General features: G+C 37.1%; 3 protein-coding genes across 4 annotated transcripts; 2 read left to right on the top strand and 1 right to left on the bottom strand.

The window, feature by feature from the left end:
* The first annotated feature begins 19,647 nt into the window (after window positions 1–19,647).
* On the top strand, window positions 19,648–22,055 carry LOC112040984 (uncharacterized). The gene is made up of 4 exons (XM_065778169.1): window positions 19,648–19,729; window positions 19,835–19,898; window positions 21,362–21,529; window positions 21,625–22,055. The coding sequence occupies exons 3-4, from the start codon at window positions 21,392–21,394 to the stop codon at window positions 21,970–21,972; spliced, it is 486 nt and encodes a 161-aa protein (XP_065634241.1). The 5' UTR covers window positions 19,648–19,729; window positions 19,835–19,898; window positions 21,362–21,391; the 3' UTR covers window positions 21,973–22,055.
* A 1,114-nt stretch (window positions 22,056–23,169) lies between these two features.
* Window positions 23,170–24,304, bottom strand: LOC112040995 (uncharacterized). Its single transcript, XM_024073919.2, has 2 exons — window positions 23,996–24,304; window positions 23,170–23,889 (listed from the first exon to the last, which is right to left on the bottom strand). Exons 1-2 carry the CDS (start codon window positions 24,245–24,247, stop codon window positions 23,257–23,259), a joined length of 885 nt encoding a protein of 294 aa, XP_023929687.2. The 5' UTR covers window positions 24,248–24,304; the 3' UTR covers window positions 23,170–23,256.
* A 27,294-nt stretch (window positions 24,305–51,598) lies between these two features.
* On the top strand, window positions 51,599–57,895 carry LOC112032877 (probable protein phosphatase 2C 39). Of its 2 annotated transcripts, XM_024065645.2 has the most exons (6): window positions 51,607–52,043; window positions 53,467–53,584; window positions 55,730–55,978; window positions 56,085–56,361; window positions 56,892–57,046; window positions 57,243–57,895. In XM_024065645.2, exons 3-6 carry the CDS (start codon window positions 55,784–55,786, stop codon window positions 57,378–57,380), a joined length of 765 nt encoding a protein of 254 aa, XP_023921413.1. In that variant the 5' UTR covers window positions 51,607–52,043; window positions 53,467–53,584; window positions 55,730–55,783; the 3' UTR covers window positions 57,381–57,895. The 2 variants fall into 2 exon arrangements, with proteins under 2 accessions (XP_023921412.1, XP_023921413.1); XM_024065644.2 differs by lacking the exon at window positions 53,467–53,584 and having other exon boundaries at window positions 51,599–52,043.
* The last annotated feature ends 14,194 nt before the right edge of the window (window positions 57,896–72,089 follow it).

Below are 72,089 nucleotides of genomic sequence, written 5' to 3'. Positions count from 1 at the left end.
CATAGGAACCTTTGCTGGTTTACAACCCAACAATCCTATTGTAGACACTTGATTTTGCACCCATTAATTCATTCATTGCATATCATAAAAATGATCTTAAGATTCTAATGGTCGTGACAGTATGTTCGATTCTCAAAGCGGATTGTCGAATATCACAAGATTAAGTTTTCATGGTCTGCATACATTTTGTATGGGTGGAACCAACTATGCGTGATTAATTTAAATTAATTATGATTGGTTAAACAATTAAAATTAATTAAATAATTTTGTGATTGGTTGTTAGTTAGTGTAAAAAATAGGCTTGCTTGCATGGGAATAAAGTGGATAATCAAATAACAAAGAAGTTATGGATAATCAAGTCATTTTGGAATATTTATCTATAAGATAATTATCACTTTAAAGACCTGAATATCAAGAAAAATGGATTAATTTTTAGAATATGAATAAAAACGAGTCTAATTGCAATTCTCGGCAAAAAAATCCTCAAAAAAGGAGTCCAAATCAAACAAAAACTCAAATGTAGGTTTGGCACTCAAGAGGGCTTGTCGGCACTTCCCAAGTGCCGATTGGCCCAAATGCTCAGCCCGGTCTAGGATCCACTTGATTGAGATAAACACTATCTTTTTCGACTTTTTAGAGATAAGGACGCGTTCCAATTCGTATTTGATCTCATTCAGCTTATTTTTTAAGCACCCCAACCTCTATAAATAGAGAAAAAGATCAGAATTAAGGGCTTTTCTTTTTTGACTTCTTTGCTTCCCTTACGTTAAAGATGATCTGGAGGCATTTTCTTTAAGAACTTCTTTTTTGTAAGTAAAGTATTTTGGACCTCAAAGAAGTGAAAACTCCTTTGATTTCTAAAATATTCTTCTACTAAAGAGCACGCTCATACAACAGGTATTTAGTTATATTCTTCTATCTGTTTTTTTCTTTTCCATTAGTTAATATGTTGTGATTGTTCATTGCATGAATGCGGTTAATATGTTTGATTTTTATTGTGCCTTGTTTTTAATTCATATTTGCCACGCTTATATACTTAGTTGAAATCTTCTTTGACATGTTCTTAGTTGATTGTTTGTTTTAATTTTTTTTTTCTTTGATTTCAAAATCTACTTATGATCATTAGAACCTTTTTTCTTTTAAATTCAAAATTGGTCTGTATTTTCATTAAATACAAATCTGTATTTTTGGTCTCAAAACTGGTATGTGTTTTCATTAAATACAAATCTGTATTTTTATTTGGTCACAAAACTAGTCTGTGTTTTCATTAAATGCAAATCTCTATTTTTTTGGTCACAAAATTGGTCTTTATTTTCATTAAATACATATTTGTATTTTTTTGGGTCTCGAAACTAATCTGTATTTTCCTTAAATACAGATTTGTATTTTTTCGGGTTACGAAATAGTTCTGTATTTTCATTAAATGCAGATCTGAAATTTTTTCTAAAAATTTTCTTTTTTATAAAATTGCAGATTTTGAAATTTGAAAGAAGGAATTAAGAGTTAGTTTAAAGCCTTTCTTTTTAATGTGATGCATGCATAATAAGTTTGTCTCATGAAAATGAATCATCTTTTAAAAATCTTACTTTTTTAACTTTTAAAAACATTTTTTCCAAACCAAATCTTTTTTTTTTTAAAAACTTTTAAAAAACAAATCTAATTTTTTGCAAACTAATCTCTCTTTTTTTTTTTTTAAATTTTTTTTATAAACTTTTCAAAATAGATTTGATTCTTTTTAACAAAATCTCATTATTTATTTATTTTTACCTTTTACAAAAACAGATCTGACTTTTATAAATCAAGTCTCATTTTTTTTTTTTTTAAATTTTCAAGACAGATCTGATTTTTCTTTTACAAGAGGACATTATTCCAAAGGCAAACTTTTTAAATTAATTTTTGTCAAGTGTTTGTCATGTGTATTATAACATATCATTCAACATTATACAAAAGGGTATATAATGGTCATTAGAGTCTAGAAGACCAGACTTTGTCTGGGCGGAATGGGTGCCTAATACCTTCCCATTCCGTAACTTAGCCATTGAACTTAGGATTTTGGTTAGTAGATTAGTGTTTTGTTTTTAATTTTGGTAGAATGTAACTAGGACCAAAGTTTTGTATTTTTTTGCATAGATTGTAACTAGGACCAAAGACTTGTAAGGTTAATCTACCAAATTGTACTTTTTTTAAAAAAAAAATCAATCAATGACATTTGATGCATTTTGAATGTGTAAATGTATTTATTTTTTCTTATTTTTTTGTATAAAAATAAGTGGTGACTCCACACCACTTACCCAAAAAGAGAGGTACCTTAAAGCACCCAAATCAATTTTTTGAGAGCACCCTTGCGGTCTCTCACAGTGGTGACTCCGCTGAGGATGTCGAGGGCTAAGTTTTGAGTTAGACTTTAAGTGACCAACTATATACCCTTTTTTTAATGATGTTGTTGTTTGTTTGGTTGTCTATGTCTTGAAATGTTTGTATGATAATTTTTGTATTGTTTGTGTTGCCACAATGATTGTTAAAAGCTTTCCCTAATTGTCATAGTGCGTGCCATCAAAACAACAAACACGTATGCACCCATCTTAACATATGGTGTAGTAACCATGGATCACCAGTTTTCATTAGATTTGGGTACCTAGTGGTGAACTCACCAACTCATAGCCCAAAGTCACTAGATCATTTCTTGTTGACTATAAAGGATAGACCATGTTGTTTGGACCAACGTAATGTTCATTATATTACAAGTTGGGTGGTGTAATGTCCTAGCTATGGGAAACAATGAAACAACAAAACCACCCTACAACGTAATGACTTAGAACCTACCCTTAGGCCAATCCATGTTAAAAATTGCATTGCTTGTTGTGTGTGTTTGTTTGGTTTGTAGATTGATATAGATGGGGCCTAGCTTTGTTTGACCCAACCAAGCCTTTTCTTAGGGGAGAATTTGGTCAAGATCAAAGGGAAGACTCCAAAGAGAACCCAAGATCGACATTCAAGCTAGTAGTTCTAGTTCCAAGCCCATCACAGTATTAAAGCCCGTGAGCATAGAGGACACTACACTACTGCAACATCACAATTCCGTGTTTGACCCACAAGATAGTCCAATCCACAAGAAGTCTGAAGACTCCATCACCATGGCGGAAGGGGGAGAACATTCGAACATTGAAGAACCCATGAACACTCAAGAGCTACTAAACACCATGGTAGCTAGTCAAATTCAGTTGAGGGAAGACATGAACCTTATGGTGCAACAATTTCAAAACCTGAAGGGTGGCTAAGAGGAGAACAAGATTGATCATAATTCCCTAACCATGGAGGGTGAGAAGAAGATCAACAAGAGGATGAACAAGGTGGAAGAGATAATCAAAAGAGCTCGCAAGATGGAAGTCCTCATGGACTACAAATCACTCTCACTTTTCCAAAATGTGAGATGGCCTCCTAAGTTCAAGATCCCAACCTTGGACAAGTTTGACGAGACTGGCTGCCCAAAGTTCCATTTGAAGATGTACATGAGGGCCATGCAACCCCTAGGAGTAACTAAAAAACTACTTGCTCAATGTTTCAAAATACCTTGACTGGAGTTACTTTTAGGTGGTTCCTCAACTTAGATGATGCTAGAGTAAGGAGTTGGGAGGACATTTTCCGCGAGTTTCACAATTAATACAAGTACAACATAGAAGTGGATGTGATGAGGAGGGATTTGTAGACCACTAAGCAAGAACCGAAAGAATCTTTCTCTACCTTCATTACCAAGTGGAGGTCCAAAGCTGCACAGATGATGAATAGGCCAAGTGAAGAAGAACAATTAACCATGGTTGTAAAAAACTTATTGCCTGTATACCATAAGTATTTGTTTGCTCAATATTTTCTTAATTTTAAAACTTTGATTGTTATTGGAACCTAAATTGAGGATGCAATAAATAATGGCACTATAAAGAATGAGGACCCACCAAGGTTTCTAATATATACAAAAATGATCCTTACCAACTTATTACCCCTATTACCCCCATGCTAATATCACAAGGGCCACCTTCAGGGCCTAGGAGGGAATTTCATGAGTTATATATGCTCGTGAGTCAAGTGTTTGAAAAACTAAAAGCAAAGGGGTTGCTAAAACCCGTAGACCTAAGACCAATCCCAAACCCATTGCATGCAAGATTTGATGTGAGTAAGAGATGTGCCTACCATCAAAGCCCTGGCCATGACAATGACAAGTGTTTTGGCCTTCGTTATGTAATTCAAGATCTAATAGACACTAAGGTGATTGCACTGCCTATAAGGCTTACCCGAGCGCTTTATGATGACATGGGAAGAGTTGATGGGTATGGCATCCACTGTAGGGTATGATATATGGAGTGAAGATGTTATAGAAACCCCAAATTACCCAACATCCACAAATGGGGGAAGACACTTCAAATCCCAATAAAACTACCCAACATCTACAAATGGGATGAGACACTTCAAACCCCAAGCGAGTTACCAAGCACTTACATATGGGGGGAGGCACTTTGAACCCCAATCAAACAACCTAACACCCACATTAAGGGAAGCACTTTGAACCCAGTCAATAAGCCCAACACCCACATACGGGGGAAGACACTTCAAACCCCAAGATACTGATCTAAATGACCCATTAAAAATTGCCCACATCATAAGGGGGGAGACACTTCAAACCCCCACACCTGGAGACAGACAACCCAATAGAAGTCTTGAACAAATCTACCTAACAAACACCTACTGAGAGGACAAGGTCCTCAAGCAATTGTAGAAGACACAAGCCAATATATCTTTACGGGGTTTACTCATGGCCTCATATAAGCACCATATGAATTTGATAGACCTTCTCAATCAAATCCAAGTCCCTACAACCACTACTTCCCAAGATCTGAATGCTATGATTGGGTCTATAAGTAGAGAACTCACTATTTCCTACTCTAACAAAGATTTTACATAGAAGGGGAAGCATTATAATGACCCATTGCACATTACTGTAGATGCCAAATGCAAGACAATTCCAATGGTTCTAATTGATTATGGAAGTGCCTTAAATGTGTGTCCTTTAAAGATTGCAAGTTGCTTAGGCCTGAGTGTTGAGGATTTTGTGCCAACTGATCAACCTGTGAGGGCATATGACAATAGTAGAAGGGAGGTCTTGGGAATCGTGACACTGGAGCTCATTATAGGGCCAATGATAAAAAAAAGGTGGAATTTCAAGTCCTGAACATAGCCTCATGCTTCAATATGCTCCTTGGACGACCATGGGTCCATGATATAGAGGCTGTACCTTTATCCTTATACAGAAAGGTTCAGTTTCTGCATAAAGGGGCCATAGTTACCATATATGGCGATACTTTGGTTGTACCAAAGCCCATTTTTGGTATTGATTATGAGAATGAGCCATTGACCTTGGATGGTTTTGAAATTGAGAAGCCTGATTTTGGAAGAAGAGAAGAAGAGGTAGAGAAGATCCCCATGGACTTTGCTTCTTATGGAAACAACAATGTGGTGGAAATGATGAGGAGAATGAATTATCTTCTAGGGATAAACTTAGGGAAGACTGTGAAAAATGCAATTGCTCAAGTCTAGATAATTCCTATAGCCACCCCACCTTTTGGGTTAGGTTATAAGCCTACTGATGATGATTTGCTAGAAATGGAGGTGAGAAAAATGGCCCATGCAAAGGCTAAAGCCAAGGGACTCCTTTGTCCCCTAGAACCCCTAAAGCCCTATACTCTCACATTGAACGGAAAGTTTGTCAAAGCTGGAGATGGTCAATGCTATTGGGAATTCCCTAAACTAAGGTATGATCTTGAGTTGAGAACAATGATGTCTGGGTTTGAGTTATTCTTTGATTGCAACAACAAGGTTCTAGAACTGAAGCAAGAAGACACAAATTGGGTCCCCACTGATTGGGTTGATTACATGGACCCTGATGCAATGACTACACTTTTAGGAGATTCTATCTGCAATATAAAAGAAGAAGAGTACTAGGAGGCTTGCTAACATGCACTAAAGAGCCCATATGAAGCAAGAACAAGTGATGAAGAAGAGGAAGGGGGAGAAACCCCAAGTGATGATGATGAGGGTAGCAACAACAAGAGTGATAGTAGTAGTGATAGCAGCAATAGTGACATTGGAAATAGTGAGGATGATAGCAACAGTGATAGTGAAAGTAGCAGTAGTGAAGACTATGATAGCCAATACAATGGTAATGATTGGGGTGAACCCCTTAGTGATAGAAAGGAGGAAGATGTAAGACCTTTCTATGAAGACCACTCTGATGATGACGTGGACTACTATGATGGAGATATAAAGGATGATGCTAAAGCTAAACCTGTTGGTATGGAGAATGGTGCTAAAAGTGAAGAAAATGAGCTAGAAAATGTGCTGGGAGTTTTAGGAGATGAGGTGGTAGTTAAAGATGAAGAGGCTGATGATATAGATTATGATGATTGCCCTTATGGGTGGCCCTTGGATTGGAGCTGCATTATTGATATTAGTTTAAGGTTAGGCCCTCGATATGACAAGCATAGTAGAGAAATTCCTGAGTTAAGGTCATTCCAGAATTTAGAACTTGGCTCACTGACCCCATACATTGAGGAAGAAGATGACATAGATGCTAGATTGGCCACCTTAGATAGAAAGCTGATGATCCATAGTTTCAGAAACTTAACACCGGAGAATCTTGAAGATGAAGATGAGAGAACGGGCGGGAATAGGTTAGAATACCTCCCCCAATACATCTTTCCAAGCAACAAAGGAGAGCAAGATATGTTTGTTTCGTGGATGGATAGTATAGAGCCTCTGGATGCTTATGTGTCTGACAAGCTCACAGATATGGAGAATGATGGTAAAGGCACAGATTATATGGATGAAAACCCTATGGTATTGATGCTAAGGGAAGAAGAAACTCACTAGGAGCCACCCGCCATCATTGAAACCACAACCAAGTTGAAGAATTAGGCATGGGAAGGAGCTTCCCACCCCATGAAAGACTCTGTGAAGAAGATCAAGACCGTTGAGCCAATCACTCCTACCAAAAATATTGTTTCTATCCCTATTGAGTTTGTTTCTACTAGTATTATTGTTCCTGTTAAGTTTGTTTGTGATTGTATTGCTATAGAGTCTGTTTCTGTTGAGTCTATTAAGTCTGTTGAGAACTTTCTCCCTTATAATTTGGTTCTGATTCTGCTTATTTGCTGGCTTTAATGTTTTTTTTTTTTGAAAATTGGTAAAGAAACTCTTAATAATAAGGAATTAAAACAAGGGCATGTAGAACCTATAAAAGAAGAAACCCAACTTGTTAACCTGGGAACTAATGATGAACCTAAGATGATACAATTGGGCAACACTTTAACCTCCTCTGAGAAAGATGCATTAGTTTCTCTACTAACTGAATTCAAAGAGGTATTTGCATGGTCATATGAAGACATACCTATGATTGATACAGATATAGTGCAGCATTGCATTTCAATAGATCCAACCATGAAGTCGGTCAAGCAAAAGTCGAGAAGAGTGAAGCTAGAGTGGACTTTCAAGATCAAAAAAGAAGTTGAGAAACAGTACAATGTAGGATTCCTAAGAGTGGTGAAATACCTAAAAGGGTTAGCTAATATGGTTTCGGGGCCGAAGAAGGAAGGGAAAGTGAGAACGTGTGTAGATTTACAAGATCTTAATAAGGTTAGCCTGAAAGATGATTTTCCCTTGCCTCACATTGACATCCTAGTTGATAACACAGTAGGACACACCTTGTTGTCATTTATGGATAGTTTTTCAGGATACAATCAGATAAAGATGATCCCAAAAGATATAGAGAAAACCTCTTTCATTACTCCAGGGGGGACACATTGCTACAAGGTCATGCCATTTGGCCTTAAGAATGTTGGTGCCACTTACCAACGTGTAGCCACTACTTTGTTGCGTGATTTGATACACAAAGAAGTAGAAGTTTATATGGATGACATGATAATGAAGTACCGTGAAGGACATATACTAGCTTTACATAAGTTCTTTGAAAGAATCCAATTCGTTAAGTTGTGGCTAAATCCAAAGAAATGCACTTTTGGCATAACATTCGAAAAGCTGTTGGGGTTTATGATAGGTCAGAGGGGGATTGAAGTTGGTCCTGAAAAAATTAAGGTAATTGTAGGGATGAAGCTTTCTAGGATTAAGAAGGAGATCCAAGGGTTTTTAGTGAGGATACAATACATCAGCAGATTCATAGCCTAACTCACCATGACATGTGAGCCACTTTTCCGACTACTCAAGAAAGAAGTTCCCACATTATGGAATGAACAATGTTAAGAAGCTTTTGAGAAGATTAAGAATTATATGATGAAACCAATATTGGTTCCACCGGTACCTGAAAAGCCATTATTGTTGTATCTCACAACTACGGGTACAGAAATGGAGGCTTTGCTTGCTCAATACTTAGAAGAGTCTAGGAAGGAGAATGCGATTTATTACATTAGTAAGAAGATGTAGGCTTATGAAGAGAAGTATTCACCACTTGAGAAGACATGTGTAGCACTTGTATGGGCAACTCGTAAGCTCAGACATTATATGCTTGCTTTCAAGGTCTTATTGATTGCAAGAATGGACCCTTTGAAATACTTGATGGAAAAGCCTGTGCAAGATGGGGAAAACAGTTAAATGGGTTTTGCTTCTATCAAAATTTGATATTAAATATGTGACTTAGAAGTTTGTGAAGGGGAGAGCAATTGCTGTTCACTTGGCCCACTATTCACCCAAAGAAGCTGAAGAAATCCAATGAAACTTTTCGGATGAGGATATCATGGGGATAGAGCTAGAATCATGGAAGATGTATTTTGATGGGGTAACTAATCAAAATGGAAGTGGCATTGAAGTTCTCCTAATTTCTCCAAAAGGGACACACATCCCATTCTTTGGTAGGCTCAACTTTCCTGCCACTAATAATACCACTGAATGTGAGGCTTGCATTATGGGGTTACAAACGGCCTTAGGTCTTGGAGTAAAAGAGTTGGAAGTGTATGGTGATTCAGCCTTGATAATTTCTCAAATTCAGAATATACGGAAAATCAAGGAGGAAAAACTAATGCCTTATCATGAATGTGTCCAGAAGTGGGCATTGAAATTCAATAAGATCCAGTACCGGTATGTGCCAAGAATGCAGAATTAGATTGCAGATGCTTTAGCAACAATGGCATCCATGATGGATGGACCTAAGGAAGATGAAGCTTGACCAATAGTGGTGGAACAAAAAGAAGGGCCAGCTTATTGCATGTTAATAGAAGAAGATGAGGCAATGAATGGAGAAGGTGATGGTATTTAGACATTCTACTGTACCTCAAGGATGGGACGTACCCAAAGTCTGCAGACAAGAATGACTAATTGACCATAAGAAGGTTGTCCACTAATTATATTATTTATGGGGAAAGGCTTTACAGAAGATTATATGATAGAATTCATCTCCTTTATGTGACCGCCAAGGAAGCATAGCAAATAATTGAAGAGGTCCATGAGTCAAGTTATGGGCCACATATGAATGTTCACATGCTGTCATAAAATATAATGAGACAAGGTTATTATTAGACTACTATGGAAGTAGACTGCACAGCTCATGTTCGGAAGTGCCATCAATGCTAAGTCCATGGAGATCTGAAGCACATGCCACCTATGCTGTTACACACCATGGCTTCACCTTGGCTGTTCTTTACAAAGGGAATAGATATTATTAGGAAGATTCACCTAGCATCATCCAATGGCCTTGAATTTATACTAGTTGCTATTAATTATTTCACTAAATGGATGGAAGCTACCTCATTCAAGGTTTTGAACTTGAAGAAAGTTGCTTAGTTTATTCAGACTAATATCATTTGTAGATATGGGGTATTGCATAAAATTATCTCAAACAATGGGCTGCTTTTCAAGGGAGAAACTGAGAAGCTACCTCAACAGTTCAATATTCAACACCATAAATTCTCCCTCTATTGCCCTTAGAAGAATGGAGCAGTTGAGGTTGCAAACAAAAATATTGGATGAATTTTGAAGAAGAGCACGAAAAATTACAAGGACTGGCATTTACAATTACCCTATGCACTTTGGGGGTATAGGACATTAATTCGAACTTCCACAAGAGCCACTCCTTATTTCTTGGTGTATAGGATGGAAGTAGTCCTTCCCATTGAAATGGATGACCGTTCATTGAGAATAGTACTGGAGAGTGAAATCCTTGAGGTAGAATGGTTGCAAAGTAGATATGACCAATTATGCATGATGGATGAGAAGAGACTTAAGGCCTTGTATCACATTCAAGGTTATCAAATGAGATTTAGCAAAGCTTTTGACTAAAAAGTAAGAACTAGAGATTTGAAGTTGGGGGATTTAGTGATAAAAGAGATCCAAGCCTCGATGCAAAAGACAAACAAGAAATTTAAGCAAAATTGGGCAGGTCTATATATTATTAAGCAAATATACTCTGGGGGAGTAGTAAGGTTGATGGATTTAGATGCAAACCCTTTCAAAAGTTAGGTTGAAAACCCGAAAGGGTGGCCTAGGCAAAAGTTAAGGCAAATAAAATGAACTACGTAATAACCTGATCCTTCTACTAATGAGGTACGTAGGTAACCATATATTGGTCCTGTCACAACGTCCCCAAACCCACCATTTAACAATTTAGCAAAAAAAAAAAAATTATTTTCAAAATCTAACCATTCCATTAAACCATGCCATTACGCAAAAATCAAAGCCCAAATCTTAAACCAAACCATAAAAACCTAAACCCTAAACAGAACCTTTAACCTAAAAGTCCTAAATAATTCCTAAACCTAAGAGTTTCATATCAACTTTTAAAATAACCATGTCTAAAGCCAAAAATAAGAAGATCATTTTTTTCTTCAATCTTTTCTTCTTTGGTTGTTTGTTGGTTCCATCTGTGCTAGGTACTTTGTCATCTTTGTCCCTCATTCTAAACTCATAGTTGTCAGTCTCATGTTTTTCTTGGTTGTCATTGAGAAATTGTTTTCTCATGGCAACCATGACAGCCTCCTTATCCGCAATTTTGTTCACCAGCTAGTTAGATTGATCCACTCGGTCAACCATCTCCAAGCCCAACAATACGTTCCTTGTAGAAGTAGGATTTGTGTTCATAGGAGTGAAAGGTTTTCTTCCTTTTCCACTAGGCCTCATATTGGAATTCTCTCAAAAGTCTATTAGCCTTATAGAAAGTTGCCCTCTTTAAGCTGACTATGAAGATATGATCTAATCCAAGGGACCACAACAAAGGAGGTGAACACTTCCACCAATAACAAATCCATCAAATTGAGACATTGGATTTCTTGTTAAGAAATTTCACCTAGTCGCCTTTAGTTTGACATTCAGTTTTTAGGACAGTCCTACTGAGGAAATTGCCAAGACCATAATCAGCAGTAGTAGGTATGGCAATCATTTCAAGTCTTTCCATCAACCATATCTGCAAAGTCAAAGGACTCAGAAGAAAGTGTTGTGACTCTCCACTAAGAAATAAGGAATTCAATCCTAAAAGAGTTCTTGCCAAGATTAGAGAAATAGGATTATCACCATCCTTAATTTGACTCATAATGCCAATAGCTCCAGCATCCACAAAACCATGCCTTCCAGAGCAAAGCAAAAATTCTCCCACGAAGCAAAGAGCTAAACCAAAATTCTTCTGCATGTTGTCATTCACTCCATAAATACGTTTGTTAATCAATCTTGAAACAATTGCATGAAGATTCACCATGTGGCCTTCAATCATGCTACTGGTAATTAAAGTAGAAAGTCGTAGAGCACTGGATAAAATCTCCCTATGTTTGGGATCACAAGGAACTGCTACAGATTTTTGTCAGTTTTGAAGTTCTAGATTTCTGATTCTCTCTTCCAAGGATCTTGTGTTGACATCAGCCATTGTGATTTGGTTGTTCTGAAAAATCAACAGAGATAGGCGTTAGATCCATTATTGTGGAGCTTCAAGCAAAGATCACTAGGAAGCATAATCTTTTACCTAGTTCATTTCATTGAGCACATATTGAGAAGATTGAGCGTGTGCCACAAGCTACAAACCACCAATCATTCGCATGTTTTCTTTCGCAAGATTGACACCGACCTGAAACACAAATCCACAAGTTTAAAATAACTCAATAAGCAAAAATGAGGACAAAAGACTAAAGGATTTAGGAATATACCAGGTCATTCCATGGGAAATTTGGGGTATACTCTAGCCAGTCTAAATTCATTGAGTTGTTTAGCCTATCAGGGTTCATCACTTCATGCTGCCATGCGGGAAATGAGGATATGTCTCCATGAATGAGCTAGAAGAGCCGTCAGAATGGCTTGGAGGGGGACTCTCCTCCTCTTCTAATGATGAAGCCTAAAAGTGCAACATGCAAATATTTTCGCAAAAGTTGAAACAAAGAATATAAGAGATGCAAGATGAGATGCAAATTGACTTTGGGAGGAAAGAAAGTTATCAAGGTTACAGGAATGGCAGCCATGCATCCTTGCAATTGAGTCTAGGTAAATTCAAGATAATCTCTTAGGGCATTTAGACTTGCCTTGTCCATTTTTTTTCCCAAAAAAAAAAAAAAAATCACCTGCATCACTTGTTTAAAAAAAAAAAAAAAAAAAAGAGGTAAGAGAAAAATTAATCAAGTCTAGATTTTCCAAAGTCATGCATTTATCTCTTAAACTAGGGGCATTCGGTTATGCCTTATCCCCTATTTTTGGAACAAGTAAAAATTACTCTCCCCTTTTCAAAAAAAAAAAAAAAAAAGGAGAGAAATTCTTTTAAAAAATGAGGGGTCATCGTGCATAAAGTTTTCAAAATAGGGGCATTTGGCTATACCTTATTCTAGTAAGTACAAATCCCATTAGAAATGGTCAGATAAGTTTAGATTATTTACTATAGAAGCTAAATCGAAAGCAATCCTAAGATGAAGAGCTAATAGTGGAAATTAATATAATTTTTTTGAGGAACACCTTTTCTTGTTCTTGCAGCAAAATTAAGATACAAGTCAAGCATCATTCAGACGTTGGGTCAGCCTGCAGGAAGATCTCCTAGACCCACCCCTAGAGGAGCCACCGTTAGTGTCTCCTTCTTGACTTGCATAAAACTGAGATTCTTGTTGTCGGTTTTGATGTTCCAAATTTCTAATTCTCTCTTCCAAGGATCTTGTGTTGACATCAACCATTGCCATTTGGGTGTTCTGAAAAATCAAAAGAGGCAAGTGTTGGATCCATTATCATGGAGATTCAAGCAAAGAGCACTAAGGAAGCATCATCTTTTACCCAATTCACTTCATTGAACACATATTTAGAATATTGAGTGCGTGGTTCAAGCTACAAACCACCAGTCATTTGCATGCTTTCTTCCACAAGATTGACACCGACCTAAAGCACAAATCCACAACTTCAAAGTAACTCAACGAGCAAACATGAGGATAGAAGACTAAAGGATTTAGGAATATTCTGGGTCATTTCGGAGGAAATTTGGGGTATACTTTAGCTAGTCTAAATTCATAGAGTTGTATGACCTATCAGAGTTCATCAGTTCATACTGCCATGCAGGAAAATGAGGATATGTCTCCCTGAAAGAGCTAGAAGAGTCATCAGCATGGCTTGGAGTGGGACTCTCCTCCTCTTCTAATGATAAAGCCTAAAAGTGCAATATGCAGACAGTTTCGCAAAAATTGAAACAATGAATATAAGAGATGCAAGATGAGATGCAAATTGACTTTGGGAGGAAAGAAAGTTACCGAGGTTATAGGAATGCTAGCCATGCATCCCTGCAATTGAGTTTGGATAAATTCAAGATAATCTCCTAGTGTCCCCAAAACAACATGGTCGACTCGAGCACGAGCAATTTCTTCATTAGCTAAAAGGTCTGCCAACTGAAGGGATGGACAAGGATTAATTGGAATCATCTCAGAAGGATACACATGTTGAACTTGAGCCAATACTTGGTCACCAAGATACCAATATCTCCCATGGCCACACTCAAATAGTACTTGGCAGCCATTTAGCTTTTGAGCCCATTCACATTGAGCACACTCCTCACCGCTAAGCCAAGGAACCAAAGACATCTGAAAGCCACAAAGAACCCAGAATGAAAGGAAGCCAAACAAAAAAAAACTCTTAACCAAACACAAAACAACTAAAAAAAAGAAACTCACATCATCGACAATCAGGTTATGAATCAACATACGCCAAACTTGCAAAGAACACTTGGGAGGCGTTGACAAATGATACTTAGGCAGCCAATTAAGAAACCTTGGATACATGTCACTAACATCTTCTAAAACTTAAGGACCAACCCGAAAATATTCATACATCCAGACCTAAAAAAAAAAAATCAACACATCGTTAACGACACAACAACCAAAATGCCCTTCCAAAACACACATAACTAGGAATTCAAAACCTCACTTGCCAAACAAACAGGGCACCTCCTAAACTTAAGAGGCTACGTCGAGAAAGTTGAGTCATGAAGTGCAAAAGGGTTGCAAAAGCCATGCTAGTCATAATTTTTGATATGGCTTATATCCCTCAGACTCCATAAATAGTACAAGCTCATAGTACTACCTAAGTCCAGACATAAGAGAGTTCCAATGAAGAGAAGCATGAACATGCGAGTGTCAGTTGTTGCAGTCTTACAGTTCTCAAAATTGGTGTATAACCACATCAAGGGTACATTTTTGCTCCTAATTTTTGAAGGCATCACACCCAAAATACTTTTGATCTCTGCTGAGGTGATGAAATCATTGACTTTAATTTTTTTCACCACCCAATTTTAAGCCAGTAATGGCTAAGAAGTCATTGGGTGTCAACATCACCTCACCAATGCCTGGAAAATGGAAAGTGCAAGTAGTGTCCCAGAATCACTCTGACAAAGCAAAGAGTAATTGGAAGTCTTTATACTCATTGGTATTCAATAGAGCTTGGAAAAAGGTTTCGAAGCCAGCTCCATTAATGATGTTCTTAATATCTGGGGAGGTAGGGACAATACCTCCCATATGCCTTTCAACATCTGGAGGTTATCTCAACTCTTGAGGTTCTGTAAAACAAAGTTTAGCCAGTCAGTGAGATGTCCACAAAATACCATGTCCCAAAATACTCACCCTAGGATCCCAACAAACAAAAAAATCCAACAAAAAATTCCATGTCCAACAAAAAAATCCTATGCCAAAAATCCCATGTCTAACATTAACAAAAAATTCCATGTCCAACCAATTTTTTTTTTCCATGTCCAACAAAAAATTCCATGTCTAACAAAAAAAAAAAAAAAAAAAAAATCCCATATCCAACATAAAAATCCATACCACCACAAAAATTTTCCATACCCATAGCCATAAAAATTTCCATAATCATGAAATAAGACTTACACATTCCAACAAAATTTCCACACTCATTAAAAGTGAGTTTGTTCAATCAAGCCTACACATCAAATTTTCATGATTTCAATACCCATAAAATTAAAGTAAAAATTCACTCAACAATACCATAAGTTACATACATTGCCAAACTTCATGAGTCATCAACATTGTCCAAGTTTCATACCAAATAACTCAACAATTCAAAAATCCCCCAAAACAAAGAGCACAACATGATCACGCAAGGATTTCTAACCAAATCATACAATGTTCAAAATTCCAACAAGAAAAAACCACAACAAAATGACAATGTCCTACGATCAAGCTCTCAACAAAACATAAAATCAACAAATTTGCCAAGAAAAAAAAAATGAGCTCACTTTGAAGTCCTTTTTGGAGTGTGGAGCATGGGTCTTAGGGTCTTAAAGAAACCCCTCTTCCTCATTCCATTCAAGGGATGGATGATATTTCTTCCCATTGAAAGTAAGAAAAGATGGTCTCTTAGAAGATGCCTTTGAAGATGCAAAAAATGGAGGTGTGGAGATGGGTTTCAAGAAAATGGATTTGTTGCAAAGGTGGTCAAGAACACAAAGATCTGAAGAGATATTGGGGGAAATGAATGAAAGCAAGTTTAGAAGCCTCGAGCAGTGATTTTCTAAGGAAGAAATGCTGTGAGAATGAAGAAAATGCAAGTGAAAGAAGCTTGTGAATAGTAACAATGGAGGAAGAAGAGAGAGTGTAGAAGGGGAAGTAAAAAAAAAAAAATGATGGAAACAAGCACAAAAGGGAGCCAAAAATTTGGCCCCCCTTTTTTTAACACACCTGGTTGCTGAGTCAACTCAGGTTTGATTGAGTTGACTCAGTCAACTCACCCAAAAAAAATTGCTTTTATTTCGATTTTTTTTTTTTAAAGATGAAATTAAAAAAAAAATTCAAAGATTTTCAAAGACAAATGGTTTCAATTTCAAGAAAATTTCAATTTTGAAGGAAAGAAAAATAAATTTTCAAGGATGGTCAAGAACAAAGGGTATAATTTTTCAAAGAAAATTTCAAATTTCAAATTTCAAAAAAAAAAAAATAAATAAATAAAAATTCGTTTTCAAAGAACTACAAAAATTGGTCAAGGTTTTCCTTCTAAGGAGGAAATTCAAGTCAGAGAGAGAGAGAGAGAGAGAGAGAGAGAGAGAGAGAGAGAGAGAGAGAGAGAGAGAGAGAGAGAGAGAGAGAGAGAGAGAGAGAGAGAGAGAGGAAAATCACACATCTCAAAATAGCGGAACAATAGGGCACCCATCATTTAAAATATACTCCTAAATTTTCTTCTTTTGCAGGCAAAACCCAGGTTCCAAGATAGAGAAGCCTCGTAGTTATCTCCCATTCAGATTAAGGTAGAGAAGCCCCTTGGTCATTACAATTCAAGATTGAGGTAGAGAAGCCTCGCAATCACCTCAGGTTCCAAGATAGAGAAGCCTTTTGATTATCTCCTATACAGATCAAGGTTGAGAAGCCCCTTGGTTGTCACAGTTCAAGATTGAGATAGAGAAGCCTTTCAATCGTCCCAGGTTCCAAGATAGAAAGCCTCTTGGTTACCTCCTATTCAGATCAAGGTAGAGAAACCACTTGGTTATCATAGTTCAAGATTGGGATAGAGAAGCCTCTTAATTGCCCCAAGTTTCAAGATAGAGAAGCCTCTTGGTTACCTCTCATTCATATCAAGATAAAGAAGCCCCTTGGTCGTCTCAGTTCAAGATTGAGATATAGAAGCCTTTCAATCTTCCCAGGTTCCAAGATAGAGAAGCCTTTTGGTTACCTCTCATTTAGATTAAGGTAGAGAAGCCCATTTGTCGTCACAAGTCAAGATTGAGATAAAAAAAGCCTCTTAATCGCCTCAAGTTCTAAGATAAAGAAGCCTCTTGGTTACCTTCCATTCAAATCAAGGTATAGAAGCTCCTTGGTCTTCACAATTCAAGATTGAGATAGAGAAGCTTGGTTACCTCCAATTCAGATCAAGGTAGAGAAGCCTCTTGGTCGTCACAGTTCAAGATTGAGATAGAGAAGCCTCTCAATCTCCCTGGGTTGTAAGATAGAGAAGCCTTTTGGTTACCTCCCATTCAGATTAAGGTAGAGAAGCCCCTTTTTTTGTCACAGTTCAAGATTGAAATAGAGAAACCTTTCAATCACCTCAGGTTCCAAGATAGAGAAGCCTCTTGGTTGCCTTCCATTTAGATCAAAGTAGAGAAGCCCCCTTGGTTGTCACAGTTCAAGATTGAGATAGAGAAGCCTCTCAATTGCCCAGGTTCCATGATAGAGAAGCCTCTTAGTTACCTCCCCATTTAGATTAAGGTAGAGAAGCCCCTTAGTTGTCACAGTTCGAGATTGAGATAGAGAAGCCTTTCAATCGTCCCAGGGTTCCAAGATAGAAAGCCTCTTGGTTACCTCCCGTTCAGATCAAGGTAGAGAAACCCCTTGGTTATCATAGTTCAAGATTGGGATAGAGAAGCCTCTTAATTGCCCCAAGTCTCAAGATAGAGAAGCCTTTTGGTTCCCTCTCATTCATATCAAGGTAGAGAAGCCCCTTGGTCATCACAGTTCAAGATTGAGATAGATAAGCCTCTCAATCTCCCCAGGTTCCAAGATAGAGAATCCTCTTGGTTACCTCCCATTCAAATTAAGGTAAAGAAGCCCATTTGTTGTCACAAGTCAAGATTGAGATAAAGAAGCCTCTTAATCACCTCAAGTTCTAAGATAGAGAAGTCTCTTGGTTACCTTCCATTCAAATCAAGGTACAGAAGCTCCTTGGTCTTTACAGTTCAAGATTGAGATAGAGAAGCCTCTTAGTTACCTCCCATTCAGATCAAGGTAGAGAAGCCCCTTGGTCGTCACAGTTCAAGATTGAGATAGAAAAGCCTCTCAATCTCCCCAGGTTGCAAGATAGAGAAGCCTTTTGGTTACCTCCCATTCAGATTAAGGTAAAGAAGCCCCTTTGTTGTCACAGTTCAAGATTAAGATAGAGAAGCCTTTAATCACCTCAGGTTCCAAGATAGAGAAGCCTCTTGGTTGCCTCCCATTCAGATCAAGGTAGAGAAGCCCCCTTGGTCATCACAGTTCAAGATTGAGATAGAGAAGCCTCTCAATTGCCCAAGTTCTAAGATAGAGAAGCCTTTTGGTTACCTTCCCATTCATATCAAGGTAGAAAAGCCCTTTGGTCACCCTTACATGCGGATTAAGATAGAGAAGCCTCTCATTCCACCCCAGATTCAGATTGAGATAGAGAAGCCTCTCAGTTACCTCAGATTTCAAGATTCAATACAAGTTTATCAGTTGTCAAGTAGGTCAAGTATTCATAGTTTTCATTTTTCAAAACAACAAAACACTAGTTGTATGTCCCAAGGTTTTAGGTTATAGGGCTAGGCAATCTTTAAAGATCAACCTTGATTAAATCATGGCTGATAAATTAAGTAAACAATCTTGTGATTGGTTGTTAGTTAGTGTCAAAAATAGGCTTGCTTGCATGGGAATAAAGTGAATAATCAGATAACAAAGAAATTATGGATAATCAAGTCTTTTTAGAATATTTATCTATAAGATAATTATCACTTTAAAGACCCAAACATCAAGAAAAATGGATTAATTTTTAGAATACGAATCAAAAACGTGTCTAGGTGCAATTTTCGGCTAAAAAATCCTCGAAAAAGGAGTCCAAATTAGGCCACAACTCAAATGTGGGCCTAGCACCCAAGAGGGCTTGTCGGCACTCTTGGAGTGCTAAGGCCCTGTTTGGTTTATTTTTTTTGTTCACTCATCACTCATCACTTATTTTTTATCACTCATCACTCATCACTGATAACTCATCACTCTTCACTTAAAAATACTCAAATATCTATAACTCAGTTTGTGGGCTGTTTGGGTGAAACATTTCAATGAATTTTCCAATTTCATTACTCACCTTTATGTCATTCACCGGTCCCACAAAAATCACTCCCCAGCACAGGTGCACAGAACGGTCACAAGCCCGTCCCGCGTTGGCTCTCTCTTTCCTCTCTTCACAACCTTTCCACAACAAAAGCACTCTCTCCCCAACTTCAACACTCTCTGAGCACACAGCAACGTCTCCACTCTCTCACCACTGATCTTGAGATTTTCACAGCCTCACTCCGCCTCTCATTTTCTGCCCCTCACTTCTCCACCTCCACTGCGTTAGATCCGTCCCTCATATCGAACTCCAGAAACCCACACGAAGGAATCCCAGACTCCCAACTCTGAACACAACCTAGGTATTGTGGGTTGCTCATCTTTCTCACCTTCAACTTTGCTACCCATCGCGGCACTGTGGGTCTGCTGAAGAGAAATTTATTAGCCCTCTGTTGGTACGGTCTTACTTCTTCCCATTTTCATGATTTTTTCTATATATTTCAGAATTAAACTGGTTCAGCTGTTTATACATTCTTCTCTTTTCTGTTTGTGAGATGTAGCAAATTGGGTGATCCGATTGCTGATCCAATTTGGGACGCTGTGAAAGAAGAGGCTAAGTTGGAGGTACTACTCTGCTTTTAGATTTAACCAATATTTCATTTTTGTTCATTTTGTTTTTGTCTTTGTTGCGTTCTGAGTGATGGGTCTTCTATGGTTTATGGTACTACTCTAAGTGGAGGTACTACTCTGAAAATGAAGAAATCAATCTGAAACTATTGTTTATTCTGAAACTATTGTTTGTCTTTGTTGAGCTTTTTGAGAGAGGAAATGAAGAAATCAATCTGAAACTATTGTTTATTCACTAAAAGTTAATTATATTATGGTTGTTTTTGAATTTGATACAGCAGAACAAGAATAAAAACTTAAAAGGAAAATATTATGAAATTTATTTGGATATATAAATTTTGATGATTAGATCTCGCAAATTGTCACTTAAAATTACAGTTTATATAAAATCTTGATACTCATTAGTTTTTAATTTTATGAAAGCTTTGAGGTTGATAAAATATAGGAAAACCTTATGTGAAGTTCAAGAGAGAAATGCAGAGACATTCATTGGGATATTTGCCAATTATTTTACTAATAAGGGACGGTTGGATCCTTTGAAAGGGAATGCACTTAATAAGACTTTGTAGGACACTACTCATGCACTTAATAAGACTTTGTATGAAATATATGTTGATAAGAATGATATTTTATTACAGTATTCTATACGTGTTTTATGTTGAATGAATATATGATGTTCTCTTATTTTCATTGCAAATGTGCAGTATCATGTACTTTATTTATACTGCAAATGTGTTTTATTACGTTCTCTATCATTTTGAGTTATAGCAAAAGAAGCTGATTTTGCTAACGTTAAGACTACTTCATTTTATTCATTTATTATGAAAACAAGCTCCAGAATCCAGATCTTTATTGCAACGTGTTTATTTGCTGTATAAATATATTCAATGAAGCATATCGAGCATACCGTATATATCGTATATGTATGGTGCACTTCTAGTTTCTGTAATCTCTTTGCATGTTTACCTGTATTGAAAACAGAACTTGATTGGCAATTCATTCTTAGGTTCTTTAGGAAGACTGAATTGTCATATCTAGGGAACTATATATACGTTTTGGTGTCATCACAAATCTACATTAGTGAAAGGTTTTCTTTAAGGTTGATTTGCAATACGTGTTTCTCTACCAAGTAATTCAGGTTACCAATTATAACCAAATATTCATATCTTTCATGTATTGAGCTTTATTGGCCCACATGTCTACTTCAACCTGTTTGACCAATTTGAGTTGATTTGCTCTTGATTAAGCTCTATATTAAAAAATTATAATGAAAAAAACTCTAGGTAAATCAATGCCCAAATTTTGGAACCTTTTGTATTCTTTAATGTTTTAAATATTTGTAAATCATGTCTATGCATTTGGTTTTATTCTTTAGGAAGGCATCCTTTTCATTTGCTTTGCTTAAGCACTAACTTGAAACTTTGAACATGTTCTCCCCCTTGTTCTTGTTCCTGTTCAAGCTGAAAATTAGGTTGTACCAATCTAGACCAATGTCGGAGGCAAGTGGCAGTAGCTATAACTCCAACTATAGGGGACACGTGTGTGACATGGATCAATGCGTGTTGCGGACATCTTTGCAGCTCCATAATTTCGGTAGACGGTTTTATGGCTGTAGACATTGGAAGCCTGTAAGTATAAGCTGCGCTTGCTATCATCGTTCCTTCATGGTTAAAGTTGCTATGATCTGCAGCTCATGTACTTACCATCTTTGTTTAATATGCAGGGCAGCGACGAACATTGTAAGTCCTTTAAGTGGTTGGATGGCATCCCATGTAGGCGTGGAGCTGCAACAGCACCGATTGTCATTGCGAAATTTACTAGGCTTGAGGCCGAGGCAGCTATGGCAAAAAACAATGAGATGGAAGCCCGTGCAATGATAGCAAACCTAATCCACATGGAAAGAGTAGCAAAGCGTAGTGCTGAAAAAGCAAGGGCTTCCCTTCGTATGGCCAATGCGCGAGCACGTAAATACCAAATTGCTCTACTTATGTCATGGTTTTTAGTTGCGGTGTTGTTTATATTTTCACTTGGTAATAGGGAGATTGGATTACGACAAATGTGTCTTCCATGATTCTGAATTTGGATTAGTGGATTATGGAAATGTATTGTAGGTGTTTGGAGTGTCTTCTAGTGTAGGTGTTGGACTTGGCAACATATNTGGGAATCCATGTTTTGGGTCACCAATCGCTTCGTCAAACACCCGTGAGTCATTAGCACTACCTTCCCACCCTGCATGATCATAAATAAATTGCATATCCATATTGCACACACACAACACATTTGTGGTTACGGTAGCCTTTCGTGACCTGTATGCTTGTGTCACATGTTTAGGAGGCCGATCACTCACATGGGTGCCATCCATTGCCCCAACACAGTTCTGCACATGACATAAGTACTGATGATGTATGTACCTAGTTAAACAAAACACATTTACAATATAATAAAGTGGTATATATTACCTCGAACCATGGGCAGTACTTATTCACCCGAAGATGTTCGGGGAGGCAAACTACATCTGGATCTGGCTTAATCAGATATCTCGCATACGAATGAAGAGCCCGTAACACCTTGCGGAAGTGGCGGGACACTGTCTCAGTTGAGTGCTGGAATCTGTCTGCAACACACCTCATTCGGGTATTGTGGCCAAGTATGTATAACAACATGGCAACCGCTTGCGTGGCATCCACATCACCCTGCCCTTCCTTTAAGTATCCATGACCGATCAACTCATCCACTAAATGTAACAGATACGGGCGTGTCATGCGAAACATCTCAAAACACTTATTAGGATTACTATCAAGTTCATCCATGTATCCTTGGCCTGTGAGGATACTATCACGCATAGGCTGTTTATCATAATGTCGCTGCATATATGCGAACATCTCACCCACCAAAGGATTCACAAAGTCAAACTCTGCTTCATCTTCGCTATCACACTCTGAACCCCACAAATTATCATCATCAGTATCATCACTAACATCATCAGCATCCATGGCATCAAAGTATGATTCGTCAAAATCATATGCCAAGAATGCATCTAACCATTCACTCCTTGATGTCATTGTCACCTACACACCATAATGACATGCTATTAAACCTGTTTACAGTAAACCTATTTATAATAACAAGCACTCAATAATAAATCAAGGCGAATGCGGGAAATTATCATAAATATTCCGAATAATAAGTTAAGAATATTCAACATACATGACTGCATCAAGTCTAGAAATAAAGAAGACAACATGACAAACATCCATAGTCTAGAAAATAATAACCAACAAAACATATCAATGTTTTTGTGACAAAAGGTGCAAGTACTACAATAACTATCACATAATAAAATAAGATACAACTATCAATCCTCCGGGTTAATAATTTCCTCCATCCATGCCCGCCTCCTATTCTCTAGCATGCCCATGAACACCACCCTATTCTCCTTCACATGCAGAGCCTTTGAGATTTTCAAAAATTCCTTGTTACTGAGATCCACATACTGATTAAGCATGTCAATGGCTTTCCCTAGAGAACATGGATCACCTCCAACTGCTGATTGGGCAAATTGTTCAGAAGTGCCACTTGACTTGCCCCTGTTACCACTAAACCTCTCCCTTGTCATTGCAGTGTAATCCTTTAGGGCCACAGTCATCTCACTGACTTTGTCGGACTTCTTCGCCACTTTCTTACCCTTGGCACTTGCTTCTTGCACAGGACGCTTGCCTGCAGCTTGGGTTTGGTCAACATCATTAGTCTCCTCTGTATTCCGAGGAATACTATCCAAGTTCGGGGTGTAACAATCATCATCAAGATGGATAGGAGCAGCATCAGCAGCAAGCTCATCCTCCAGTTCACGCTCTTCATCGCTGTTCAATGCAGGTGTGTTTGATGAAATCTGAAGGTGCCCAGTTGCAGTACTGGGGGCAAACAACTGCTTCAGCTTATCATAGTCAGGGCATCCCTTCTTTCGGAGGTTATTTGCGTTCCGATTAGCCTACAACAACACAAGCAAATGAATTTGAGTTAGGCAGCAAAGTAATCACAACAACGCAAAAGCATTTAATACGAACATGAAACTTGAAATGCGTAAAGTAACTTACCGCCACCACATGCTCCCAAACCTCATCACTGCATGTAACAGTTTGGGTGGCCTCATCCCACCCCAATCCCGTATGATTTAGCAATTGACTCCACTTGCGTTGTTTACCCCGAAGCCTATTGTGCTTTTGGAAGACTTGCTTAGTAGTTAAAAGTTTACCAGACCTTTTATTAAGTTCTTGTGTTATTGTTTCCCACATACTGCCCTTAAAAACACCATTCTCCATGTTACCCTTAATTTGTTCCTCTACCATAATCTCTATAAGTATGTGTTGTACATGGGCAGGCCACTTTTTGTCTTCCACATTTTGGGATTGATGTGCCATCTAATTCAAACATCTCACACAATAAGATGAACACACTTTGTATTGACAAGTAAATAAATGAACAACGAATATTAATGTGTTACTATGACCAAGGAATGTTACTTTGTAAATAAATGAACAAGGAATATAAATGAACAATAAATATTAAAGATAACACCATACATAGGTATATTCCAATTCGTAGCTACAATATTACATTGTGACCACGTAACATACAAAAAGTCAAAAGACCTTGGCATTGTTTTACAACAAAAGTGGTCACTAATAGCCATAGGTGAGTGCGTGTGAAAGTGTACGCTAACAACACCATAGTAGTCTACAAACTATAGTGGAAAAAAAAGAAGTTAGCATAAACAAAATGGTTCGCTACGCACTATAAGGATTCAGATTCCACCAATCGCCTCTTACTGAGATAGACCAGCCCCCTCATCTGGACCAGCCCCCTCATCCAGACCCACCACTGGACCAGCCCCCTCATCTGAACCAGCCCCCTCATCCAGACCCACCACTGGACCAGCCCCCACATCTGAACCAGCCCCCTCATCCAGACCCACCACTGGCCACCCACGCCTTTGCCTTCGCCTATAATCCACTCCGTGGGCGGCACAATACCCCCTCCGGACAGTTTTGAACTTACGCATAACCTGCCTCTTACGGAAATCCTTCCCCGTCCGAGCATTGAGAGTGTTTGTGATCACATCCCACAATGGCTCACGGGGAACCCCAATTGCAAAATTACCCAACATCCATTGGCCGAAGACAATGTCACAAAGTTCTTCGACACATTCATTGTCCCACCTCCTTAAATCCTCAGCCATCTAATAACAACCTCTGATCATGTAACAATCACATATAATATAAACAAGAAACATTTCCATGAATTCAATCAAAGTCAGGCAATAGTGTTTAGGGGTCTTAACTGAAGGTGCAATAGTTACAATCTAAAAGATTCTTAAAAAATGATGATTAAACAAACTAAATTTAAGATTCTTTAAAAGCCTCATACAGTTCAGCAAAAATTACCAACCTACTGTCTAAAGTGAGAAATGTGCATTAAATCAATGTCATTACCAAAGGCAGACATTGTACAGAAAATTTCCATAACACTCGGTACAGCAATATATTTTTTTTCCCAAGCCAGAGGCAGAGCAAATCAGACATTGTTCACTCACCATGGCTGTAACAGGGGAACAAACCCAGAAACTTCTAAAATATAAAAAATTAAAAACATAAAAAGAGGCACTACAACATGCATCGAAGATCACTTGGTTCTAAATAATACCGTAAATAAAATAAAAAAATGAGTAACAGAGGAACAAGCTAAAGGCAAACATTGTACAGGAAATTTCCATAACCCTCGGTACAGATTTTTTTTTTTTTCCCCAAGCCAAAGGCAGAGCAAAGATGCCTCTGTTCACTCACGATGGTTGTAGCAGAGGAACAAACACAGAAAATTCTAAAATAAAAAAAATTAAAAACATAAAAATAGGTATTATACTTGAGTAGAGAGTAAAAAAAGAGGCATAAATAATTTCCTACCCATTCCTCAAGTTCTCAGTAAACACAAAACAAAAAATGGAAGAACATGAAAAAAATAAAAAATAGCAAAATAAAACCCAAAAGATGGAGAATATTCTCACCGGAAAAGAAAAATGCAGTGGACAGAGGCAAAACTGATCGGCGGAGAGACGCTGATGAGTGCGTGCTGTGCTGCGGCGCTGATGAACTTGTTGCTGTGTTGTGTCTTGTGGGTTTGGGAGAAACAAAATAGAAAGTGATAGAAAATGGGTGTAGTGAAGGGCTGGGCTGAAGGTAGTTGGGAAAGTAAAGAAAAGGGCCGTTGGTTTATTTCAGTGGTCTGCTGTGTGATTTGACTAAACACTGCTGTGGGTCCCAAAGCAGTCCAACAATTACACAAAATGCCATTGAGTGAAACGAAACCCAAAACTCAAAAAAAAAAAAAACAGCCCGGTGGAGTTTCCAAAACTCATATCCCATATTCCACAATTTGTAGATATGATAACTGAGTTCAGATATGGAAAAGAAGCCAAACAAAGTTTGTGTATGTGGGACCCACAAATTTTGAGATATGAGTTAACAAAACTCAGTTTTTGTGAGATATGGGATATGAGTTTCCTAAAATCCAAACAAGGCCTAATTGTCCCAAATGCTCGGCCTGGCCCAGGAGCTTCCTGATTGAGATAAAATCAATCTTTTTGACTTTTTAGAGATAAGATCGCATTCCAATTCGTATCTGATCTCATTCTGCTTATTTTTTAAGCATCCCAACCTATATAAATAGAGGAAAAAGATTAGAATTAAGGGCTCTTCTTTTCTGCTTCCCTTACATTAAAGACATTCTAAAGGCTTTAAGAAGTTCTTTTTTGAAAGTAAATTATTTTAGACCTCAAAGAAGTGAAAACTTCTTTGATTTCTAAAATATTCTTCTACTGAAGAGCATGCTCATGCAAAAGGTATTTAGTTATATTCTTCTATCTGTTTTTTTTTTTTTCCCCATTAGTGAATATGTTTTGATTGTTCATTGCATGAACGCAGTTAATATGTTTGATTTTTATTGTGCCTTGTTCTTAATTCATATTTTCCATGCTTATATACTTAGTTGAAATTTCTTTGACATGTTCTTAGTTGATTATTTATTTTAATTTTTTTTCTTTAATTTCAAAATCTGCTAATGATCATCAAAAACTTTTTTAAAAAAAATTCAAAACTAGTCTATGTTTTCATTAAATACAGACCTGTATTTTTGATCTCAAATCTGGTCTATATTTTCATTAAATACAGATCTAGTCGCAAAACTGGTCTGTATTTTCATTAAATACAAATATGTATTTTTTCTAGTGACAAAACTAGTCTGTATTTTCATTAAATACAGATTTGTATTTTTTTGGTCTCAAAACTGATCTTTATTTTTATTAATATAGATTTGTATTTTTTTCTGGTTACAAAACAAATTTGTATTTTCATTAAGTATAGATCTGAAAATTTTTCTGAAAAAGTTTTCTTTTTTATAAAATTGCAGATTTTGAAATTTCAAAGAAGGAGTTAAGAGTTAGGTTAAAGTCTTTCTTTTTAATATGTGATCATGCATAATAAGTTTGTCTCATGAATATGAATCATCTTTTAAAAATCTTACTTTTTTAACTTTTAAAAACATATCTAATTTTTTGTAAACCAAATATTTTATTATTATTTTTTTTTAACTTTTTAAAACAGATTTGATTCTTTTTAACAAAATCTCTCTCTCCCTTTTTTTTTTCTTTATTTTTTTTTTTTTTTACCTTTTACAAAAACAGATCTGATTTTTACAAATCAAGTCTCATTTTTTTTTTAATTTTATTTTTTTTTTTACCTTTTACAAAAACAGATCTGATTTTTACAAATCAAGTTTCATTTTTTTTTTAATTTTCAAGACAGATCTGATTCTTCTTTTAAAAGAGGACATTGTCCATAAGACAAAATTTGTTTAAATTAATTTTTGTCAAGTGTTTGTTATGTGTATTATAACATATCATTCAACACCATACAAAAGGGTATATAATGGTCATTAGAGACTAGAAGACCAGACTTTGTCTAGTCAAAATGGGTGTCTAACACCTTCCAATTCTGTAACCTAGCCCTTGAACTTTGGATTTTGGTTAGTAGATTAGTGTTTTGTCTTTGATTTTGGTAGAATGTAACTAGGACCAAAGCCTTGTAAGGTTAATCTACCAAATTGTACTTTTTTTTTTTTAATTCAATCAATGATATTTGACGTATTTTGAACATTTAATTGTATTGATTTTTTCTTATTTTTTTTAATAAAAAAATAAGTGGCAACTCCACACTACTTACCCAAAAAGAGATGTGCCTTAAAGCACCCAAATCTCTTTTTTGAGATCACCCCTGTGGTCTCTCACACCTAAATCTTCCAACAACTCCAGGGCAAATTTCCCTTGGCAATGACTTATACCTTTCTTAGACCTTGCCACCTCCAAGCCTAAAAAAAATTTCAAGTGTCCCAGGTCTTTAAGCTTAAATAGCTTATCTAGCAACACCTTGAGGTCTGCCACTACTTGAGCATTGTCATTGGCAATGAGGACATCATCCACATACACCAATAAAGCAATGAATGAATTAGGGCAGCCTCTTGTGAACAAAGAGTAATCAGTTTTAGACTAATGAAAACCTAGTTGAATCAAGACATGAGAAAACTTGGAAAACCATTGCCTAGATGCCTGCTTGAGGCCATACAATGATTTGTTAAGCTTACAAACAACCTCCCTCTTGCTGTGAAAGCCTAGGGGCCAAGACCATGTAAACCTCTTCATCAAGGTCACCTGCAAAAATGCATTGTTGACATCAAGTTGAGATAAATGCCACCCTTTCACAACAGCCACTACAAGTAAGGCTTTAATGGAAACCATTTTGGCTACTAGAGAGAAGGTTTTTGTATAATCCAACCCCTCCCTTTGTGTAAAACATTTTGCAAATAACTTTGCTTTGTATCTTTCAACAGTACCATCAGCCTTATACTTAACTTTATAAACCCACTTACACCCTATTGGTTTCTTATGAGGAGGCAAAGAAGTGAAGGACCAGGTCTATTTAGCCTTAAGAGTAGCAATCTCAGCTGCCATGGCCTCTCTCCACTTGGGATCCTTAACAACTTGGGCATAAGTACTAGGTTCCACAATTGAAGAGATTGAATTGCAAAAATGCTTATAAGAAGTAGATAAATGTGAATAGGAAAGGAAATTCTTAATAGGGTGAGATGTACCTTTTTTTGGAGTGACTAGATTGATGAAGGAAGAACTCACTTGATTGCAATGATAAGATTGCAAATAAGAAGGTTTAGTAGACACTCTAGTGGATCTTCTAAGAGTCTGTAAAGGAAGTGTAGGCTGAGATGAAGTAGTGGAAGGTGACTCAGATGATGAAGGATGACTTAATGAAGGTGGAATGTCATTTTGAACTGTGTTGGAATCATTTGAGGTACATCTTATGTTGGACTGGCTTGACTAGGAAGATTAATCACATCATCTTCAATGTCAGAATTAGAATCAACATCAGGTGCAAAATGTTGATCATGGAAATAAGAATCATGGTACATATGTGTAGAATCCATAGGCAGACAAGTGAGTGCGGAAGTGGACTCAGCTATGGAAGGAAATGTAGCAGGAACATGGGAAAGAGTGAAGTAGATAGAATCAAGGGAGTGAAAAGGAAAGATATGTTCATGAAACACAACTTCCCTAGATAGAAACACTTGTTTAGAAACAAGATTCAAAAGTTTATAGCCTATAGTGGCAGGTGGATAATATAGTAAGACACAAGGTGGGCTCTAGGTTGAAATTTGTCTCTATGGACAGAAATAGTGGGCAGAAATAGTGGATGCATAACACAAGAACCCAAACACCCTTAAATGAGCATAAGAAGGCTGAATATGAAAAAGAAGTTTAAAAGGAGACTTGTTCTGTAAAATGAGAGATGGCAACCTATTAATGATGTGAGTGGCAATGAGAATGCAGTCCCCCCAATAGCACAAAGGAACATCGGAATGAATTCTTAATGTCGTAGCAACAGATGAGAGATGTTGATGTTTTCTCTGCACAATAGAATTTTGCTGTGGACTATAAACACAACTTCTTTGATGGATAATACCATGGTTAGAATAAAATTCAAACATAGCAAATTCTTGGCCATTATCAGATCTTATAGACTTGATATTTGTCTTAAATTGAGTTTGTACCATTTTGTGAAAAGAAATTAAATGAGCTCTAGCATTAGATTTAGCTTTCAACAAGTATATCCAAGTACATTTAGTTGCATCATAAACAATAGAGAGAAAATATTTGAAACCATCATGAGTAGGCATTGAGCAAGGCCCCCATATATTAACATGAACAAGATTAAAAGGTGAATCAGAGAAATTGTTATTAAAAGGAAAAGGTAACCTTTCCTGTTTTGCCATTGGACATATATTGCAAATATTAGTACAAGTGTCAAAGGAAACAGATAGACTATTGCAAATATTGTAAAGATACTAGCTTATTTAAGGAAGGATGACCTAACCTAAAGTACCAAATTCTAGGCATGCTACTAACAGCATTGACAAAATGAGAAGAGAAACCTAGCTTGTGCTTGATGAGATGATCTGACAAAGGACTAACACAATCTGATCTTTGTAGCAAGTAGAGTCCATGATGCACTTCACTTATTCCAATCATTTTCCAAGATAAAAGGTCTTGAATGAAACAAAATTGAGAAAGGAAAACAAGGCAATATGGAAATTTCTAAGTAAGCTAGCTTATGGATAACGAATTAAAAGAGAAAGAAGGGACACAAAGTACATTATCTAGGATCAAAGTAGTAGAAAGTTGGATTGTGTCAATGTGAGTAACTTTAGCACTTTCTCCATTAGGTAATTCAATAATGGAATGGGGCTAGTTATGGTAGTGAGTAAAGTAGTAGAACAGATTATATGGTCAGTGGCACATGTATCTAAAACCTAAGTATTGCAACTATAAGCATTCCTATTTACTACCTTAGCAGCAAAAACAAAATGTTTCAAGTTGCAAGATTTGCTTGCAAGTGGAGTAGTGACTGAAACACTGTTAGCTATTGCTGGTTGAGCAGTTTTTGATGCTGCATTGCTTCCTTGAGCCTGAAAACCATTGCCTGGACCCCCAATTAAAGCCAATAGTCTTTGATACTAATCTGGAGTAAATGGAAAAGCTTATGGAGGATAAGGTTGTTGCATAGGCATAAGGTCTGACTTTGCACCACCAAGAACAACTCTAAACTCAGGCCCAACAACTTGATTAGCCTTTGGATTCTTTCCCTTGGCCTTGTATCTAGAAGGATACCCATGGAGCTTGTAGCATTTCTTCATGGTATACCCTGTGATTCCACAATGACTGCATATAGGTCTATCCCTGCCCTTATTCTTGCTGCCTTTCCCTATTGGACCACTTCCATAGGCATTTCCATAAGCAAGATTGGTAGATCCTACAGTTGATTGAGTTGCTAATGTAGTGGATTCAACATAATCCCCAGTTGAGTGGCCAATGAACCTTTGATTCTCATCTTGAATCAACAAAGAATACACTTTGTTGATTGAAGACAAAGGATCAATCAGAAGTATCTGTCCTCAAATTTGACTATATGATTCATTCAGTCCCATCAAAAATTGCATCACAGAATCTTGCAATTGATATTGAGTCAGCTTCTCATTGATTGAGCACTTGCAAGAACCACAGGTGCAACAAGGAAAAGCTCTGTAATTCTCAATCTCATCCAATAGAACATTCAGCTAAGTGAAATGATCTGTGATAGAGAGCTCTCCTTGTGCAATTGTTGCAAGTTATTTATGAAGTTGGAAGAGTCTTGGTCCATTTTTCTGAGAAAATTGATTCTTCAAATCTATCCACACCTCCAAAGTAGTGTTTTTGTAGACAACACTTGCAAGAGTTTTGGGAGAAACACAATTGAGAATCCAAGAAGCCACCATATTATTGCACTTAGTCCAGACTTGAACAAGCAAAGGATTCTTTGCCATGGATGGAGTCAAAGAGAGATTGCCATCAATGAATCCTAATTTTCTCTTTGCTCCCAAAGCTCTTTGTATTGACTTTTCCTAACTAGGGTAATTGTCATTAACTAGAGGTTGAGCCAAAAAAATCGCGCTTGGATTCTCTCTATACTGTAAAAATAATGGGTGAGACTCATCAATGGTTGTGACAGACTATGAGGTTGTGACAGATTGTGTTGGATCCACCATTGAAGGACCTTAAGAGTGAAAAGAAAACGAAGCTAAAAAACGACAAAATTCTAGAAGAAAACAGAGTGCTCTGATACCATGTGAGAATTTGTGAAAGAAAACTCTAATTGCATTAATTAGAAAATGATTGTACAAGAGCTATTTTATACTAGTGTTGATACAAGACTAACTCATAACTATCTCCTCATTATATGGATCTAAGCTGTATAACCAACCAAATCATTACATGTGTACATGTATAAATAACTACTAAACTACAAAAATGAACTAATCCTAAACTACAAGTCGCACAAGCTGTTTTGGATTGAAGGACTGTCGCATTGCTATAACTGATGCAATCCTTCCACTCCTCTGTTTTGGACCCCTGCCTCTTTGCCTAAAGGATTGCCTTTCCACATTTCAGTACTTGTTCATCTTAGCTTAAAACATTAGAGTTGCCCTTCTGATAAGGTGAGCTGCCTTGTTCCTTTCTCTACATTTGAAAGAAGACTTCCAAGCTTTGAACTTGGATTCCTAGGATTTTATACTAGCAACTAGTTGTTGGACTTGAATTAGACCTAGGTCATGGTTGGCAATGGCATTCATGATAGTTTGGGAGTCCTTTTCAAGGTGATCTCTCTAAGGCCCAACTCCCAGGCAAAGATTGTGCCAATTTCAATAGCTTTGGCTTCAATCTCTAAAGCACCAAGTGGATATGGGAGTAATATGCTGCTCCTATTATTTATCCTTTGTCATTTCGAACCACTACCCTGATCCCACAGTGTCCTAGCTCTTTAAAAACAACTCCATCAACATGGACCTTGTATCATCCGAGTGGAGGTGGCCTCCACAAGCTAAGAGCATAGGGTTAACAAAAGCGTGGAAGCTCGCAGTAGCTTTGGAACTCATTCAAATAGGATCTTGATGCTTCAAAAATCTATAAAGCAGATCTGATGGCTTCCCCATGTGTGGACACAAGGGGGAGTTGCCACCTAATTTTTGCAATGGTCTAGGAACCATATATATAGAGTCTTCTTGAGGAAGGACAATTGATCTTACTACCAGAGATATGGGTTCAGAGTTTAGGTACATTCTTAGGAAGGTGTTAGGCACCCAAGGTTACCCAACCCTAAGGTTGGTCTCCCATCATTGTGTCTTATGCCTTAACCTCATTAAAAACTTGTTCAACACTTGTATCTATACTTACACACACATTAGCATACATCTAAGCATACAATATGGCATCATTATCCGAAAACACATACCTATCTATCTATAAAGCAATAAGAAACCAAACCACACACATATACAAACCCTAGCATTCATCTAGCATATGAAAACCCTATCGTATCATACATCTAAAACATGGTAGCAACTCAATCATGACAATCAAAAAATTATATAAAGTATGAAATTGGAATTAAAAGGCATAAAACAAATATTCAAACAATATACATCATCAAATGCATGTTCATACCAATGCATGATTTACCTTGACTTACCTTTCAGCAACTCGGCACCTATGGCATTATGCATGAGCATATGAATGCATGATCATGGCATTAAGACAAAGCCAATACTAAACAAACCCTAATTCTAACATGAGATAGCAAACCAAGCAAACGAAACATGTAAAACAGGAATTTTGGAAGCATAAAAACATGGAAAAGAAACTAAACAAAACAAACATATTAAAGCAAAAGCGAAACAAACAAAAACAAAAATTAGGGTTTTTGGGCAGCGGTTTATGCATGCAAGAACAAGTCTGCATGCGTATAATCAAGCCTGCGCACATAGGCAAAATTATGCGTATGCAGTCTTAAAAACACCAAAAACAGGGTAGAACCTCAAAACTAAAATTCTAACAACCTAACCTGCATTTTAAACGTATAAACATACAAACCTAAACTAGAAAAAAAAAATTAAAATGTATTATAACAAACAAATAAAGCAAACAGAAAAAATTTAAAAGAAAAAAAAATTGAAAGAAAGGAAAAAGCAAATTTTAGACTAGATACCTCACACAAAAGCTTTCCAACTTGATTTTGACCGTTTCCTTTAGTCAAATCTATTCACAAACCAATAAGAAAGTGATTAGCTACATTAAACTAAAAGGATTAGGGCCAAAAAAGGTCTCAATCAAACAAAATTGACTTCAGGGTGTTTTGTGAAAAACTCCCTTTTGATTCACTATTTTCTAGTAAATCTTGTATTTTTCCCGTAGGATTTCTGTGTGTTTTAAAAATGTACCATGTAAGACTTTATATAGTGGAAAAAATGGGATTTGGAACGACTCCCAGATGATGTGGGATTCATTCCAAACCTCAGCCATTATTACAGAATACTTATCTTTTTTATGTTTCTAAAAACCTAGCTACGTGCGCTAGAGTGTGCTTGCATACACAGCAGCCTGCGTATGTGGGCCAAGGGCCTTTTTGGTCATTTATTTTCAAAAATAGATTTTTGGTCATTTAAAAAGTTATAATTTCCATTTTAACACTCCTCAAGTCAATTTGATATCTCATTGGGCTTTAAACTGGCCTTGGGCCTTAAAGTTCGGACATTATTGGGGAACGGGGGCCCAAGTCATATGGGGTACAAAATATGGTGTCTACACCATGCTAAACAACATTTCAATTGTTCCACAGGGACCATGCCAATGTTGTGAAGGCTTTAAGGTCTTGGTCAGGTTTTGCCTCTTTTACACACCAAAATAGGTCCAAGAAATTTTGTGAGTTGGTACTGAGGCTTGGAGCCTTGAGATTTGCCATTTGCCACACTGCTGTCGTGAATTCACAACCTCAAAACACATGTCCAGCTATTTCCACACCTCCATAAATGTCGCACTCCACTTCCACTGGGATCTTACGGTCTTTAAGCTTAGTTTTAGTGGGGAGAATATCTTTGCAAGCCTGCCAAATAAAGTTTTTTTTTTTAGGCAACAGAGTTGCCATATAGACTTCCATAATGATACCATCTTGGTGTTGCTCGAGCATTCCCCCACATCAACCTTGGTTAGCTACTTATGGCTTACCCAGTATGCAAAACAAACCGAGAACACGCCATTGGCTATTGCAAACCAAATTTTCTGATCATTAGGAGAAGCAGAGCTTAAGGGAATAGCTAAGATGGTTGCAGTATCATGGGGGAGAAATATGGATTTGACCAGTTCAGTTTTCCACACAACTCTCTCTTTATCAATTAAGGTCAAGACCTTTTCATTGTACATCAAGGGGTTTATAGGGGTTGGGGTTTTGTATGTATCAGGATTGGGAATCCATTTGTCATTCCAAATCTGCACACTCTCACCATTTCCAATAGACCATCTAATTCCCTCTTCCACCATGCTTTTAGTAGCCATAATGCTTCCCCAAACGAAGGATGGTCTTTTATAGATTTAAGCATCCAAGAAAGATCGGCCAGCAAAATACTTAGTTTGGAAAACAGGGTGGAAGAGAGAATTCATGTTTTAGAGAAGCGACCACCCTTGCTTGGCTAAAAGAGCTAGGTTAAAGGCCTTTAAGTCTTTGAAACCCATGTCACCCAAGATATCTTTCACCCATCAGACTTCTACCCCCACCAAAACTTGCTAATCATAGAACTGAGATCTTTGCACATTGAGTTCGATAACTTGAAGCAACTCATGGTATAGGTAGGAGTGGCTTAGGCAACCGCTTTGATGAGGACTTCTTTGCTAGCTGAGGATAAGAGTTTCCCTTTCTAGCCTACCATCTTCCGGCTAAGCTAGTCTTTAATCCTATTAAAAGCCTTTTTTTTACCTTGACCCAACAAGGATGGAAGACCCAAGTATCTATCATGCTGCTTGATGATTTGGACCCCAAAAAGGTTTTCAATTTCAGGGAAGTTTATCCTTGTTGATTTTCTATCCTAATGCAGCGTCATAGTTTTGAAGGATATCCCAAATACGCTGATATCCACCCATATTGGCTCTGTAAAAGAATAAGCTATCATCCACAAAAAATAAATGAGATAGATGCAGAGCCCCTGAGCATATGGAGACCCTTTTGATGTTTCCCAACCTCTCCTCTCTTTGGAGAATCACCGAAAGACCTTTTGCACACAATGCCTTGGTTTGGATAGCATTTCTTTATACTGAATGTGGCGTTGCGTTTTCAGTTCTCCCTTTTTTTTTGGCCGGATTTCTTGACTTTTTAGAGACAAAAATTACTGTGCATGAATAGTGCGTGCACTATTCACGCACTGTTTATGTACTGTTCACGATTAAAAAATATTAAAAATGGGTCCCACGGTACTATTCATATATTTAAAAATTATTTTGCTACAGTGTTTTCAGTAATAATCAGTTTTCAGCAACTTTCAGTAACAATAAGTTGTATCCAAACAGACCCAATAAGAATAGAAATGGTGATAAAAGGTCCACTTGGCAAATGCTCCGGGAAAGGATAATTTCACCTTTTGGTTCCCCATTGATGGACATTCTAGCCTTTTGCCCCCAATTTTTTTATTTATTTAGCAATTTGCCCCTATTTCGAAACTATATAGGGATATGCCCCTGTTTCAATACTCGATTACCCTAAAATCGAGTTTCAATGAAATACTCGATTTGTAGAAAATCGAGTTATGCCCGATCAAACTTAAAAAAAAATAAAATAAAAAAAATAAAAAAATTGCATGGAACTCGAGCTTCGGGAAATCGAGTTCCATGCAAAAAAATTTTACAAGTGTGATCGCCCCATATTCAGGGAGACCTATAGCGGTGTTTTTAAGCCCTATAGTGACGTTTTTAAAGCATATAGTGGCGTTTTTCTGGAAATTTTTTTTATAATTGTGAATACAAGTTTCAGTGGTCCTATAGCGGCGTTTTTTAATCCCTATAGTGGTGTTTTTCTGAAATTTTTTTTATAAGTGTAAATACCAGGTTTCAGTGGTCCTATAGTGGCGTTTTTTAATCCCTATAGTGGCGGTTTTCTGGAAATTTTTTTTTATAAGTGTGAATACCATGTTTAGTGGACCTATAGCGGCGTTTTTATCCCTATTGTGACGTTTTTAAGTCCTATAGTGGCGTTTTGGAACTCGATTTCCATTTACTCGAGTTTCATGAATTTTTTTTTTTTAAAGTTTGATCGGGCATAACTCGATTTTAAACCAATCGAGTACTTTATGTAACTCGATTTTAGGGTCATCGAGTATCGAAATAGGGGCACGCACCTATATAGTTTCGAAATAGGGGCATTTTGCTAATTAAAAAAATAAAAGGGGGTAAAATGCCAGAATGTCCCCCCATTGATTAGCACAGAGTAAGATATAGAAGTTATGCACATCATAAAAATAAATATCTAGAGATTGTGGAATACTAATTTTTGCATTCCTCTAGCTAGGCAATCCCATTCCACTCTATCAAAAACCTTACTCATGTTCAATTTGATTGCCATTAAGCCTTCCTTTCCTTTCCTTCTCTAGTTGATGTGGTGCATTGTTTCAAATGTGACCAGTACATTATTTGTGATGAGTCTCATCTTTCACTTCCACTTCCTATAAGGAATAAAAAAAGAATAGTCAATTAGTTCATTAAATTTTTTTAAATTAAAATCTTTAAAAGAACTACGTTTTTAATTAAAATCTTTAAAAGAACTACGAAAGGGAGTGATAAAAGTACTAAATTTAGAAGAAAATCTTTCCCAGACTGAATGAATTAACTTGCAATTAAAATGCATTACGTTAATTATATTTTATGTGATTATGTGCAATTAGCCAATAACACAGCTTGCAAAATATAAATTCTATGCGCTTTAAGTAAAATAATTTAAATAGTTAAAGGAAGATTGACATGCTTGTTAAAAAAAAAAAAGGATGAAGAAGAAGAAGAAGAAGAAAGAGTAACAAATAAAAGAAGTAGAAAGGTAGTAAAAGAATAGAGAAGCAAGGAAGGAGGAGGTAGAAAAAGCAACAGCGATACCTCATAGCCGAACCAGATCCTTTACCTCGAGCGTGTCTCAGTTCTCATAGCCATTGTAAAATGGAGAGGATCTGGATCCAGCCCAATCGAGTCACCAAACCCATGGTCCAACTCCATCAATCATCATAGAAGACCAAGCCACATGGATTGGATGTAATGGCCATCAAGAATCTTCCATTAGAAACTTAGGCGACGAACGCTGCAAGCTCAGAAACCTGTATCCAGTTATTAATGTCATCGCTTCTACGTTGGTTCAGTGCCCCTAGGTCGCCTCTGGTTTGTGGAGGCCTTGAAGTTTAGAAGTTGGGTTTAGCTCTACAATTTTGCTCTAGGCTGATTGCTCCATGGAATCTTATGGCTTCTCTTTGCTTTGTTGCTTTATGTAACAGTCATCGTTACTTCTCTATTTTCTTCTATTTTATTTGCTCTGTAATTTCTTATTGTTGTTGTTGCTGTTTGTTTGTTTGTTTTTTTTTTTTTTTTCGTTCGAATAAATAATTAAATATATAATTTTTTTAAGTATTTGGGACGATTAGTAATTTATTATTAATTTATTCCTTTCCAACAAAGGAAAATTCCTAACAATAGAATACATAGCAAAATAAGGTCTGTCACCCAGCTACCATACATAGCCACAAAATATGGTATAACTCTACTAAATTCTTATAGGTGTCGGCCCTAGGGTTCTCTCCTGCTATAGGAGTTCTCTCCCTCGTGTTCCTACGAGTCTTCTCCCTCCCTTAGGTCTCCTAAGGGTTTGATTTTTCCTGTTTTTTCTTTGGTTGAGTCCTGTGCAAGATGGCCGATGATGTGGTTAACCGTTTGGAGAATATGAAGTCAACTTCAGAGGAAGAGGAAGTCATACCAATATTAGATGAGAGCCAAAGGGAAGAAATTTAGAGGTGTACTCAAAGTTTAGTTGCAAGTTTCTTACTTGCAAGCCTTCTAATAAAAGAGCGGCTCTAAACACGCTGAAAGGCATGGAGATTAGAGGAAGGTGTGCAGACTGTTGAGGTTGGTTCAAATTTGTTTCAATTCAAGTTTACAGCAGAGTTTGAATTGGAACGTGTTTTGAGTGAAGGTCCATGGACATTTGATAAACAGGTTCTCATGTTACGTAAATGGGAAGTGGGGATGACAACAAGGAACGTGAAGTTTGAAATAGTCTCTATGCGGGTACAAATCTGGGGTGCACCCTTTGATATTGTCTGTCCTCAAGTGGCACTAGAAGTGGGCCGTCGATTGGGAATGGTGGAAGAGGTGGAACGGAGAAATAAGCAAGACATGCAGAATTTATTTATGAGGGTGAAGGTTGCCATTCCAACTGCGAAATTGATACCGTGTGGGGGGGTGTTTTATTTGACTCGGCAAGACAAAGAACGTGGACTACGTTTAAGTACGAGAGGTTGTCAATGCACTGCCATTAATGTGGGATGTTGGGGCATGACTTGAAGCACTGTGCGAGCTATTTTGCAGCGACGAAACAGGGAGAGCAAGTGGTTTGTCAGTATGGGGAGTGGCTGAGAGCTAGAAGAGGTCGAGCTAGACTGTCATCCAAACAAGGTTTAAAGGATTTAAGGAAGCCAAAGTAGGGAGTTGAGGCGGAAAAGCTCCATAACGACGGTGATGCATTGAGATGGATACGGTGGCGGTGGCAGAAGGTGGGTTGGAGAAGTTTACGAAGCATGCGAGACGTAAGGAAGGAATCTTTGAGATGGTAGGCAATGTATCGGATTGGGATGGAATTAGTGCTGAGAAGGAAGGTGATGATGATATGGATAGGATATGTGTAGATTCAAATTTGAAAGATGAGACCTACTCCATTTTGAACTCTAGTGGAGGAAATCAAACAGATGAACCACAACCGAAGGAAAAGGAAAATGAGGTGAGACAGGTGGAGGATGAGGGAGAAGGAATAAATCTGGATTAGGTAAGTTCATTTAGGACCAGGCCCACTTGGAAAAGGCTAGCCCGTATGCTGTGTGGGCTGGATAATTTTCTCAACTTTAATTTGCCCAGCTTGGGGAAATTGAGTATGTTGTAGCAAGAGGGCAGTGCAAAAGTGGAGTCTGAAGAGCAAGTACAGAAGAGGAGTAAATTGAATGAAGAGCTTTCACAAAATTCTAAATCGGCCGGGGTGTCAATCCATCCTTGCCGAGCACAATGAGACTATTAAGCTGGAACTGCCAAGGGCTTGGGAACCCTTGGACAGTTCGTAACCTACACAAAATTGTGAGGGAACAAGCTCCCACGGTATGTTTTTTAATGGAAACATGATTGGATAAGTAGGGTTATGAAAGACATTGTAGAGAATTGCCATTCTAAAATAAACTCATTGTTAAGAAGCCGAATTCAGGAGGAGGTATTGTGCTGATTTGGAAACTAGATGTGCAATTAGATGTGATCAATTATACTGAAAACCATGTGTTAGCCAAGGTGGTCGAAGAGGATGGATTTGTGTGGTATTTTACTGGGTTTTATGGGTGGCCTGAAGCAAGTCAAAAAACAAAATTTTGGGCTCTATTAGCACACCTTTCTATGTTTGTTGATGGACCATGGTGCTACATTGGTGATTTAATGTGATTTTGTTTGCTGCAGAAAAACAAAGTGCCTATCCACCACCATTTAAGCAAATGGAGAAGTTTGGCCTAGCCTTAGATTCATGTGGATTGGGAGATCTAGGATTTTGGGGTTACCTTTTTACATGGAATAATAAAAGACCAGGTGAAGCTAATACGAGACAGAGATTGGATAGAGCGGTAGCCAATAGTGAATGGAAGAATCGGTTTCTTGCTACTATTGTAACCCATTTGGTGTCTCATGCTTCAAACCATCTTCCATTAATTATGTAGACTAGATCAGACAAGGAATTTCAAGGTAGGGGTACACCTGGCTTCAAGTTTGAAGAGTCTTGGCTTTTATGGGATGATTGTGAGAAAACAGTTGAAGAAAATTGGATTTCAAGAAATGGGTCAGATTTGGCCCTAGCAACTATACAAGAGAAAATCAATGAATGTGGGGTAGGATTACAAGCATGGGGTTCACAGAAGACCCATCCCGACACTGAATAGATTAAAAGATTGTAAAAACAGGTGGAGATCTTGACCAGTGAGGAATCAACAGATGAACATAAATCTAAATTTTTAGAGATAAGCAAGCGGTTGGATGATCTTCTTTTAAAACAGGAAATATTCTGGCATCAGAGGTCGAGGGTTTCTTGATTAAAGCATGGCGACAAAAATACCAAGTATTTTCAGCCTAAAGCTTCTTAGAGAAGATGAAAATTTTTTATTAAAGGGATATGGGACTCCCAACAGAATTAGGTGGAGGAGATTATTGAAATTGCTGGGGTGGAGACGAATTACTTTGAGTCTATATTTACTTCAGCTAGATGTGATCAGATGGAAGGATGTCTGAATATAGTACCCCATTAAGTTACATAAGATATGATTGAAATGTTGTCCAGAGAATATAGTGCAGAGGAGGTTAAAGCAGCTTTATTCCAAATGGGACCAACAAAGGCTCCTAGACCTGACGGTATGAATGCTCTTTTCTACAAAAAATTTTGGCATATTGTGGGTAATGATGTGATCACTGCTATGATAGATTTTTTAAATACTAGTAACATGCAGTCTGAAATTAATTTTACCCATATTGTCCTTATTCCCAAAGTTAAGTCACTTGAAAGAATGTCTGATTACAGACCTATAAGCCTATGTAATGTCATATGCAAAGTCATATCCAAAGTGTTGGCCAATAGACTAAAGATTATTCTCCCTTAGCTAATATCACCCAATCAAAGTGCTTTTGTCCTATGTCGGCTAATAACTGATAATGTGTTAGTGGCACATGAGTCTTTGCATTCCATGCATAATAGAAGATTGGGCAGAATAGGTTATTTAGCTCTAAAATTGGATGTTAGTAAGGCGTATGATCAGGTTGAATGGCCTTTTCTGATGGGTATTATGGTTAAATTGGGTTTGCCAGATGTATGGATTGATAGGGTTATGAAGTGTGTGACGACAACTCCTACATTCTCAGTTTATATTAATGGCAAAGCTTATGGTAAGATTTGTCCTACGAGGGGAATCCGACAATGTGACCCTTTATCACCCTATTTGTTTCTGTTGTATGCAGAAGGTTTTTCCTCATTACTAGCTAAGGTAGAATGGGAGAGGCAGATTCATGGTGTTTCTATCTGTAGGAGAGCTCCCAGCATTTCACACCTTCTATTTACGGATGACTCACTACTGTTTTGCCTGGCTAATTTAGAGGAGGTGCAAGCTATCTCTGATATTTTATAGATATATGCAGTTGCATCAGGTCAGTATATTAACTTTGACAAATCTTTTGTATTTTTTAGCACTAACACAATGGGTGAACAGAGGGAGAGGATTAAAGAGTTGCTAGGAACAAGAGAGGTGGTGCGCTTTGAGTCCTATCTTGGGCTGCCCACTATGGTTGGTAGATCAAAATACCAGACGTTTGCTTATTTGAAGGAGAGAGTATGAAAGAAAATGCAAGGATGGAAAGGATTATTATTATCAAGGGCCAGGAAGGAAGTCCTCATTAAAGCTGTGGCTCAAGCCATTCCTACTTACACTATGGGTGTCTTCTAATTACCGGTGAAGTTGTGTAATGAGTTGAATGCAATGTATGCGAGGTTTTGGTGGGGGTAGGTCAACACTGAAAGGAAAATATATTGGAAGAGTTGGAGTGTATTATCTCAATCTAAGAAAGAGGGTGGAATGGGATTTCGGGACATAAGGAGCTTTAATTTGGCTATGTTAGCAAAACAAGGGTGAAGGCTTTTGCAAGATCAGGAGTCTTTAATCTATAAGTGCTTTAAGGCAAGGTATTTTCCTCGGGTTTCATTTTTAGAGGCTACTGATGTTCCTAATAGCTCATTCGTTTGGAATAGTTTGATTGCTGCCCAACCAATCCTAAAGAGAGGCTGTTGTTGGCGGGTTGGGGATGGTGCCAATATTTGGGTTTTCCAGGATAAATGGATGCCGAATTATCCAACAAATAGAGCTCTTTATCCGCCACTTGATGGAGATTGGGACTGTCGAGTATCGGATTTAATTGACTAGAATATTCATGACTGGAATCAAAGTATTATTGCTGCAAAATTTCATCCGGAGGATATGGAAGCCATGGTTCGGATCCCACTGAGTAGGAGGTACGTACCCGATATGTGGATGTGGCTTCATAATAAAAAAGGAAATTTCTCAGTGAGGTCGGGATACCATATTGCTAGAATATTGCTAAGGAGGAGTATGGACTGATGGAGAGATCCAACAGAGGAGGAAAAGGTGAGGTTTGGCAGAAATTATGGAGATGCCATCTGCCCAATAAAATAAAGGTGTTTGCATGGAGGGTATGCCAAGATATTTTGCCAACGAAGGAGAACCTAGCCCGTCGAAAAATTGTTGAAAACCAATCCTATGAGCTGTGCAAGCAGGGGATGAATCTGTGCTTCATGTGGTATGAGAGTGTGGAGTTGCACAAGATGCGTGGGCTAGTAGTAAGGTGTGTATGCAGAAATGCACAACATTCAGAACGGATATCATTAAGTTAGTGGAGGATTTGATGGAACGGCTTCAGGTGGAGGACTTGGAGCATTTCTTTATTCAATGCTGGGTTCTCTAGAATTAGAGAAATTCGGTGGTATATGGAGGATGTATCTAGGATCCGACTAGATTGGTACAGTGTGCAAAAGACTTTCTCCAGGAATATCGGGATGCCCAGACTCAGCTCTCTGTTCAGACTTCATCTGGTTCGATGCAGCATCAGGTGCAATGGGTTACTGCCTTCAGGTTCAGTCTATAAGCTTAATGTGGATGCAGCAGTGTTTAAAGGGATGAAGGCTTTAGGCGTTGGTGCTGTGGTTCGGAATGAGAATGGTGAGGTTATGGTGGCGATGGTGGGGAAAGGCTCCCAGGTGCAGGACAGCGAGGAAGCTGAGGTGTTAGCTTGTAGACGAGCTGTGGAGTTTGCCATAGAAGCTGGGTTTAGGGAGATCATTTTAGAGGGGGATAATTGTAATGTCATGAAATCTATTTTGGGTCCAAAGTTTGATAGGGATAGGTTGGGACATATGTCTGATGGCATTAACAGTTGGGAATGGAGTTCAGAGTTTTTTATGTTTCATGTGTCAAGAGGGGTGCTAATTTAGTGGCACATTCATTGGCAAAATTTGCTAGACATATAGATGGGGAAATAGTGTGGTTGGAAGAAAATCCCCCACCTGCTGCTGATGCCTTGTTTCTAGATAATTGCAATATTATGAATGAATGAGATTGTCTTTGAGTTCAAAAAAAAAAGAAAAAGAAAAATTCTTATAGGTGAAGAGATAGTCAACAAAATCGATCCCAAATGTTCTCTCTCAGTTGTGTCTTGGGATTTTTATCGAAGCCATGTCGCCTCCCATGTGGCATCAGAATTAGTATTTTAAATTATCATTAGTTAGGTTAATTTTTTTCATCTATCACTTAATGGTAGAGACTATTTTGCCTGGTACTAAGATGTTGGAGAATAAGCTACACAATTAAAACGTTAGGAACTAAAATGATAATTAAAAAATATGATCTTAGGGGAAGAATTTGAACTCATAATCTTTCTAATCACATGATTAATCCTTCTCAATTTTTAATTTTTAATTTATTTTTTTAATTTTTTGATGAATAAGAGATCTGTTCAAACAAATGGAACTTTTAAGCAGGATTACAAAACATGCAGAGCAAATTGCTTCCCACAGAACAAACGCATCAAAACTAACAACAAAGATTACAAACAAGAAACTTCCTATTTACCTAAATTCACATGATCTAAGCCTGATAGTCTTCACAAATAACATAGCTTTCCATTCCAACCATTGACAGAAATATATATAAATCAAACAATAGCTTGAAATCTGCCTCCACACTTGACTAGAAAAACTACACTAAAAAAGAAACTTGCTCCTATCTTCAATTATGTTTCTGCAGAAACAGCAGACAGGGACCAAATGTACGACCCCTAGATAACAATCTATCCTTGGTTGTTAGTCTTCTGTTTGCTAACCAACAAATAAAGAAAAACTTAGAGCCAAACCTTTTGAACAGCACTGCCATTCACCATATAATCTAATTCATCTTGACTTTTAACGTCTGTCAAGTATCCTTACAATGATACTCACAATTTCATTTTAAGCCAGATCATATATAGTCCTTCGCCCAAACTTCACATATAGAGGACCTAGCGGGTGCCAATAGTCGCGACAAATAAAATAGTCACCTAAACCAACCTAAACATAGATAATATGCCTTGCAAGATCTCTTATTTTAAGGACACTCCTCCAATTCCAAGAGCAAGAACACAGGATGGGGAAAATCCCTTTAAGCAGAAACGTCTTAACCCAAGCAACCCACAATGAGGAAACAGATGTCAATAATGCCTCAAAACCGCAGCTCCATCCCAATCAACTAAACTTCTTCACACCCAATCCACCCTCTTTCTTAGGGAAACATATTGATTTCCATGCCACTGTAGCACCACAAGCTTTAGCATCCTTTCTAATTCACAGGAATGTATTGAGCTTCTGTTCAAAGCCATTAATTACTATCTTCTGGTTAATGAATAAGCTAGACCAGTAATTTTGGATATTAAGCAGTACATATTTAATCAATTGAAGTCTTTATTGCAAAATAGAGATGCTTGACAGTCCAAGACCAAATTCAGCCCTAAATTCTCTTAAAAAGACATTTACAATATTTAGGAAAAAGTTCCCCTAACATCAATGGAACCCCAAGATACCTCATGGGTAACTTGCCAATACAAAACCCTAACAAAGACACAATTTGTTTCCCCAAATCACCATCAACACCCAAAAAAAATAGCTCACTCTTCTGCTGGTTTACATCCAATCCAAACAAGGAATGAAACTCATCAGAAAAATTTAGGACAATCCTAATAGATGGCTCATGAGCTGAAGTAAATAGCATGAAGTTGCCATTGGTGGCAATAGAAAATTAAGGAGTGGTTATACAACCTTTAACCCATTTAACTAAAATTGGAGGAATACCAATAGCCTTCAAAACAACGGGAATGAAAGACCATTCAAGTGAATCATTAGACTTTTCTCAAATCAATGTTGATGGCATACTTGGCTTTTGAAGAGTCTAAGATAGCCAGGGACCAAATTAAGAGTAAGAAAACTGCCTGTAGAAACGTTTATATCAGGAACAAAAGCCAATTGAGCAGAGTTTATAAAACCATAGAGAATAGACTTCAGTCTATTATAAAGATTTACATTTGTATATCGTATTACAAGTACAACAACCCATAGCCCTAAAGTCCCCCCATTCTCTTTGGATTTGGAACCATTGCAACCAACGTAATTATTGTGGCAATGACCTTCTTAAGAGGTTTTTATTTTTTATTTTTAGAAGAAGCTTAGTTGTATGAAGGAAAAAAAAATGAAAAAGAAAATATAGCTTTTAACACCTCTTGACCAAAAATGTGCCGATCATGCATAAAAAATAGAAGCGTATATCCATCAAGTCCAAGAGCTATATCCATATCTCACAAAATAATTTGAAATTTTGGGTGAACAAATTTAATATGAAAGTACAGTCATGGACATTTTCAATGAGTAATGGATCACCAAATTTTATTAAGAAATTGTTTGATCAGTAGAAACCAATTTTTAATATTAATTATGGTATCTTAATTATATTCCAAGTCACTCAAAGTTGTTTAAACGGCTCAAAGTATATTTTTAACTTCAAGGGTAAGGGTTTGGGGTTCAGTAATGCTTAACTCATTAAGACTTTTGAGGAAAAAAAAAAAAAAAAACTCTAATACTTTGAGAAATACACAAGAGAACAAGGAAAAACCTGAGTCATGAAGCATATTACCAAGCTTAGATTATGAAGCCCAAGTTACCAAGCCTACTCGAAGTGAAATATATTGAATAGAAAAGTAAACAACCTACAATTAAGAATTGAAGTACAAACTTATAAGTATAAAGCCTCTTAGAAACCAACTAACTGACTATAGCCTACTTCTTTTTTTTTCTTTTTTCTTCTTCTTTATTTTATTTTATTATTATTTTCTTTTTCTTTTTCTTTGAGAAAGGACTATAGCCTATTTGATACAAATAGAAGTGATATTCTGGACTTTTATGTTTGAATGTGCGTATCATCCTCATAAAGCAAATTCCTTATTTATACTAGCCTCATCACATGTGCGTAGAGGATTTTTTTTTTTTTTTTTTTTTTTTTGGTTTAGTGAAAACATTGGGCTTAGTGGTCCTATTTTATAGCCCAAAAAAAAAAAAAAACTATCTTTATTTTTTGTATTTTTTTTATTTTAAGAATCTAATTTATAAATGGATAAAGTAATTTGAAAATCAATAGAAGAAGGACCCTACTTTTTAGGCAATGTTTTAGTGGGAGTTAAAGTTGTATTTTTACCAAATTGTCATTTACTTTTATCTCTGCATAAACTTAAGGGTGTAGGGGAATTTTTTAACCAAAAAAATGAGGATCCCAAATAGGAAAAACATCTTAAATAATAGTATAGATTGTTATGCTAATCATATTAATTAAAATAATTTTTACATTAAAGATTATTATCTATACTACTATTTAAGGGGTCTCTCTTGTTTGGAGTAGATTTTTTTTTTTTTTTGGTTCCAAAATACCCTTATAGTCTACGTTTAAGTAGAGGCAAAATATGGTAAAAATAACTTCTACTAAAACATTACCTACAAAATAGAACCACTCTCCAGTTGGTTTTCAAACTAAAACATTACCTACAAAGTAGAACCACTTTCCAATTGATTTTCAAACTACTTTATTCATTTATATTCAAACTGCTTTATCCACTTACTAGCCTCATCACACACGCTTTGCACGTGTGATGAGGGCTTTTTTTTTTTTTTTTTTGGTTTAGTGAAAACGTTAGGCTCAGTGGTCCTATTTTATAGCCCCAAAAAAAATTGTCTTTATTTTTTATGTATATTTTTTATTTTAAGAATCTAATTTATAAATAGATAAAGTAATTTGAAAATCAACAGGAGAAGGACCCTACTTTTTAGGCAATGTTTTAGTGGGAGTTAGAGTTGTATTTTTACCGAATTGTCCTTTACTTTTATCTTTGCATAAACATAGAGATGTAGGGGCATTTTTTAACAAAAAAAAATGAGGATCCCAAACAGGAGAAACCCCGTAAATAATAGTATAGATTATTATGCTAATCATATTAATTAAAATAAATTTTACATTACAGATTATTATCTATACTACTATTTAAAGGGCCTCTCCTATTTGGACTGGATTTTTTTTTCCAAAATACCCCTATAGCCTACGTTTAAGTAAGGCAGAATATGATAAAAAAACTCCTACTAAAACATTACCTACAAAATAGAACCACTTTCCAGTTGGTTTTCAAACTAAAACATTACCTACAAAGTAGAACTACTTTCCAGTTGATTTTCTAACTGCTTTATCCACTTATATTCAAACTACTTTATCCACTTACTAGCCTCATCACACGCGCTTTGCACATGTGATGAGACTTTTTTTTTTTTTTTTTGGTTTAGTGAAAACGTTGGGCTTAGTGGTCCTATTTTATAGACCCAAAAAAAAAAAAAAAAACTGTCTTTATTTTTTATATATTTTTTATTTTAAGAATCTAATTTATAAATGAATAAAGTAATTTGAAAAATTAACATGAGAAGGACCATGCTTTTTAGGCAATGTTTTAGTAGGAGTTAGAGTTGTATTTTTACCGAATTGTCATTTACTTTTATCTCTGCATAAACATAGGGCTGTAGGGGCATTTTTGAACAAAAAAAATGAGAATCCCAAACAAGAAAAACCCCTTAAATAATAGTATAGACCAGAAGCTTTTATTTTGATTGCATTTACTTCCATCTACTTCGGCTGGAACTCCCCTTGTAACTGCCTTGAGGTAACTGTTACCTCTCTTGTGCTTCTCATGTGTTCTTACTTAGAGAAAACTGCTCAAGGTAACTCCTGATCTCTAGTCTCAAATAGATTAAAGCCATCGGCCTCTCTTCAGTGCTTTAATCTATTGTTAATTCACTAATGACATGGCAATTCTATTGGCATTCATTTTCCACACGTCTCCTTTTTATTTAGCACGTGTTCAATTTATAAATTAATTACATGGCCTAACAAAACAAAAAAAAAAAAATTACGATTTTTAAAATAATTGGAAATTCTGTTAACTATTTTGAGAATTGTGACACTCCAAATTGTGAGTATTGGTTTATTTGAGTATGTGTTGTGTAGATGCGTGCTATGTCCCAAATTAACTGTTTATTAGGTGGAAATTGGGTTCATAAGTGATTATGAAAGGGTTTAATTACAACTTGACTAATTATTTTGGGATGGTAACTCATATGTTGTTAGTGCTTTCCTCAAATTTTACAAATGGTATTAGGGCAAACATGGTCATGTCAAGAATTGGTCACTAAACAAACCATGATTTATATGGCTTTGGTCAAATGTACAATATAGTAAGAAAGATTTCATATAGTTTGGTTTCTAGGTACAATTAAAAATAAAAATTACAATATCTAACCTAAATTTCATATTTGAGTTTGGAGACAAAGTTATACAGTGGGAAGGTGTTACCCACACATACTGAGTCCTAAAACTAGTCTCATTAGCAAATGTAAACAATTTACAAACAAAAAATAAACCACAATTCACATAAATTCACCACATTCCATAAAATAAAAAGTGCAATAATATATTAAAATAAGTAAAAGATGAACCAAAGCATCACATTCCCACAAAAGTATTAAGGATCATAAATCCTAAAAAAATATTTGGAGGATGGAAAATATTTGTGTTTTCCACTGTGTGTTTGGTAGAAATAATGAAACAATAGAATGATAGATAATAAATTACTATCATATGTTTATTAATAAAAGTTAAAGAATGAAAAGTGGAAGTGTACTTGTATAATTTTTTATTTAATGTTATTTCTTTTTCTATTTTTTTTTTTAAATTTAGAGTAGAGATGTGCATGAGTCAAGTTGAGAAATTCTCAACCCAATCATATGGGTTGGGTGGGAACATTTTCTCTTGCTGAAAAAGGAAAAAGGATTTCATCATCTATTTATGAGATATATATATATATATATTTTCAATAAATTAATACAAATTCATACAATATGCATAAATTGTATTCTAATTTCATTAAAACTAATTCTCAACATATCAATATCAATCAAAAGAAACTATTAGAATAAGGTTAATAAACTAAACTTATATATATGTTTGGTTGAGTTGGGTTGAAAATCTACCAACAATCAACGCAAACTCAAGCCTACCCAAGAATAAAACAAAAGTTCTAACTCAATTTAATCAAATTTTCTGTCTTACTTTTTTTTTGCTTCACTAATAGAAACTTGCCACATATATCTGTATTTAATTAAATCTTAATTTTATGCATTTTCTAATTTTAGTTTCCTAAAAAAAAAAAAAAAAAAAAAAAAAAAAAAAAAAAAAAAAAAAAAACCAAATCATCCCCACCAGTCCTCCACCACCACCAACCATCACTGACACCATTACAAGGAGATCACCAAATGTAATCAATGGCCAACCGCTACCTTTAGCCAGCCATCCACCACTGTTGACTAGTAACCAAAAATAAATAATAAAAAAGCTCCCAACACATCCCCACTAGTCGTCACCACCACCACCCTTCTCCAATGCCTCCAAGAAGAGATTGTGATGTTATCAACGCCACACTGCCGCCATGACTGGGTACCCAACCATTGATTTGAAGAAGAAAAGGCAATCATGGGTAACTACTAAGAAGATGTCACAAAACTAATATTAATACTAGTCATTGATTTGAAGATAAGGAGGCGGTCGTGGATGATCATTAATGACATCGGCGATCTCCCCCTAGCGGCACCAGCGAAGTTTGGTGGCGGTGGGCATGGTTTGAGTTTTTACTATTATTATTTTTTATTACTTTTGGAAATGAAACAAATAAGATATGATAGAAAATTATATTTTAATTAAATAGGTATAAGTGTACATGTGGCAGGTGGAGCACCAAAAATGGAACGAAAAAATTTGGACTTACCCAAGCGACGGAAACCAATTGAAGATGTTGGATGGATAGGGTTGAAGGAAAATTCTTAGGTAGTATTCTTAGGGTTAAAGATGATGTTCCCTTCTTTCATATTTATGATAGATCTCATCATAAATTTAATAAGTATATACCTTACTATAAATATGAAAGAAAGAAGCATTATTTTTCGTGTTTTGAAAGTACCTAAAATTATGCTGAGTTGAATGCATCACTTCTAATTTAGAAGGAAAAAAAAAAGGGTAGGCCAGGATAAAAGACTTCATGAACCCTATTTTCTTTGTTAATAATTTTTTCTTTTCCCTTTTCCTACATCTTCCTTTTCATACCTACCAAACATAGCAGAAAGCTAGGTACATCACATGGGTGATCTTTGGGTTGGGGCCCAAAGATGACCGATCAGTTTCTATTGGTCATTCGAGCTTTCATACACCCGTTGGTATTTATTTATTTTTTCTCTTTCTCGCTGAACAACACCCTTGCAAGTTGCGAGTTGCAAATTGGTGATCAATGATAATGGCCACAGTTGAAATGGATAAGGTAGAAAATTAGGAAAAGAAAAAAAGGGGTGAAAAGAAGAAGAGTGATAATAATGGTGAAAAGGAAACGAGTTGGAAAGAAAAGACAAAGAGGTGGCGGGAACGCGTCTTGATTATTGCAAAGAACGCGGCATTATTGTTGGGAAAAAACAGTGGGCGTGTCAACAGGACTTGTATTCTCATCTATAACACTTCACACCTGTCCTTCTCTCCCCTTTACTCTCTCTCTCTCTCTCTCTCTCCACTCTTGGCCACTGTTTTTGCTTCATTTTTTTTCAATACTATTCTACTTTACTTGGTATATTTATAGGCTGCTCTGTATAAAGAGACACCATGACAGGCAAAGAAATCCTCTACAAGATGAAGGTATTTGTTTTTCCACATGTTCTTTCTTGGCTATCTTATGTTTTTGTGTCTGTTTTCTTTTTTGGGTCGTTGACCCCCATTGACCTACTTATTCTTGGCTTTCCGTACGATCTGTTTTTTTTTTTTTTTGGTGGTAGTTAGAGTTGTTTGAATTGCATATTACAGACTCACACAAATTGACATCGACCCAGTTCTCTAAACTTTATGTTTGGTTCATTTTATGATATCATGATTGATTTCTTGTGGACTCCAGTAATAGATCCAATCAAGATAAAATTTTTATTTTGAAAGTGAATTTTGTTTACACTTTTAGATTTCTAGTAATTAATCTGAACCATGAAATGGCTTTTTATCAATTGGAGAGGATCATAATCAACTTACTTTATAGGTTGGAATGAGTGTATTTTATCATTTGGTACATGTTTCAGGAACTTTTTGGATGCCATTGAAGTAATACTTATGAACCGAGAACTCTTTAGATCACCAAAATTTCACATTAGTAATGTCCAATGCCTATTAGTTCACACTGACATTTCTGATCATCAAGTATAAGAGAATATCATTTTTCTTATAAGCTACTCTACTTTCTTAGTCCAATTACGTGTTAGCTCTTGGTAGTCATATAAAAATTATAAATTTGAGACTAAATAACTTTGTTTAAATAATATTTTAAACGGGTGGCTTCAAAGTAAATACTTTATTTTTAAAATATTTAAATTAAACCCTTGAAGACTGTTACATATTGAGCCTTTGGTAGTTTCTAATTGAACCCTGGAATTTTAAATCTTATTAATATAAACCTGGAACATTTCAGGATTGATTTGGGGGTTTGATGTTTTAGATTTGATTGAGTACAAATTTAATGTATCTCACAACTTGTTCTGAAACATATAATGAGAATTTCCATGATTATAAACAAAAATATAAGAGTATAAAATAACCTTTTGTAATTCGTTATATCGTTTGTGTTAGGTCAGATGATAGCCTAACTACTCTTTTCTTCCTTTAAATGATAAAACATTCCCCGTCTATGTTGCATTTTCCACATTGCTTCTTGCTTACTCACATGAATGGAAAGGCACCTAAGAAATCCAAACAAACAAAAATCCATTGAAATTCTTAGAAACATAAATATATATAGAGCTCGTTAACAGCATTGGATTGGGCAACCACGCATGTGTGCATCTGTGTCTGTGTGCTCGCAAGCGCACATGTACATGGGCTATTTTGTGTGTATGTATGTGTGGGTGAAACAGTAGCATTGTTTTGTCTATTATTCTGCCTCTCTTTTTCCTTGTAGTGTTGAAATACCACATGCTAGACTTGACTAAATAACAAGGCCCTTTTTCTCAAAGAGTTGTTCCTGACTCTGAGCATCTTTGATAGTCTAGTTCCATATTTCATTTCAGTCTCTGTAAAACAGGTTCCGGCAGTGGAAGTGGTTACATAATTTTTAATATTCTGTGCCAATGAACTCTAGCTCAACTGGCAACTCCTTCCCTTGTAACGCATGGTGAGGTTGCGGGTGCAAGACCGAGTAGGTGTGTGTAACATATCAATAAAAAAATAAATAATAATTATAATAATGGTCTGCAACATGGAAAATGTATTTTGACATCTGATAGGATGTTTCTGCCCGTCCATCTCTTTCACTATTGCTAACAGAAATAAACATATAAAGTTAGTTCAGATGCTGTGCATCATTGTGTTGCAATATTGTTATTTATATAAGTAAATATGCTTAGATTTTAGTTTGGAAGATGTTGTCAGCTTGAAGGAATGGAGGTCTTCTGTAAGCAATATGAAACATTTGCTTAGTCTTGCACCTGAAATAGTAACAGCCAATGGTGAATCAGAGTTGCATTGGGTTAAGGTCTAAGCTTTTTATATTCAATTTATAGCCACGAAATGCTTAAAATTATTTCAGAAGGGAAGATTTCTGAGTTATATTGATTGGACCAAGGAGAATTTTGCAAGAAGCTTTATTAAGTCTCTCTCTCTCTCTCTCACACACACACACACATGCACACCAGGTTGCTTTTATTTATCTTTACAAGATGCCTCCCCAACATAATAAAACATTCATATAAAAAACGCAAGAAGGAAGGCTTGTTCTCAGTGACTGATCTCTCCATGCCTTAACAGTTTGGTTATTCCACTTCCTCTAAATCACCCACATACAACTTGTAAAGTGGAGTGTAACAGCCTGTTTGGATGTTAACAAAAGGAGGGGGAGTAGAGTAGAGGGAGGGAGAGTAATTCAATTGTCTTGTTTGGAAGTTTTTTAAGGAAGGAGGGGGGAGGGGTTTGGAGTGGTTTCAACTATCTCTAACCTCTCATTTTTAATTCCCCCAAATTGAAGAGATTTGGGAAGAGAGTAGAGTAGATAAATTATTGACCAAATGAATTCTCCAATTTACCCTTTCTAAATTAACAAAATTACAAATCAATTATGTAAATATTCTTTGTTTGTTTCTTGAGAAAATTTAAGGCGAATGGAAAAAAAAAAAATTGAATCTCATTGTTTCACTGACACTGAAGCTAAACAACCCCTTTTTTTACACACTTTCACCATGTTATTTTCGCTAAAAACCATTGAAAGTTCAGAGCTTTCTAGACTCTTCCGTCGGCAACATGTGGTGGCTTCTCAGTATCTTTGACACCGAAAACGGCGACGTCCGCGGTGGTGGCATCAACCTCTCGCTCCCTTCGATCATGAGCAACGATCCAATTCTCTCTTAGGTTTGGTCTTTCGTTGCCATGCTCCAAATGTCCCAACTGGCTGAGAAAATTGAAGCCGCGAACAAACTCGCTTCGTTTGCACGAGACAATGATTGGAACAAGGAGATCATTGTTGAAGGCAGAGTTCCGCCATTGTTGAAGCTTCTCAAAGACGACGCATCTCTTGAGGCGCAAATTGCGGCCGTGATGGCGATTTATAACTTGGCGAATGACTAAGAGAGAGTGCGAGTGATTGTGAACGAGCTCGGAGTTCAGATTATAGTGCAAGTACTCTCAAACTCGCCGATGGTGGTTCAAACTTAGGCTTGTTCGGATTCTGTCAGTCCTCTGCCGGCGGGTCCATCGGTGCCGCCATCAAGCTCAACCGTGGCAACACTGATATCGCTCTCAACTGGGCCGGTGGGCTCCACCATGCGAAGAAGTCTAAGGCTTTTGGGTTTTGCTATGTCTTTCTTTTTTTTTTGGTAATTGGTTTTTCTACGTCAATGATATCGTGCTTGGCATTCTTGACCAAACAGGGTAATAAGATTCAATTTCAGCATTTCCACAAATTAATTAGTCCAATGTTTCAAGTTCATTTTCAAATAGGGGTAAATTTGTCTATTTAAATCATTTCCTTTCCTTTTTATCCTAATTTTTAAAACATCCAAACAAGAGGAAGGACTAATTACTCACTTTCCCCTTACTAATTTAAAAAACATCCAAACAAGGTGGAGGATAACCATTCCCCTCTGCTCTCCTTTCCACTACTCCCCTTCCCTCTACTCCCCTCTACTCTTCTCCCTCTCTAAACTTCCAAACAGGTCATAATTAGACTTCTAGAATGATGGTTGTAGTTTGGTGTGCTTATGCCTGTTTATTTATCATTTTGAAATGGTTTACTCTCATGTCCTTCACAAAAGTATTCTCATTTGGATTGGCCATTGTGAATATATTTATTGTAGGAAAAGGTTGGGTTAGGTTCATCGGATGCTGACTCTGGAAAAGGAAAGAGCAAGATGTCAAAGAACATTACACATGGCTTTCACTTGGTAAAGGGAAAATCCCATCATGCCATGGAAGATTATGTCGTTGCACAGTTTAAGCAACATGATGACAAAGAGCTTGGTCTGTTTGCAATCTTTGATGGTCATTTGAGCCATAATGTACCTGATTATCTGAGGTCTCATTTGTTTGACAATATTTTAAAGGAGGTAATGCATGCAGTTGAAAGACTTGTATCTATTTCGTTCCCTATATATATGGTATAATTTTTTATGAAGATATCAATATCTTAATTATTTTTCTCTCTCCAAGTAGGCTGACTTCTGGACGGAACCAGAGAAAGCAGTCAGGAGAGCTTATCGTGTAACCGATGCTAACATTTTGGAAGAAGCAGTTGATTTGGGTAAGGGTGGTTCAACTGCAGTTACAGCAATATTGATTGATTGTAAAAAGCTGGTAGTAGCAAATGTTGGGGATTCCCGAGCTGTTATCTGTAAGAATGGCACAGCCAAACAGCTATCAGTTGATCATGAGCCAAGTGTGGAAAGGGGGAGCATCGAGCAGAGAGGCGGTTTTGTATCAAACTTTCCAGGTAACTCGATTTCTTCAATAAAAGTTCCTATTGATATGAGATGACATTTTTTTGATGCCACATGAAACTTATATCATTCTCATGTGTGTCATATCATTTAACATAAGCATATTATTTTTTAATCCTTTTGATGGTGTCCACTCTGCACATTTTAGATGATACTGAAAACTATATTATTGTTGTCACACTTAGTTGCAAGCAATCCAACTATGATCTTTGTTTTATTAATCATCAAAGATCATAAAGTTGATGGAATTTTTTTTTTTTTTTTTTTTTTTTTAGTTTTATTAATCATCAAAGATCATAAAGTTGATGGAATTTTTTTTTTTTTTTTTTTTTTTTTGGGGGGGGATAAATATAAACTTGATGGAACTCTGAAATAGGTTTGCACTTTCTGACCTTTGGTGCTAGCGCTGTTAGCTACAACTATAGAGAATAATTAATGTCATCATCTCCAGCAGTTTCCCACTCGGTGTAATGTTTTATTTACATTTATTTTGATATTAAGATTACTACTCTGATGAGTGCAGGTGATGTTCCACGAGTTGATGGTCAATTGGCAGTGGCAAGGGCATTTGGTGACAAGAGCTTGAAGAAACACCTGAGTTCAGAGCCCGATGTATCAGTGGAGTTTATAGAAAATGACACAGAGTTTGTTATCCTGGCAAGTGATGGATTATGGAAGGTTTGTTTTGTTTTAATTTCTAGCCAAGCTACCTCTTATTCATGTCTACTTCTGTTTGATAGTACAAAACATATTACATCGGATTGTTTTATTTAAATTGAACTTCTTCTTTTTTTCCTTTGAAATATGTTTTGTACTTCTAATGGACTGATTTTTTTTTTTTTTATTTTTTTTTTTTTGCTCAATCTGGTGCCAGGTTATGTCAAACCAAGAAGCAGTAGACTGTATCAGGCAAATCAAGGATGCTAGATCAGCAGCGAAGCACCTTACTGAAGAGGCACTTAATAGGAAGAGCACGGACGATATTTCCTGCATAGTTGTAAGATTTCAGTGAACTAAGGATTGCTCTCCATGCTTATGTTTCGTAAAAGTCTCTGTTTCAAGTGATGTTTTGACATCCGTTGTGTAGAAATAAAACTGATGCCTTACATTGTGCCATATTAAAGGCTTTTATTTTTGGGTTTTCTCTGTATCACTGTCTAATGTGCAAGCAAACCGTGAGAGAACTGCCTAATTTACTTGTTCTGGACAATAGTGTTCTTCCCTTACTTTTGGGGTAATACCCTTGAGAATCTAACTTCCATTAAGGAGGGGGGGAAAAAAGTAAATGAATTATGAGGCAGAAAGGTAGGTGAAATGTTATTGTTTCTAGTTCTTTTGAATTGTAGAAAGAATCATTCGTGCTGGAGAATGCAGTCGTGTTGGTTGGTCTATTGGACAAAATAGACTAATAGAAATTGCTTTGTAAAATATGCTGGGACCCAAAAGTATCTTATGTATGGTATTAGCGTATGAGACCCTCTTTTATATTATATGCATTTGGACTTAATACAGATGGACTTTCATATATATCTTGAGGGCGATGTTGAATATAGTCCAATGTTCTAATACCGATTCGGTGGCTGTTTCTTATAGTCAAATGTTCTAAGTACCAATTCGGTGGCTGTTTCAGTTTGTCCATTAAAACAAAATATGTTTATATATATAATGCAAATTGCACTTTATGCTTTCTAAATTGTCTATTAAAACAACTCAGACTTGATGCCTTGGGCACTGTTTATTGTAGGCACTGCCGGTTAGTGCCATAACTTTGTAGTTTTTTTTTTTTTTTTTTTAAACCAAAAAACAAAAAAATTGTACCATCAAAATTTGACTAAAATTCATTTCAGTCAACTTTACTCTGTTTCAAATTTATTTAATTCAGTTTTTTTTTATATGATCTATTATGTTAAAAAAAAATATATTGGATTAATTTTTTATGTAGGAATTAAAAAATATATATTTTCATTGGTTAATTGCATAATTAATGAACGAAAAAAAAAAAAAAAAGTTAGGGAGGACTAAAAAATGAATTTTAGTCAAATTTAGAAGGTATAATTTGCATTTTAGTGTGTATGTGTGTGTGTTTATATATATATATATATATATTAAACTGATCAAATTAGTTACTTAAAAACTCTTTTTTGTTTTTGTTTTTTTTTTTTATTTGATTTTACGGTTTTTAAATTAACATGGATGTTGGGGCATTTGTAAAATAGGAAGCCTCCAAAAAATCACCCACCAACGTGGTTGGTTTTTCAATCTCTATTTTTATGAAGATTTTTCAATCTATATTCCTAATTTAATTTTTTATTTTTGTCATTTCGTCTCTCATCTCAGTTCTCTCTCCTTCAAATACGCAGACCTTTGAAAATTGAAAGAGAAATTTTGAGGTGAGGTTGCCAACAACGTGAGCTTATTTACGTTTTTTTTTTTTTTTTTTTTTTTTTTTTTTTTTTATTATATATATGTAATACACTTTTAAGTGTTTGGTATGATAAATAAAATTTTTAAGCAAAAACACCAAAACTGATGGCTTAACACTGAAGCCACTAGTGTTAGAGGTTCAGTGAGGTGACCACTGGAGTCGACAGTTAAAGGAGTGGCTTCGAGGATCGGAGTACCAACGATCACTATCGAAGCAGTATCTCTGGTGACCAGACCACCAACGCTAGTTGACAAAATGGTGTCTTCGGTTGCCAGACCTCCAAAACTAGTTACAATGCAGTGACTTTTGCCATTGAATCACTAGCACTGATTGTCGATGAGGCATCTCTTGCCACCGAACCGCCAACACCGGTCACTAGAACGAAGACATTGAACACTGGACCACTAGCACTGGTCATGAAGCAGAGTCACTAGACACTAGATTGACGGCACCGATCACCAGAGTGGAGTCTTTGACCACAGGACTACCAACACTAGTCACCAAAGTGGTGTCTTTGATCATTGGACCAGTGACCTAGCGACTAGATGGGGGAGGGAAAACCACTGTGTGTTTTTGAAAAATGTTTTACCAAATTTTTAAAGGTAAAACATTTTACAACTTATTATAAATGATTTTACTGTTAACGGAAAATATATTATAAGTTTGATTATATTTTATTTGCAAACAAACACCTAAAATTGAAAAAAAAAAAATTGGGAAATATTTTACTTTAAAACAAACTTAGCTTTAGAATCAAAGGCAAGACATCAACGTGAGCTTCTTTTTTTTTTTGACAAATAAGGGTATCCATACCTCTTTGAGTACCTAACTATTCTCTTGGGTTTATATAGTCTCCCCTTCCATACATACTAGGTTATAACATTGAGGAATTCCTTGAGAGTGGTCTCAAGATGTTGGCAAGATACGTGAGCTTCTTTTGAATCTCTCTTTTCTGTGTTCTTTTTATACTTTTTCTTTACTATCCCTCATTCTATTTTCCCCTCCAATTTGTAAGTGGGGTTAGAGTTAGATTTTAGAGTTCAACAAGGTTTTTATTTTATTATTATTATTTTTTACTATTGAGTATATTCATAACTATGGAATATACTCAATAGTCAAAATACTAAAAATTCATTTGAATGAGTTTATTTTTAACTGTTTTTTTTTTTTTTCATGTACAATTTTTAAGTTTCACATTTTTCAATGTACAATTGTATTTTGTTATAATAAATATAAACAAAATAAACCAATGAAAATATGATTATTCAAATGAGGCTATCTCATGAGACAGTCTCATGACCCACACTACTTACTACATTACCTTAGTTGAGACAATTACTATAATATTTTAAATGTCATAGTGCTACCTTTATTATATACTAGCAAAAAAACAAATTTCAAAATTTTTATTCTCATTCGATCAGTTCTCGAATGATAGAAAAAAGAATTTTTGATAGCGACTTGTTCAATTTTGATCAATCAAAAAGCACGGGCTCAATACCGTGTTTTATTCAAGTTGGATACTTTCATACTATACAAAGCATGTTATAAATGTTGTTTTGTAAAGATTTTGAGAGGTAGAAACTCAGAAGCATTCAGAGAGAAAATCTTAGCCTACATCCTATAATACCTATGAGTTTAGAAGAACATATTCCTTTGGGTGTGTATCCATACTTGTGATCAAAGAGCATGAAACCACATCCTAATGGAATCCACAATAGTATCAACTTCAAGAAGGTACCTTGGAGTCAGCTCAAAGATTTTGGTCATTAACATAAATGGGTCGTTTATGAAGGGATTCATGTTGAAGAAGTTTGATGTTCTAGATTTATTGTGGGAACAAAGATTTTATTCTAGATTGTAACTCCTTTTATAGTGTCTTTCCTTAATAGGGGTTTGTCACCCTTGTCGTTAGGGAAGTCCAATCCGAATACGGACTTGATGAATCCATCCAACCTAGAGCCATTTAAACTGAAACTCACTCGATTCAACATGTGTGGCAGTCGATGGTGGGTTTATGTCTTCAACACTTGACATCGGTGGATCGAGTAGCAAGTTTCGTTGTTAGAGACTCGAGTGGCCAAATCTGACCGAAGTTCTTGCCATTCTCCTCCTCCTCCCCTTACCGTGACCCATTTTCTTCCACCTATGTTGTCGATTTCTCAAATCTGGTCAGATCTCCGTCAGATATGGTGAAGATCTCAACAGATTTATTTAGATCTTTAGCACATCCAGTGGAGATCTCATCAGATCACCGAGATCTCCACCAAAAATGATGAGATTAGGCATTGTTCCATTGTTTGTGCATTGCACTGGTCACCCTACCATATTTGAGACGACTTTGACCGACCTAACCAGAAGATTTACACACAAGTGGTGGTCGATTTCAAAGAATTGATCGTTGGCGATGGGTTTAGAGTTTCAAAACTCGAAGTTGTCAGGTTGAGTGGCGGGTTTACCCCAAACTTGATTTGATTCAACCTGTGGACACCCTTACTTGTAGTGAATTTTCCTTTGAAGAAATTCTCTCATCCGTTTTGTTTATTGATTTTATTGCATGCATGCTTAATGCATTTGGTGATTTGTTGGTTTGATTGATAAGATTGTTTGAATTGGGTTCACATAATTGGCTTAATTGGTGGCTAGCTTGTAACTCCATGTACATGCATGTGATACATTTACAAACAAGCACCACTAAATGCATATTAAAATTTCACCAAGTTTATATATAATGTCTGTATATTTGAAAATATAAAACAACTATTTATAAAATAATTATAAGATTATTGGAAACAAATGAAAAAAAAAATCATTTAAAGTTTTATCAATGAAATTATCAATTTTAGTTTGTCCAACCATTATTTGTATAATAATCATAATACTATAAGAAAAAAAAATATTGATAGCAAATATTATTAATTTTTTGTTGTGCTAGAGTTTAGTTTATAGGACATAGAAATTCCTTTTTCATTATTTATTTACTTATTTTTGATTGTCCCCAATTTCCATTGCCAACAATCATGTTAATATCTTGTCAAAGTCAAACAAACCTTTCTTTTTCACTCTTATTTATTTGTTTATTGTCGACTTTTGCACTAATAATCACTTGGCACAAAAATTAAAAAAATATACGAGACATATGGTAAAAAACTAAACTTCAATTGAAAATTAAATTTCAATTTTTTGTATTTAAAATTGCACATAAAAGATAGGTGCCTAGATCGAATAGTAAATAACATATGATTGAAACGAAACTTGGTATGCGTATTAAGAAAATGAAGAACATGTAATCCGGGGAGATTTTTTGAATGTTAATCAAATAAAAAATTATTAAGTGGTGTAACATTGCTTAGCTCTCTCTCTCTCTCTCTCTCTCTCTCTCTCTCTCTCTCTCTCTCTCTCTCTCATTAAGTCATAAATTCACTGTGTAAAGTTGTTATTTACAACTATGTGTTTTGTTGGCTTTTATTTCGTGCCAAATTTGATTATAATTATTGTTCAATCTTTTGTACCCTGTATTTATTGTGGGATTTGATTGTAAGGGTTGTGTGATAGAGAGAGAGAGAGAGAGTGTGTGTGTGTGTGTGAAGACTCAAGCAATTGAAGACTGAAGAGTTTTCCCGGGTAGCTCGTGATTAAGCATCCCACGAAGTGACTCATGTGCCTTGCACATGCTGGAATGTGAAGAGTCAGACCAGGATGGAGACAGCTGTGTCTCACGAGTATCTCGCGGGTAAGGCCTTCTCGCGAGACAACTGCGAGACATTCTATTCTACCAGCCTGTCCATTCTGATACACACTTTATGTGCCTGCAATATATATATACCCACATTACCCACAAATGTTGAGGAGTTCTTCTGAGAAAAAACCCTAGCCAAACACCTTGAGAGTTAGAGATTGTTATACCCACAATCCTCTATACATTTGCTTGTGGAATTTCCTTAACTCCTACCTCTCCATTTCCATACCATTGAGAGGTTGACAGCCCAAACAATTACCATACCCTTTCAGAGTGTCAAGTGAAGTTTTGGTGTTGCTGGGAAGTATTGGAAGAAGCCAAGGATGACAGATGCAACATGAAGCTTGTTGTGGGATCCAGAGAACTAGACAAGACATGGTTCTGAGAAGTCTTGTTGGAGTAGGAGCTTGGAGGGCTTAGGTACATCAGGTAGATTAGGCTTGGAGGGTCTCTTGCTAACCCATGTATCCCAACTGATTTTCTAGTGGATCGATTACCGCTTGGAGGGCGATGGAGAGGTTTTTTGCCAAGTTCTTCGGTTTCCTATTCGATAACACATTGGCATGTTATCTTGTGTTTGCATCTTTCTTCCCTACTCTTTTACATTCTATTTTACTGCTGTGTTACTTTGATTATGGATTAGAATAGCTTGTTTGTTCATCCGCTCACTTTTACACTATTCTGCACTTAGTCTTTAGTTAGTGTAAAATCAATCGAGCTGTAACTTTAATTTGAGAGTCTAAACAACTCTTGTGTTTTCAACACATTTTTGAGCTTTCACACTGCATATAAAATTTGGGGTCTAAGTAAATGTTCTCATGTAAAACACTGTTTAATTCTTTAGAAGTTCCTTACAGTTTTTTCCAGATTTTTTCTTTTTCGGTTGAAAATATTTTGTTGTGTTCAGGGATGAGTAAGTTGAAATTGAGACTGTTTCCAAGTAACAAAACGTAAAGAAGCAGCTAAATAATAAAACCCCAAACAAATTCCAGAGTCCATGCTAAACAAAATGTATAATGAAAGAAAAAATATTTAGAGACAACACAATGGCAACAAATTAATTAATTATTGATCTATGGGATTAGTGTATGGAGGAGGTTAATGTTAGTATTTACCATTTAGTAAGCATAAATGCATTGATTACCGCAACTAGTTAGCATAATTAGTTGCTAGTTGCCTAGTCATAAGTTTTTTTTAGTGTGTTTGGATGTTTTGAGAGAAAGGAAAGTACAGGGTAGTGTGGGAGGGGATTAATGATTTAAGTACACTTATTTATTTGTTAGAGATATATTAACCTATTAATATAGGCTGTAAAGTTATAATTTACAACTATGTTTTATGTTGACTTTAATTCCGTGTCAAATTTTATTGTAATTCTGTTCAATCATTTCCCTGTATTTTCGTGAGATTTAATGTAAAGGTTGTGTGTGAGAGTTTGGCAAAGAACTTGTGAAGATAAGGATTTCACAACTAGATCACGACTAGCTCACGACTGCTAATCCACGAAACAGGCCACGTGAAAAGCACATGCTAGAATTTGAAGAGTCTTTGACTGACTGGATTTCGCGAGTCATTCGTGACTCAGGCCAAGTCGGGAATGACCCACGAAACTCTCTTCCTGATTATTTTTGAGTGTTCCTTTTCTCATTCCTTTACTAACAATATATAAACCCTCATTACCCACGAAATGTAAGAAGTGGAATGAGTATTCACAAGAAATTTTTAAGAGTGAAAACCTTAGCTAAGCACTTGAGAGTTAGAGATTGTTTACCCACAATCCTCTATATCATTTCTCTTGAGTTTCTATTTACTCCTACCTCTCCATCNAAAAAAAAAAAAAAAGAAGTTACTTTGATCTTTATACCTCCTTCTTTTTGTCTTTTAGGATGAACCTGAGCCTTTTTCTATATACTGCCCTACTGTCGAGGAGCTTTCTACCCCCATGGGCACACCTATTGAGGGCCTTTTTGGTGGCGTTAAGTTTGCAACACCTGCCCCTTCTGCAACTACATGTGGAGTTCTTGCTGAGGCAACTATCTCTTCCATTAGACCAGTACCCATAGATGAGGGTACTCATATTAGGAAGGTTAGTGAGGTCACCCCTACTCTTGCCGTGATACCCTCTATTCAAAGGGGAGCCACCTCTCCTGCTACTACTCAGATCAAGGCTACTCCTGTCACACCTCTCGTCATTTCCACTGATGACCCCTTCGCTACTCTTTCTCAGGTTATGAAGGATGGTTCTTCTCTGGTAGTTACTCCTTCATCCATTCTCGTTTCTACCACCCACGAGCCCGATGCTGATTTGTCCTTAGAGGAGTTTGAGGAAATCCTTGAGGATCCTGAGGATGAGCCTGTCCTAGGGAGGAGGATTTTTGAATTCGAGGAAGAGGAGCATGCTCCACCTGAGGCAGAATTCATGGGTATGTGCTTTCTTCCCTCATTTCTTCCTTTTTTTGCTAAGTACATTCTTCCCTTCTTACGTTCGCATATCTACTTCTCTATTTGCAAAGACTTTTGAAAGGTTAGGAATTACAGCAGACGTAGGGGTGTCTGTAGCAATTCCTCCTGCTGCGCCCACAGAATCCATTCCTGCTGCATCTTCTGTACCAATTTCTGCCATATTTACAGCATATGTTTCTGCCATCCCTTCTATTCCTGCCTCTGTCTTCCCCACAACCCTCATTACCGCTAGCTTTGGTAAATTTTATTTTTCCTTCTTTCTTCCTTCACTTCTTCCTCGTGGGTCTATCTTCCTCCTTTTCTTTTTTTTTTACCAAGGTTTCTCATTTCAAACCTTGTTCCCTTTTGACAGGTCCACCTCCTATGGTGCTTTCTCAGTTTGAAATGGGCAGTAGTTCTACCACCATTCCAAATCCTATGAGTGAGGCTGCAACCTTTTTTGCACGCTTTAATCACCTTGAAGTCAATGATCTTGGACCTGCTGATTTTTGGGGCTTCGGACCTCCTTATATAAATTTCCATGGTTTTAGAATCCCTGAGGACTGTGCTTCTCAATTGGTGGCGGTCTTCAGCAATCTTGGGGACTTCATGCAGGGATTCTGACTCGGTCGCTCCGCTAGAAAGCACTTCTTAAGGATGTTAGGGAGTGTGCTGAATGATATTGAGCACAATTTTGTTGACATTGTCTCCACCGAGAGGATCCTACAGTGGAGAGCCATGGTGCAGAAGCTTGTTAGTGTTAGTTTTGCTATGGAATTTATCTTGGACCACCTTCGAGAGATTGCCCGGGCTGTTTTCATGAGGAGAGTCCAGCCTACTGTTGATGCTATTGACTCACGCTTTGAGATTTTGAGAAAGGAAGTGGCAGACTTAGAGGGCCGTCGCGAGCACCTTCTTTTTGGCGTAGGCGGGTCCAGTCGTTTTGGAGATCAGCCACTCATTTCTGGACTTCATTGATGATGATGCAGTTTCTTCTTTGTTTTGTTGTTTCCTTAACCTTATTACTCTATTTAGTACATTATATTTCCTATAGTACTTATTTGGGCTAGTTTGCCTGAGTTTGGGTTTGTAACTTATGATGCTACACTTATGATGTTACACTTTGCTACTGTTTTTGCTTTTGCTATGACATATGATGATAATACTCCGTGCTTTTCATTGCATCCTCATGAAAGCAAGTTACAAAATTTTGTGTTGTGACATAGTCACTTGAAAGACGAAAAACAAAGTAAAAGGAAACATAAGAGCTTTTTCAACAAAACAAAAAGAAAGGGATAATCACATGACTTTTCTTCTTAGGCATAGTAGCGTTTCAACCATTTTCCATTGATGGGATCCATTAAATCTCTGCCATCCATCTGAGTCAAGAGGTAATATCCACTTAGATGTGCCTCTCTTATCACAAGGGGTCCTTCCCACTTCAATGCAAACTTGGATGGTCATGCCAGGCCTTTCCTAACATAATCTACCACTTTTAGAACCAGTTGTCCTTCTGCAAACACTCTCTCTTTAGTCATCCTGCTGTAGGCCTTATTCATTTTTTGCCTATATCTGCGGTTGTGTTCTTGGGTTTTTTCTCTTCTTTCATCAAGTCCTTCTAGGTCTTCGCACTTTTCTGCCGAAAAAACTTCTTCTTCTTTCTCCTTTTCTTGCATCTGCATGACTCTCAGGGATGGGGTCATTTTCTCTATTGGGCTCGCCACCTCAGTTCCGTAGACCAAGGAAAAAGGTGAAAAACCTATGGCTGACTTAGATGAACTTCTATAAGCCCAAAAAGTGTCTGGCAGGTGCATTGCCCATCCTCCCGTATACTCTTGGCTCATTTTACTGATAATCTTTATGAGAGTCATGTTTGTTGCCTATGCTTGTCCATTTCCTTGAGGGTAATAAGGTGATAACTAGTGATGCTTGACTTGGTAGAACTCTAGCATTTTCTTTACATCACTGTTGACAAAAGGTATGCCGTTTTCACTGATGATCCTGTAGGGAACTCCAAACCTCACAATTATGTTTCCTCCTGTGGCTTTACGAAGTGGTATTTCCTCTGCCCACTTAGTAAAATATTTCATAGCCTCTAGTATCTATATGTATCCTCGTGACGGCGGATTCACCGGTCCAGCCAAGTCAAGCCCCCAAGTGTGGAAGGGCCATGGTGTGACCAAGCTATGCAAATTCTGCGAATGAGTGTGAATCAAATTCTCTTGTACTTGGCAACTATGGCATCTTTTCACAAATTCTGCTGTATCCTTTTTCATGGTAGGCCAATAGTAGCCCATTTGCAGCAGGCATCTGTAAATCATTTTCTTTCCCTGGTGCTCCCCACACTCTCCTGAGTATGCTTCTTTTACCATTTCTCTCACCTCTTCAGAGCCCAAATACCTCAAGGGGTCTCCATCATACCCTTTTTTTTTTCTTTCGAAAAAGACCATATTATGCAAAAAATAACGCGTTGCTAACCTCTTGAGCTTATATTTTTCATTGTGCATTTGCTGTAGGATGCCTTCTGTAAGGTACTGTATAAATGGGCTTCTCCAGTCTTCGTTGATGAACACAGCGTAACTTTCCTCTTTGTCTGCCACAAGTTGGCAGTTCCTACACTGGGTTTGGACTTGGTCTGCATCTTTACCCATGTTTGGCCAATAAAAGCCTGCTCTTTGAAGTCTGCAGTAAAGGCTGACCTCTCCGCAGGATCCGCAAGTCTTCTCATATACTTCTTTCAACTTTCTCTAGGCCTTCTTTTGCCCCACACATCTGGATAAGACTCCACCTGGCATCCTGTAGTACAATTCTCCTCTCACTAGGGCGTAGTCTTTAAGTATTTTTACCTTCATGACTTCTTCTTCCCCTATCAAAGCTTCCCTTATGGGTATCTGCCAATCTCCTTCACATTGTTCCTCCTGGAACCTTTCTTTCAACGTCTTAATTATAGATTCTTCTCTCTTGCTAATCTTTACTCTGGTGCTACCCCCTTCGAACACTACTTGCAAACTTAGTGTGGCCAACGCATCGGCAAACCGATTCTCGTTCCTTGGAGCATGTTCTATTTCAAAAGTTAAAAACTTTTCTTTCATTTTCTAGGCCATTGCTCTATACAGGGCTAGGTTGGACTCTTTTAGGGAGAAACTCCCTTTGGTCTAGCAGACTACTAAATTCAAATCACCCAGTACCCTCAAATGCTTAATTCCCATTTCGAGAGTTGTGGCCAGCCCGGTTAAGTAGGCTTCGTATTCTGCCGTGTTGTTTGAATAGGGGAATTCCAACTTGTGCTACTGCCTTTTCTTCTTCATGGTAAAAAACTACTCAAACTCCTCCAAATTGGGCGGTAGAAAACCCATCAAATTTTATCACCCATTGCTCTCTAAGCCCCTCTATCATGACTACTTCCCCTAGGACTTCATCGTCCAGCGAAAATTCTTCCTCTCCTGAAAACTGTGCCAATAATTCTGCAATGGCCTAGCTTTTCACTGCTTTAGGTGCCCCCATTCTCAAGTCATATTGTGACAATTGTAACAACCACTGGGATATCCTACCAGAGAGGACTGGCTACTATAGCAAAGCTTAAATGGCATGGGACTTGGTCATCAGTCATACTTCATAGGCCAAGAAATAATGGCGTAATCTCTGTGAGGCACACACAATAGCCAAACATGCCATTTCCGCCCTTGGGTAACGAGTTTCTGCATCTTTTAGGGCGCGACTGATGTAGTACACTGGTCGTTCGACGCTGCCTCCATCTTCTTAGGCGATTAATGCACCAATGGCATATAAATTGGTGGCCATGTAAAGTAGCAATGGTTTCTTGTGGATTGTGGCCTTTACTGTAGGGAGGTTCATCATGATCTGCTGCAGCCTCCTGAAAGCCGTCTGCTGCGCTTCTCCCCATTCAAAACTTTGTCCTTTCTTGAGCAACTTGGTGAAAGCCAAAGTGATTAATGCTAACCCAAGGATGAATCTCCGGATGTATGAGACTTTTCCTAAGAAGCTCTTTAGTTCCCTCACCGTGGCTGGGGGTCTCATAGTTACAATGGCCGTGGCTTTGACTGGGTCTACGTCTATTCCCTTACTGTGAACTAGGAAACCCAAGAATTTCTTGGAGGATACTCCAAATGCGCACTTGAGAGGGTTCATTCTCAATTTAAAGACTCTGCATCTTTCGAACAGCCTTTTTAACACATGGAAGTGTTCTTCTTTCCTTTTTGACTTAACCACTATGTCGTCCACATAGTCTTCTAACATTTGATGAATCATATCGTGAAATATGGCCGTCATCACTCATTGATAAGTTGCACCTGCGTTTTTCAACCCGAAAGGCATCATAGTGTAGTGGACATTTCCCATTGGTGTTTTGAAAGCAGTTTTCTCCGTATCCTTTGGTGTCATTCTGATTTGATTGTACCCACTGAAGCCATCCATGAATGAGAACATGGCACTTCCTGTCGTAAAATCTATCAATAGATCCATATTTGGCAATGGGAACTCGTCTTTTGGGCACGCTTTATTGAGATCTCTGAAATCTACGCAACACCTTATCTGGCCATTCTTCTTCTTTACTGATATTATGTTGGATAGCCAGCGGGGATGTTGAATAGGTTTGATGAATCCTGGGGCCAGCAACTTCTGCACTTCTTTGACTATCTGCCCTTCTATTTCTGTGTGAAATATCCTAGCAAGCTGAGTCATTGGCTTGGCCCGCGGGTCCACATTTAACGTATGTGCAACTAACCCAGAGTCTAGCCTTGACATTTCACTGTAGTTCCATGCAAATACGTCTTTGAATTCTTTCAACAACTGTACCAGCTTTGTTTTTTCCTTTTTTGTCAAACTTGTACTAATTGAGATAGGCCTCGGCCCTTGCGAAGCAGACTCTAGCTTAACTTCCTCCATTTCTTCTTTTGCTGTAACCTGTAACTCCTTTTCTGCCGTAACCCCTTTGCTTTCCTCCTTATCACTTTCTTCCTCTGAACTTTCTTGAACTCCGCAACATGTCAAACTCTCGTGCTGCCCTTCATGGGTAGGACCCGTCTGTGTTTCAATCATGGGTCCCACGCACCTTCATAATTTGTATATGATCTTACCATTAGGTCCTCAGATCTTAACACATTGGGGTGTGTCATCAGATCCTGTGGCGGATGCTTCTTTCCTTTTCCTCTTTCTTGCTAATAATTCCTTTAGATTGGGTTTTGGGTCATCCTGGACATCTTCCCACCTAGGCATGAAGGTACCTCGTGGCTTTGATACTGAACTTTCACCAGATAGAGCCCATTGGTCATAGAACATAGTTTCTACTAAGTGGGCTTCTGCTTGCTCGAATGGTGAAGGGTTCACGGCTATGTGTATCATCCTACCATTCAATCTTCCTTTCACACATTGGTGATAGGTGGATGGGACCAGTTGGTGTTTGTGTAACCATGGCCTTCTCAAAAGCACGTGATAGGATACTTCTTTTTTCACCACATGAAACCAAGCTAAAGAAGCTATGGGGTCTACTTTCAACCACAGCTAAATGTGGCCTGTTGTGTACTCGCCCCTTCCGCCGAACCCTATAACTTCCATTAGGCACCCCTAAATCTTCCTTTCTGAAATTCCTGTTGCTTGCAAAGTGTTCAATGGAATGAGATTCACAGAAGCACCTGTATCTACCAAGGCTCTCTTTATGGGGATTTGATTTATGGACGCCGCCAAGTATAAGGGCCTCCTATGATCTGGGTGTCCCACCTCTATATTTTCATCACTAAAAGTGATTTTAGTTGACTCTTGTAAGAAAGCCCTATCATCTGGTATTTCTACCGATAGACATTCTACTCTCGCACTAAAGGCAATGCTCACCAAAGCCTCCGTGGCTACCTTTCTTTCTTTTTTTGTGAGTCCCAACTAGTCGAACAAATTTTTCAACTTAGCCAATTTTTCAACTTGTAAAGTGGTAATGGCCGTTGCAGGTAAGGCCAAGTTTTCTTCCTCGTCTTCTCTTGGATTTGCGTAAATTACCATCGCTGCTACACCCTTCCCTTTGTGGTTTGGGAGTGGATTTCTTTGGACTTCCTACTGGGACAGTTTTAGAGTCCCTTCCTTTATCCTGTGGTGCACTAGTCTGCAGAGTGCCAAACATTCTGCGGTAGAATGTTAGACATAATTGTGTAAATGACAAAAACGTAGGTCCTTCCGTTCCTCCTCTGTGGGCTCCCTAGCAACCTAGTTAGGTTTGAAAATTTCATCTGCTATCCATTTGTCTAGCAGTACGTCTAGCTCCTTTGAGGTGCATGGTATTGGTGGGGGAGTGTCGTACTCTCTCCCGTCGGTCTTTCTCCTCTGCTCACCAATGGACACTGCCATGGCTTGGGGGGCACTTCTTTTGTCCATGCTTGGCTTTACAGACTGGGCAGTTTTTCTCGCCTTTTGCAATAATTGTGCGAACTGGGAGATCTCGAGGTTTTCTAGGACTACCCTATACTCCCTGATCATATTCATCATACACATCTCCACCAGCGTCCTTTCTTCACAATGGTTATAGCAGTTAAGTGCTATGTCCCTAAATCTCTTGATGTACTCCATCAAGTCTTTACCATTCTTCTGTTTGGTCGCTTGCAAAGTTGCAAGTGTATCGTTTCCTCTCCATGAAACTATTTGGTACAAAATACATCACCATATAATCCCATATTGGGATCGATCTTGGCTTTAAGCTGATGTGCCAGGTGTAAACTCGGTCACATAGTAATTTAGAAAATTCCCGAAGACATAAGTCTTCGTCTGTGGCATAAGGGCCAATCGTATGAATGAACTTGCTTACATGCTCAACAGCACTTCCCTTCCTACCATCATATTGTGCGAAAATTCACGGTTCATACCTCTCGGGGTATGGTTTACTGAGCACCCTTAGTGGGTATGGAGGCTTACATGCGTAGAATCCCTCCTTTGGTCCTCTGGCTCTCTCCTACTCCAAGAGTGCCACTACTTCAGCCATAGTAATAAAACGTTGATCCATGTTCTACAGGACACCTCCTACTAGTGTCTCTTCTGCCGCATATTCTGAATCATGCTAGCTTCCTTTTTCCTTTGTTCTGTCTGTCTTTAGTTGATGGATTTCTTCCACCATTTAC

Source organism: Quercus suber, unplaced genomic scaffold, assembly GCF_002906115.3.
Source record: "Quercus suber isolate HL8 unplaced genomic scaffold, Cork oak 2.0 scaffold_175, whole genome shotgun sequence".
Classification (NCBI taxonomy): Eukaryota; Viridiplantae; Streptophyta; class Magnoliopsida; order Fagales; family Fagaceae; genus Quercus; species Quercus suber.
The sequence above is the reverse complement of the archived record's forward strand: the minus strand, read 5'-3'. Positions and strand labels throughout refer to the sequence as shown.

Excerpts from the sequence above, each read along its gene's own strand:
- LOC112040984 (XM_065778169.1), top strand. The coding sequence starts at position 21,392 with ATGTCGGAGGCAAGTGGCAGTAGCTATAACTCCAACTATAGGGGACAC. Across the intron at positions 21,530-21,624 it reads GCTGTAGACATTGGAAGCCT|GGCAGCGACGAACATTGTAA; the intron begins GTAAGTATAAGC and ends TTTAATATGCAG.
- LOC112040995 (XM_024073919.2), bottom strand. The coding sequence starts at position 24,247 with ATGGTAGAGGAACAAATTAAGGGTAACATGGAGAATGGTGTTTTTAAG. Across the intron at positions 23,890-23,995 it reads TTTGGGAGCATGTGGTGGCG|GCTAATCGGAACGCAAATAA; the intron begins GTAAGTTACTTT and ends GTGTTGTTGTAG.
- LOC112032877 (XM_024065644.2), top strand. The coding sequence starts at position 52,011 with ATGACAGGCAAAGAAATCCTCTACAAGATGAAG. Across the intron at positions 55,979-56,084 it reads TTGACAATATTTTAAAGGAG|GCTGACTTCTGGACGGAACC; the intron begins GTAATGCATGCA and ends CTCTCCAAGTAG. Across the intron at positions 56,362-56,891 it reads TTTTGTATCAAACTTTCCAG|GTGATGTTCCACGAGTTGAT; the intron begins GTAACTCGATTT and ends TGATGAGTGCAG.